This window comes from Dipteris shenzhenensis, chromosome 3 (genome assembly GCF_047967505.1).
Source record: "Dipteris shenzhenensis isolate YYH24624 ecotype China chromosome 3, Dip_SZ_1.0, whole genome shotgun sequence".
In the NCBI taxonomy this organism is placed as follows: Eukaryota; Viridiplantae; Streptophyta; class Polypodiopsida; order Gleicheniales; family Dipteridaceae; genus Dipteris; species Dipteris shenzhenensis.
In genome coordinates this window covers 10,728,700-10,794,802 of record NC_141598.1, presented here as the reverse complement: position 1 = coordinate 10,794,802, position 66,103 = coordinate 10,728,700, and the positions used below count along the sequence as shown (strand labels likewise).

At 44.5% G+C, this 66,103-nt stretch overlaps 1 protein-coding gene across 1 annotated transcript; it reads left to right on the top strand.

Annotated features, from left to right (window-relative positions):
• The first annotated feature begins 30,881 nt into the window (after positions 1–30,881).
• LOC147903348 (2-oxoglutarate and iron-dependent oxygenase domain-containing protein CP2-like) lies at positions 30,882–55,579 on the top strand. The gene is made up of 8 exons (XM_087373099.1): positions 30,882–31,431; positions 52,447–52,494; positions 52,955–53,131; positions 53,274–53,424; positions 53,558–53,644; positions 54,434–54,558; positions 54,686–54,804; positions 54,969–55,579. Exons 1-8 carry the CDS (start codon positions 31,039–31,041, stop codon positions 55,090–55,092), a joined length of 1,224 nt encoding a protein of 407 aa, XP_087229225.1. The 5' UTR covers positions 30,882–31,038; the 3' UTR covers positions 55,093–55,579.
• Positions 55,580–66,103: the final 10,524 nt, after the last annotated feature.

The following is a 66,103-nucleotide window of genomic DNA, read 5'->3' as shown; positions in this document are numbered from 1 at the left end:
ATTGAGTTTTTCTTGCTCTTTGTGTTTGCCTTTGGTGTTTGCCACAATCCCCCTTCACCTTCTTCTCCTTCTTCCTCCCCTTCCCTTCTTCCCTCCCCCTCCTCTCTCTCTCTTTCTCTCCCCCTTCTTCTTGGTGGAAACCCCATTGCAATGATTCGATAGGCACTCGAGTGACACGAGTGTAGGCTTCACTATGCAATACTTCCACAAGGAGCTGCACAAGAGTGAGGAGCTCTATCAGCACACTTCCAGCATCCCCATGACATGTGTGTCTTTGCTAGACTACACGTCTTTGGCACCACTGTCGAGGAGATATGAGGTATGCTTTTGCATTTTTTTAGCTTCCTCCCATAAACAACACATTGCACATGCCTTTAGGTCTTGTTAGTGGGGATAAGGAGTGGATTGGAAGTGGAAACTAGTGAAGAAAGAGTGATTTTAGAGTAGGAAAGCTCACTTTTCAACTTTCTATCCATAAAGCCATTGTTATGCATTTGAGCTTGTTTTTAATTGTTTTTTTATGTTTGTTTATACAAAGAGGTAGCTAGAATGATTGCTAAGCTAGTTGTAGTGTCAAATCCAACTAAAAACACTTGAAAATGAAGATTGGAGTGGAATTTCGAAGTGGTTTCAGGTGCTTAATAGTCCAACTTGTAGAAACCACTTGTTTGTGTGCCAAGAGTTGATGTTTTTTGTTTGTGGTAGGTAGTTTAGGTCCTTAACAACCCCCCAATGCACACAAACCTGGAATAGAACTTGGAGAACCACTAGGAGTCATCAGAAGGGAGTCGGCAAAGTTGCGTGCTCCCAGACAATTCCTATCCCCACGACTCGTCACCTTAGCTCTCTATCCCCATGACCAGTCTCCTTAGCTCTATCCCATCGACCTGACACATGTCAATCACCTAACCCGTTGCCTTCATTATGATGTGTCAGAGTCTACTATCCCACCCGCTTAATAGATGCCTTACGATTGTCCCAACGATTCGTTGGCATACAGCTAACCCTCCGACCGGTGCCATCTTGGTATCCCTCCAAGGTAAGCCATCCCAACACCCGTTGCTTTATTGCTAACCCCACGACCATTGCCATACTCACATCCTGCCAAATTGAATATCCCACCGCCCGTTGCTTTAACGCTAACCCACCAACCCAGAGGCATACCAACCTCAACCTAACCCGCCAACATGTGTCAACTGCTATACTACCGATCCTTACCTTTAGACTATCCCTACAACCCGTTGGCATATAGTTAACCCTCTGACCAGAGGGATAGCTCTGGGAGTAGATTCTCTGATAAAAAATTAAATTTTAAAAATGAAGAATACAGAACTGAATTTGAAGCAGGGTGTATCCTCATAGTGATCTCATACATGCACTTCAGGTCTGGGAGAATTTTATTCAAGGAGCCGGAGCCCGAGGATAGCATTTCAAACTACTCACAACCTACCTTTCACCCCAGTTTTGGTTCAGCCCCAATAGGGAGTTCAATCCCCATTTCTCACTCAGTGTTAGGGCCCCAATGTAGCAATCCCTCTAGTTAGAGAGCTTGAATGAGGAAATGCAAGAACCCACTGGCCCAAGGGCCTCCGAAGCCCCTTACACCAACATAGCTCCACCTCATTCCCCTGCTCCTTTTGTAGCCTCCAAATTAAGGGGGACTACATCCAACATGTCGGACAGTTAGGCTAATCGGATTTAGCAGAAATGGAGAACCCTTTTGCCAGCATTCCCATGGAAAGGGGAGGCCAGCAACACCCACCAGTCCTTGAGCTACAAGAAGGGACTGAGGCTATCTTTGTGGACTTAGGACCCACAATCTTCATGGGGCACCTTGACTCAAGGCGCACGGAAGACGAAGACCCATGGATGAGGTCCTTTTTGAGACAAAACCCCAGCCATGGAAATGCATGGGATTCCCAAGGGGGAACTCTTATGAACCTCTAACCTTCCAAGTGCCTTCGACATTCTCCAACTATGTGCCCTTGCAAGTTCCACCTTACAAACCGATTCAAGGAGCATCCCATGCAGATGCCAGGTAACCCCCTTCCTCTTGAAGCCCGACAATTTACTCCCATAATTTCGGCCCCGATGTATAGGGGAGCGGGCCACAGCCCCAACGTGGGTACCAATACAATGGAGCCCACTACGTAAGGCATGAGGCTGCCTCTAGGGCCTATTAGGCCCCCAACGTGGGTACCAGTACAATGGACCCCACTAATCGGGCAAGGCTTGAGGCAGCCTCTAGGCTCTATTAGGCCCACAACATTGCCACTTCCACAAGCTTCCCAATCTGTGCTATCGAATGAGACGATGTGCATCTTGGTGGATGCACTAGGAAGGGTGGCCACTCCACCCCCGGCTTTACCCGTATTCCCTGCAAGGATCACCAATTCCTCTAGGAGTCAACCCATAGCCATATCCAAGCTGATAACTAATTTCTTGGGGAAGGAGATCTAGTCCCACATGGAGCGATTTGAGCATATATGTGAACCACTCGGTGCTCCCAGAGATCTGGAAATGGTTAATGCATTTAGACTTAGCCTAGATAGCAAGGCAGTCCAATGATATAGGTCCCTCAGCTTGGAGGGGAAAGTCAAATAGGAGGTATTACGAAAAGCCTTCATTGTAGGGTTTTCCCCAAGTGGTCACAAGTGGAGTCCAATTAATCATCAATTGTATGAGGTTAAATAGAATGAGAAGGAATCCCTTCGAAACTACATCAACAGGATCAAACACCTCAATTCCCATAGCGAACCGCATGAGAGGATGAGCGCGAACGACTATTGCCACACTTCCTCATCAGATTGGAAGATCCAAAGCTGCATGACCACTTAATGTTTATGAACCCCACTTCTTTTGAACTTTGCAGGCAAGGTAGCCATCTATATATGTGATAATATGATGGACGTCAAGGACAAAACTACAGCTCTGTTCAAGGTATCACCATCGATAAGGTCTTCTAGTACAGAGCCTACCAAGGAAGAGGATAAAGAGTCCAAGGGGTTAGATATGGGCGAGTTGGCCTCTAGTCTACTGAATCAGTTGGGCAAGCAATGGAAGGCAAGAACCTCCAAGGAAACACCGAGTAACCCTCTCATTCCCGAGAAGAGACAATGTGTGGTTTGGGGTATGCAATGGCAATCACCTCTCAAATGAGTGCCGCTGCCTTAGAGCAAGGAAATCCCTCTACTATGCACACTGCTATATAGATGGGGGAATCATGATACCTCTCAGTGCCGATTCTCGAAGGTCCTCCCCCAATCAATCTACTAGATGTGGCCCCAATTGGCCTTGGCAGCCCCACCCAACGTGATGAATGCGCAAGGAGCCCCTAGCCAATCTAGGGCTTTATAGAGCACAATATGCTCCATTACCACCACCCAAATTAGGTCCACAACCACCCCCATCTTGTATAACTCTATTCAACCAAGTATTTGTGGAATAATTACCTAATGACTGAGAAGAGCTGGAGCATGATCACGGACATCCCGACTATCATCCTTACGAGGAGGGAAGTAGCATCATAAGCCACTACCTTTTACATGAAGATCAGCATGTTCCAATATATCAAACAGTGCATGTGTCCATGAGGGAAAGAGGCATGAATTCTTTGGTGCAAAGGCCCCCGATCCAATGCTATACATGCCAAGGTCCACTCAGGGCAAGTGAATTCCTGTATACGAGTGCAACAAACCCCTCTGTATTATGTTTTAAATGCCAAGGGCTGCACTTTTTAAAGGACTACCCATACAAGGATCTTACCCCTATGGTCCTCCCCACATGTCCCATGCCCTTGTGTGCTGGTTCCAGAGGGAGCCTTTATTTAAGGATTGTCCCCTAAGGAGACCAGCAGTGACTCCGACCACCCTACTCAAGGGCACTAGCATCAATTTACTAAGCATTGAACAAGGTCAAGTAGCTGCAGTAGTGCCCTTAAAGGTCATCACAAGGATGCATGCAAAGGCCCTAGGCAAGGAAAGGCAGGACTCCCACATCTCAAATTCCCGTCACCCCAGCCCTCACAAACCGTCCAAGAAGGTCACCAGGGTGGGCGAAGGAACGAATCAAGTGCTCATCCAAGATAATTTAGATGAGGAGCTCACCACCTCCTCTACATCCGAATGTGCCCCTTCTTAGGACGATCCTAGTATGCCCTCATATCCGGATGTAAAAAAGCCAGTGCAGGCCCAAGGCCTCACTTGTCCACCTTCTTAAGGGAGCATATCCAGACCCAACCTTAGAGAAACAATGCTTACTAGGTGCTCAAAACTTGGTATGGGAATACCAAGAGAAATTCGAGGATAGGCTCAAGGTCAACAGAGGGTCGGGTACCATCCACTCGACTACTCATAGGGGGGAAAAGGCATTTAGGGTGCCAGAGAGAAAGGAAGAAGAGGAACCATCCAGCTCCAGTAACTCTAAGGTTTTGGACTTGATGCAATGGATGTTTCAAGAGGACCTAGTGTTGCAGAACCTAAGAGAGGAGGAAGACATCTATGCTTCAAGGATCCACTATAGATGGGGAGGGAGACCTCTCAAGAACCACGTGATATTGCCAGGTTAGTGGCCTTCCTCTCCACAGAGGTCAAGATGCCAATTGCATCTCTGTTAAGAGGGAATCCTACCCTCTGGCGAGTCCTCTCAAACTGGATGAAGGGAAAAATCCTGGCCCAAGGTCCTACCAACCCCAAAGACAACCAACCACAGGAGGAGGGTTAGAACTTACCTAAGGTCCCCATTAATAAGTTAGGCTAGTACTTCGAAGGTGATGACACTAATGCAGCTATCCCCATAACCTACCAGAAGCAAAGGTGATGTACAAAAGGTTGATGCCATCCTAGATGGGGGAGCTAGTGTGAGTATATGCACCAAAGAATGTTGGGAGATGTGGGGCAAGCCTGCCCTTGAGCTGAACCCATGTTGTAGTAAAGCTAGCTAATGGCAAAAATGCTGAACCCCTAGGAGTTCTCACTAGTATTAACATTAAGGTGTTTGGCTTCACGTACCCCGTTTGGTTTGTGGTTATGGACTTCACCCAATAGCTTGGATATGAAGCCATCCTAGGTAGGACCTTCTTGTGAATGTTTGGACTCGTACATGATTAGAGCACAGACTGTTGAGATATCGAGCTCCACTCGCGATATGCCAGGGTGACTGTTGTGCATTTATGTCACCGACTTGTTAGCTGGAGATACGGTTGGTACACCGCCCACGAATAATAGCTGGATGATAGCTATCCTTATCTACACTAGTTCGTGGCTCAGTTAGTATGCCACCTTAGTTAGTTGAGTTTGGTTTGAGACCCACATATAGGGTTCTTCTCTTTCTTTGTATCAGAGTTCTTTTGGCTTTCACAACTAAGAAGAGGAAAACTGTTTTCAGCCTCCACCTTTGTGTCTATTCCCCCATTTGTGTATGTGAGAAAGCCGCAAGTGAGACTCCTTCCCTCTCTCCCACTATCTTCACATGGTATCAGAGCCTTGTTCGTGGTAAGGAGCTCAAGAAAGCAAGCCAAGTTCGTGGTGTCCTGGTAAGAGGACCAGTGTTGCTTTCCTATTTCGAGTTTGGGAGCAAATCTCTGCAGGTAGCATAGCCAGAAGTGCAAGAGTGCACTGTTTCAGATTGAGTCACCCTTCGCGGTGTGGCGAGAGCGCAGTATATGCTGCGGGTGAGGGCGAAGCACTCAGTGACTTTATTTTTCTAATTCGAGGCCATTTCGGGGCCCGTTTTGGAGACAGAAGTTCTCCGCAGGCACTCAGAAAAAGGCCCTGTTTTTGCTGTGCGACCACTGTTCTGCGGGTCGGTGAAAAGTTGCCGCAGAAATTGCATCGTATGCCTTTGTGCAGAGATATTGGGAGTTGCAGATTCATGCTTGTTGCCTGTTGATGCAAAATTGTCACTAGGAAGTGACTGTGTGGTGAAATACCACTTTCGTCAGTTTTGCAGATCTGCCTGTGTGAGGCAAAAAGCTGTGTTTTTTGCAGTGACAGAATATTTTGCAGTGTTCTGTAATGGCATCTGATTCTCTTTCACAGATTGTCACTGAAAAGCTTGACAAGAACAACTTCCAGGCATGGAAGTTTAGAATGACGAATTTCTTGATGGGAAAAGGCTATTGGGAATTCATTACAGGAAATGAAGAAGAACCTGTTCTTCCTAATGTTCCCAGTCAACAGGAAATGCAGGCATTTAAAGGATGGCATGAGAGAGCCAGGAAAGTTATGTACTGGCTGTCTATCAGTATTTCGGACTCCATGATTGTGCATATTCAGGATGCAAATACGCCAAAGGAGGCATGGGATACTTTGGCAAAAATGTATAGCACAAATACGCAAGCCAGGAAAATGCAACTCAAACACGAGTTGCACAATGTGCAGAGAGAAAATTTGAGCATAAATGACTACCACATGAAAGTGAAGAAAATTGCAGATGCACTTGCTTCCATTGGGTCGCCAGTGGATGATGATGATTTCTGTGACCTTGAATGGTCTAGGAAAGGATTATGCACAGTTCCGGACATCCATTGCCGTCCGTGAAAAATTTCCTGATTTTGAGGAGTTGATTGCTCTTCTAATTTCTGAAGAGCAGAGAAATGGGGGTGCATCTTCTTCAGCAGGAACTTCAAAAGAAACTGTCTTCTACTCAAATGCTAGCAGAGGTAGAGGCAGAGGTAGAGGAGGCCGATCTGCAGGCCGTGGTAGAAATCAGAATATGCAGCAAACGCAAGAAAACCAGTCCTATGCAGGAGGACATGGTAACTCTAGAGGCAGGGGGAGCCAAAGAGGCCGTGGTGGATGGCAGAGAAGCCAAAATGCAAACAGCAATGTTGAATGCTACTATTGTGGCAAAATGGGTCATATGGCTAAGGACTGCTACAAAAAGCAGAATGACATTATGAATGGAAAATTGCAGCAAGGCAATTATGCATCTTCTAGCAGGCAGGGTGATGACAGAAATGAGCATCTTTTTATGGTGCAGCATATGACCAATTCTGTGACAAGTGCAGAAGAACAAAATGATGTGTGGTATGTTGACTCAGGTGCGTCAAACCACATGACAGGTCATGCAGAATGGATGCAAGATGCAAGGAAGATGGAAAAGCCAGGATTTGTGGAGACTGGTGATGATACTACACATCCTATTGTGCAGATTGGAAAAATTCCTTTGTCTATGCAGGATGGGAAAAAGAAATACTTGTCTGATGTATTTCATGTCCCGAACATCACCAAGAACCTGGTTTCTGTTGGTCAAATGGTTGAGCAGGGTCAGATTTAATCCTCATGGATGCTTTGTTGAGGATATGAAAAATAATGGTCGCTTGTTGATAGCAAAAGGAAAGAAGAAGGGCAGGATGTTTACGTTGGATGCAGACATGCCTGAATTGAGTGCAGCAATGTTTGCACATGGGACCGATGTAGTTGCAGATATTGATATCTGGCACAAACGCATTGGTCATGTTAATATACAGTGACTTAAATCAATGCAAGCCCAAAATATTGTTGCAGGATTGCCAAAATTCAAGGTTGCAGAAATGCACAAGGTTTGTGAAGCCTGTCAATTTGGGAAACAGGTAAGGAAACCTTTTCCTAGGCATGTTCAAGAGAGTAAAAAGCCATTGGAATTAATCCACTTTGATGTGTGGACTACAAAAGCTGCATCTATTGGAGGCTGTCACTATTTTGTCACATTTATTGATGACTTCAGCAGAAAACTGTGGGTGTATTTTATGAAAAAGAAAAGTGAAGTGTTTGGGCACTTCAAAGCTTTCAAAGCTATGGTGGAAAAAGAAACAGGCCTGCAAATAAAATGCCTAAGGTCAGATGGAGGGGGAGAGTACCTCTCAAATGAGTTTGCAAGGTTCTTGCAGGAGCATGGTATAAAGCAGCAATATTCATGCAGTCATACCCCATAGCAAAATGGAATTGCAGAAAGAAAAAACAGGCATATTTTAGAGGTATCTCGGGCTATGCTAAATGAAAAAGATCTACCAGATTATTATTGGACTAAAGCAGTTGCTACAGCAGTCTATATAATGAACAAGACTCCCACTGCAGCAATACATGGCATGACGCCAGAGGAGATGTATACTGGTAGGAAACCAGATATTTCTCATTTGAAGATTTTTTGTTGCATTGCCTATGTCCATGTGCCAGATGAGTTGAGGTCCAAGTTGGATCCAAAAGCTGAGAAGTGCATCTTTATTGGTTATTCTCTGCAGCAGAAAGGGTATAGATGCTATAACCCTTCTACACGAAAGTTCACAGTGAGCAGAGATGTTGTTTTTGATGAGATGAGTAGCTGGTATAAACTAGTAAATGTGATGATTGATGTAGATGCACAAAATGGTAATGCTGCACAAAATTCACAGCAACAATCACAAAATATCAGTGGACCTGCAGTGTCCTCTAGTAGTGGTTCACATACTTCGCCATGGACAGGTAGATTGAGATCAGGAGAATCTCCTCAAAGCAATGCAGATAGTGGTACACAGGTATCACGAAAAGGAAAAGAGAAGGTAGATCAGCCCATGGTTGATGTGAATGTAGGTCACTCTTGTGTGGATGGTGAATCCAGTGGCTCAGAACAGAGCATTGATGATGAGTTGGGTATTCCTTCTGTTGTTACACCTGGAGTAAGGAAGACCAGGGATGTTTTGAGAGCACCTGGAAGTGAGCCTATTTTGCACAGGTCTACCAGGGTTAGGTATCCTGTGGATAGGCTGAAATATGATGGATTTACAGCCATTCACTATGCCTATATGGTCAAAGTGATACAGGAACCAGAACCCACTTCTTTTGAGCAAGCCATGGGAAATGAAAAATGGAAGAAAGCCATGGATGCCTTGGATGCTAATGCTACATGGGAATTGGTGCCTTTGCCTAAAGGCAAGAATGCAATTGGCTGTAAGTGGGTTTATAAGATCAAGCACAATGCAAATGGTTCTGTGAATAGATACAAGGCAAGATTAGTTGTCAAGGGGTATGCACAAACATATGGCATTGATTATGAAGAAACTTTCAGCCCGGTTGCAAGGATGGCAACGGTAAGAGCAGCCATTGCTATGGCTGCATCAAAGGGATGGTCTTTACATCAGATGGATGTAAAGAATGCCTTCTTGCATGGTGATTTGCAAGAAGAGGTCTTTATGGAGCAGCCAGCAGGTTATGTTCATGCTATTCATCCTGAGTTTGTTTGCAGGTTGAAGAAAGCCTTGTATGGCTTGAAGCAAGCACCTAGAGCATGGTCTGACAAGATAGGACAGTATCTTGTCACTATTGGCTTTCAGATTTCCAAGGCAGATTTCTCACTCTATGTGAGAAAAACAAAGAAAGGGATTATGCTGTTGGTCATTTATGTTGATGATTTGATCATCATAGGTGATAGTGATGAAGATATCCTTCATGTGAAAATGCTATTGAGGCAGAAGTTTGAGATGAAGGATTTGGGAGAGCTGCGTTATTTCTTGGGCATTGAGGTGATTAGATCACCAAGTGGGATACAGCTCTTGCAGAGGCAATATGGATTGGACATGCTATCCAAATATGGGATGACAGGCTGTAAGCCTATTTCAGTTCCTTTGGAGCAGAATGTGAAGCTGAGCGCATATGCAGGTGAGCTTCTGGAGGACCCTACTATGTACAGACGCATAGTAGGAAGTTTGATTTACATGACTATTACCAGGCCAGATTTGAGCTATGCTGTTGGGTTGGTAAGTCAGTTTATGCAGGCTCCAAGGAAACCGCATTTGGATGCAGCTAGACGCATACTCAGGTATGTGAAGTCCACATTGCAGTATGGACTATTTTATGAGGCTGGGGTCTAGATACAGTTGCATGGATACACTTATGCTGATTGGGCTGGTAGTATTTCTGATAGACGATCTACCAGTGGATATGTGTTCTCTTTTGGGAGTGCTGCAGTCACTTGGAGCAGCAAGAAACAGCCTACAGTTGCCTTGTCGAGCACAGAGGCTGAGTACAGAGGTGCAGCAATGGCTGCATGTGAGGTAGCTTGGTTGCATAAGCTACTCTATGATGGGCCACTTGTCATTTATTGTGACAACATGAGCAGTATACACTTGGCAAAGAACCCAGTCTTTCATGCTAGAACAAAGCACATTGAGGTGCATTATCACTATGTGCAGGAGAAGGTTTTACTAGGTCTTATTGATCTAGTTTATGTCAGCACAGAGGATCAGGTAGCTGACATATTCACGAAAGCATTGGGTGCAGAGAAGCTGCGCAAGTTCAGAGACCTGCTTGGTGTGCAGGAATTGGGATTGAGCTCGAGGGGGAGTGTTGAGATATTGAGCTCCACTCGCGATATGCCAGGGTGACTGTTGTGCATTTATGTCACCGACTTGTTAGCTGGAGATGCGGTTGGTACACCGCCCACGAATAATAGCTGGATGACAGCTATCCTTATCTACACTAGTTCGTGGCTCAGTTAGTATGCCACCTTAGTTAGTTGAGTTTGGTTTGAGACCCACATATAGGGTTCTTCTATTTCTTTGTATCAGAGTTCTTTTGGCTTTCACAACTAAGAAGAGGAAAACTGTTTTCAACCTCCACCTTTGTGTCTATTCCCCCATTTGTGTATGTGAGAAAGCCGCAAGTGAGACTCCTTCCCTCTCTCCCACTATCTTCACACGGACAACATCTATTTACACCATGAGGAGCAAATCTTGCGAGTGGACCTGCACACATACAAGTCTCAAGCCACCTATTTGCCATGGAATCCAACACAATGGACTATTCCAAACTTGTGAGAGAGAAGGCGATGGGAAGGAGGCAATTGAGTTTTGTTATGCCCCTCTCCCTAAGCCAGAGTTCTCTCAAAACTGGATGCATATTCTGGCAAACATTGACATCCCAGAAAGGATAGGGTTCCAAATATCATCCCTTGAGCATGAAGAGTTGAATACGATGGTGCCCCTTAGAATGTTTAACATGCTCAAACCCCACAAGGTGAGCAGTGGGGCAACAAGGGTCAAATCGGACCTCCATTGGCTAACATGTGTGGGTGCCACTACTACCCACCATGAGTTTTCCTCCAATTGGGGATCTCGGCTGAGTAGAATTACCTCTCCCATTGGCTCCATGAGTACTATGGAAGAGCCCCCTTCAGGTCCAAAGCTTTGAAGTTCCAAGAGTCCAAAGGCTTCCACCAAAAGCAAGGGGGAATCCACCCAACAAGGAGTGGAGGAGGAGGATGAAGAAAAGGAGAGGAGGATGAAGAAAAGGAGGACTTGTGATAGGTACCTTCTCATTTTAAGGCCTACATGATAGAGGACCACAAAATCTTATACTAGCAGGCCAAGAGAACCCAGGAGGTAGGGTACTTCCAAGGATATGATGGCCCAACCAAAGTTAAGTAAACCTGGCACTAGAAGGGGCAGAGCCACACCGGTATACATAGCAGAGGACCTCACCCCCAATGAGGAGCATGCCTTAATTGCTCTCCTTTAAGAGTACAAGGATTGCATGGCCTAGAAGTATATAGACATAAAGGGTGTGACCGTTGAAGTCGTGCCGCACACTATACCCATGATAGATGACGTCTAGTAAGTACAACAGCGTCCCTATCATATGAATCCCAAATATGCGCTCATAGTGAGGGAGGAGATCCAAAAACTCCCACAGTCAGCTTTGGGATGTTTTATGCAAAAGGTGGAAACGTATGCTTACATGGTTACACTAACACAGATTGGGCGGGCATCATGATGGATAAAAGATCTACTAGTGCATATGACTTTTCACTTGGTAGTGGTATGGTGAGTTGGAGTAGTAAAAAGAAACCTACCATGGCTTTATCAAGCACTAAATCTAAATATCGTGGAGCAGCCATTGTAGCGTGTGAGGAGACATGGATGAGATTATTACTTGACGATTTGGGAGTATGCATTGATAGTAGTGTTGTGATCTTTTGTGATAATGTGAGTAGCATCATGCTAGCAAACAATCCCATGTACCATGCAAGAACCAAGCATATAGAAGTCCAAGACTTGGTCTATGTGAAGACCAATGAACAAGTGGCAGATATCTTTACCAAGGCATTAGGTAAAGATAAAGTTTGAGTATTACAGAGAGGCGTTAGGTGTGTTTGATGTGCAAGCTCATGTTGAGCTTGAGGGGGATCTTCTTGGTGTATAGGTGTCTATATATACATAGGGATGCATATATCTTATATGATATGCCACATCATCATAGTGGATTATGGATAATCCACAATATATGTGTGTAGGTATACTTTTGTGAGTGTTGTGGCTATGCAATGAAGGAGGAAATCCCGTAATGAAAAAGAGTATTGCATGAGCATACTTCTCTTATCCTTTTCTCCCAACAAAGGGATCCATTCACCCAATGAACTTTTGGTGTTGTGGAGAATACAACTAACTTAAATAGTACTCGGTCATGTGGAGAGGTTCCGCACCATGCTTGTATAGTAACGATCAACAAATAAGATATGTTTGCTATTAGGGAGAGGCCAATGGAGTAGTGCAGCTTAGGGGAGAGAAACCAATAGTAATGGAGCTACAACATAGTCCAAAACAGCAGCAATGGAATTCCAACACTTGAAGGAGACCTAGAAGGTGGATGTTGAGGGTGAAATACAAGAAAAAAGAGTTAGAAGGGTGGTGGATCCAAAGTGTGCTACTGGGGGGGGATATGGTAGCAGAGCATGTGCAAGAGAGGGGGTAACAAAGTAGAGCAATCTCCTGCAATTCAAACCAAAAAATAGAGGGAGGAGTAGCTAGACCAAAGCAAAGAAGCAATGGAGGAGGGGACAGACTAGAGGTAGCAAGTGGAGGAGGAGAAAAAATCGACCATAGGGACCCACATGTAGGAACAAAGTGGAGAGAAAAATGCTGTGAACACAAGTGAGTAAGAGAGTAATTGGCTTTTATAGTACCCAAGTACTGGTCAACCATAGGGTTGACTTATGGCCTATAACACCATATCATTGTATATGTCTCTAGGAATTCCCCCTCAATGACATGGCTGAAGTACTCTGGAAACTATCTCAATAGTACCGAAAGTACTATGGTTGCACAAATTCATCCACAAGTGGATATAGCAACCTATGGGAGTACAAAAGGAAAACAATGTCATTTTAAACCCCCTTAACATTGCTTGTATGTCTTGTATCCCCAAGCCATATCGATGTCGTGTGAAGAGAAGCACTAAGATAGGCTTTTAGTGAAGATATCTACCACATTGTCCTCAGTGCAACAATATGTGAGACCAATGAAGCCATTTGTGATACAATCCCGCACATAATGATTATGATTCTCAATGTGTTTCATACAAGCATGAAAGATAGGATTGTTTCCAATAGCAATGCAACTCTAGTTGTCAGAGAAAATCGGAGTTGCGTCACCATCCTGAGCATGATGTAAATCATATAGGAGATTCCTTAACCACATACATTCCATAGTGGCTGAATTTGCAGCTTTGTATTCTGCTTCAATGGAGGAGAGACACACGTGGTCTTGCTTCTTACTGAGCCATGAAACGCAAGCTAATCCCTAAGAGAAGCAATAACCGGATGTGGAGCATCAATCATCTATGTAAAGCCACTCAAAGAAATGTCATCACCTAAAGCATAATGCAGCCCATAAGAGAGTGTACCCTAGACATATGAAAGAACCCTCTTCGTTGCATTCCAATGTGTGACTGTGGGACAATGCATGAACTGACTCGAAAGCCCTATGAATGGAGTAGCCACAGGCTTACAGTTCTCCATTTTACATTTCTACAGCAACCCCTTTGAATACTCTGTCTGTGACATAGAAATCCCCCAGGGGTCTGCCAAAACTCAATGCGAAGAGAATAGTGTAAGAGGCCCAAATCTGTCATGTCAAAATGATGACACAAAGCGGACTGCACTACTGTAATTTGTTGTAAATCACTGTCAGTGTGAGTATGATATCATCCACATAAAGCGCCAACATGACCAATTCTGATTTTTGCTGCAAAATATAAAAATTTGGCTCTGTATGAGTGTTCACAAAGACCTAGGATAGCAAGAGCTGATGTATCTTCGGATACCATGCATGAGGTGCTTGATTCAACCCATATAAGGCCTTCTTGAGCTTGCATACCTTGTGCTCCTATCCCTTCACCACAAAACCTTGGAAGTTGGGGATGATACACATAGACCTCCTCCTTAAGATCCCATTGAGGAAAGCAGTCTTGACATCCATCTGGTACACTGGCCATCCATAAAATGCAGCAAGAGAGATGATAGAGTGAATGGTGGTCATCTTGGCAACTGGAGCAAAAGTCTCCTCATAATGTATCCTCTCCTCTTGTGCATACCCCTTGGCAACCAAAGGAGATTTGTACTTCAACTGAACCATCCGAATGGTATTTCACCTTATAGATCCACTTGGTCCCAGCCACATTTTTCCCAATGGGGGTGCTTCAAGCAAGTCCCATGTGGCATTCTTCTCAATGGATCTAATCTCAGCGTCCATGGCTTTTTGCCATGCTGAATTATGCTGAACATCCTCAAAATGATGAGGTTCACTTTCAACTTCCATTACCTGAGTCATGAGGGCAAAATTCACTTGCTTCTTGGCATTCTAACCGTTGGGCTTGGTTCTCCCCAATGTGGGCTGATCTTTGGCATCTTTATATCGAGACTATTTTTGTTGATGTCCCACTTGGAATAGATACAAGATCTTGATCCATCTTGATTAAGCCAAGCATTGCTCACGTCCAAGTCAAGAGATTAATACACAACTATCTATGGTCCAAATTTAATGGCATAACTCACATGAGGGCGAGGGTGTCTTGGAGCACCATCGTCTTACCTGGATATGAGGTAGGCCTCAAAATATTAATGAGGGAGCACCATCGTCTTACGTAGATATGAGGGAGGGCCCCTCAAAATTATTAATGCTAACATTCAATGAACAGCCTTGGTAGTCAATCTTACCAGAGGCATCTCTAGAAACATGTTTTGTAAGGTTCAAACAAAAGCATTTCAACATTTTAGTGGGACTCTCGACTTACGTACACATGAACAATATCCTGCCAACAGATAACAAAAAGCAACTGGAGGCAAAAGCTTTGAGTCCCATCTATAGCCTCTATACATTTAGATTGCCATATCTGCTAAACTGGCAATTATCTTCCAAACTGAATCTACAAATTAAGAATGGGGCCTAGACAGAGAGAATGGTACTACATCTAGGGTGATAAGCTAAGGGACTGCTCTGTGGACCAAGATAACACTATCCAAATATGCTCGCTCATAAAACACCAGAGGTCCTAACTATGTGAGTCAGGCAACAGAGCCCCATGTGTTGCAGTAAGTACCTGTCCTCATCTTGCCAATCAAGTGTGAAATGCTCTATGAGATCCTCCAGGCCTCTCTACAACCCCAAATGCACTACTGAATGGACTAGTCTATGTTGAAAGAGCCACACAAACATGGAAATTTTGCTCTTCTAGTGGGAGCTCTAAGGGCATCTCCACCAAAAATGAGTATAGATGGGGAGTGTAATGCCATAATGTCTTATGGAGGGCCATTGCCACTCTCCTAGGTAAGTGCTGAAGAGGACAGCCACCACAAAGCCAAAGGCACCAAGGATTGCTGATAACAAAGAAGGGTGAGGATCTTTGTACCAGGGATCCTCACACGTGCTCACACATCCAATGGCTAGGAGAGCATCCTTCATAAGAGAGTGGGGCCACGGCTTATTTTTCATATGTTGCCACAATGCCTTCATGGCATTTCCATTCTCTAGATAAGTTACAATAGCCTCATTTCTTTTATGCATGACTTCGTATGAGGTTTTCATAAGACTTCATTTGTGGTGGTGAAGCAAAGAATGCAAACAAATTCAAGTTCGTTCACTTTTAGAGCATTGCTTCACAAAATGAAGGGGGGGGGAAAGAGCAGTAGTGTGAAGTCATCCCATCATGATTTCCATTGTCCAAAGGTGATTTGGTCTGATATAGGCACAAGAGAGATAAAGACACAGATGCAAGTGATTTGAACACACACACGTGCACACACGCATGCAAAGTGTGTACCGATATTTATTTTTGTTTTTTATTTAAAATGAATGAGAACTTTTAAACAAATGTTCATGTCACTATACCAAATTGTGAAAGAAGAAAGGACAACCAAACATGAGATGTAACCACAAAAAGTATTCATACCTCTAGATCAATCTGTTTTTTATTTAAAATGAATGAGTTAACTTTTAAACAAATGTTCACGTCACTATACCAAATTGTGAAAGAAGAAAGGACAACCAAACATGAGATGTAACCACAAAAAGTATTCATACCTCTAGATCAATCTGTGTAATGGTGCCTTGACATTTGCACTCAGATCATACCATTAAAATTCATGATTTAAAAACGTCACAAGGTTATAATTGAAAAGTCCATGAATATGCCTTGATTGGCATTGCTAAAGCAAGGGCAAACCATGCAATACTATATCTCATTGCCAATCAAAAGGGGATAACATCTGAGAACCCTCAACCCTCTTACATTAATACCCACAAAATAATTACTGAGTGTCAATGTGAGTATGATTTATGCAGTCAAGCCATTGAACACAGCAAGATCCACTGTAAACTATAAATGCAGATGTAAAGTTTTTCCTGTTATTTATATGTCTGAGAACAGATTAAGAATGAAAATTCTGTTTCATACAGAGCACAAACAAGACTTTCTGTCTGCATTTTCACCGCAGAAAATAATATGTGACAGCAAGCATTTCTAAGAATAAGACCATACAAAGTTGAAAGTGGAAACGGGCATGCAGGGGCATATTTCTGAGATTTTGAGAGCCAAAGACAAACTGTGCAGACACAATCCACAATTGTGATAGGATCAAAGTGTGAATTCCCAATAGTAAAGAACCAAAATAAGGAGCGCGACATATCTTCCCATCCACACAGGGGGTCGTTCAACTTTCTCCCTTCTCAAGTCAGTCGTAGCTATCGCTCTTTATGTGTTGTTCTTCTTCTCAACAAGTAATACCAAGGAGGTCTCCATTGCTAGCTTCACGCTAAATCTGAGGGAAGCATAGAATCAGAGGAGCCTGCTATGTCAAATTTTGTAGCCACGGCCTGCTGCCTTGTTGATCGATACTCAAGAAGACGTACTAGGGACCAGGCTGCTCTGTTTTCATTAATAGACAGAAGCTTGCGCAAGGTGAAGTTAGCTGCTACACAACAACCAGCGCTGCTCTATATTTCGTCAAATCCCTCAAGAATGTGTTCAGTATTTCTGGAAGAACATCAGCAGGCAGCAGCAGGCTTTGTCGGGAAGAGTTCAGCGCACAGTGAATCTTTGCTACTGTGTGACGCATACAAGATTTTAAAAACCACTTTGCAAACCCCCTTGAATTCCTTTCAGTTGCCAGTTCAGGCTCATCAATTAAAGTATTCAATACACTTGTAGGCTAGGTTGCTCCTTAATCCGCTTTTGTGCTGTAGCTGAGGTAAGTTTCTCCTTAATCCGCTTTTGTGCTGCTTTGAAAGATGTATCTGTTCACCTTCATCTTCTGCGCTAGTCTCCTTTGTTGGAGATTGCTCCTCTTCATCAGAACCAGATGATATCTCCTCAGCGACATGGTGCAAACACATTCGAGAAAACCTGGTAAATCGTAAGGAAAAAGAAACCAAGCAAAGTAGTACAGTTCCAATGCCAGGAATAGTTTAAAGCACAGCTAGCAACTTGGAATAGTAGTTGTAGCTACGACTCTCAGTGCCTAAGGTGAACCACGTCTTTCAAAGACAGATTCAATGCAAAACAGAGGCATTAATTCCAATGTGATCTCATAAAAAAGAAGAGGCAAGTACGTAATGAACAAGCTGAATAGCACTCATGGAATCACTATGCAATGTCGGTACACTTGTATGAATCCCCAAATCTCCCACTAGCCAATCAAGCCATATAGCCTCCTTGCAACCCTCTGTGGCTTCAACATACTCAGCCTTTGTGGTAGACAAAGCAATGCACTTCTGTGCGCGAGACATCCATGACACTGCACCACCTGTAAAGGTGAACACATAACCAGAAGTGGATCTCCTGCTATCCACATGCCCTACATAGTTTGAATCTATGTACCCAAGTACACGCATGTCTCCTCTACCAAAACAGATGCACATCTCCTTGGTACCCTTCATGTACCTCATGATGCACTTAACTGCCTCCTAATGCCTCTTTGCTAGATTACCCATATACCGACTAACAACTCCCACTGCAAATGCAATGTCTGGTCTAGTAGCTATCATAGCATACATAAGACTCCCAACCGCTGATGCATAAGGAACCTTGGCCATCATGGCCCTCTCCTCATCTGATTTGGGACTATCTATATGACTCAGTTTCACATATGGAGGTAATGGAGTACTTACCGCCTTCTAAAACCTTGGGACCAAATGTAAGCATCAAACTTCTGATACCATTCTCTAGGCACTTGCTTAAGACCATAGAGACTCTTCTTCAACTTGTAAACTAAATGCTCTTTGCCCTTTTCTTCAAAGCCTTTTGACTGCACCATGTAAATTTCATCATGCAGATCTCCATGCAAGAAAGCTGTCTTAACATCCATCTGCATAAGCTCCATATCCTTTGCTGCCACTAGTCCAAGCATGCATCTAAGTGTGGTCATCTTCACAACCAAAGAGAATATCTCATCAAAGTCCACACCCTTCTCTTGCGTGAACCCTTTAGTGACCAAACGAGCCTTGTACCTAGGCACATCATCACCTGTGACCTTCATCTTGTAGATCCATTTGCATGGCAATGCTTTCTTTCCATGTGGCAAAGAAACCAAGTCCCAAGTCTTATTCTTCATAAGTGAACTCATCTCTGATTGCATAGCATACTCCCACTTGCATTGATCCTCACGCATCATAGCCTCTCTGTAGCAAGAAGGCTCCCCACAATTAGTAAGCATCACATAGTCTACCCCTGGAACAAACCTATCAGGCGGTCTAGACACTCTAGATGATCTTCTCAAGGGCATTTCAGCTTGCTGTCCCACCTGCATATCAGCCACATTTGGCTCATCATTTCCACTAATAGATGATCCATCATCTACCCTTGATTGTATACCTGTGGGAGTACTTGGTGGTACCATTTCTTGCACATTTGGTGCATGGACAGCTTGTTGTCTATCAACATATGCAGGTGGATTCATGTCCTAGAAAGTGATTCTCCTCATTTCCACATCCCTCATGGGTGCCTTATGCATCTTCTTCTCATTGAAGGCTACATCATGGCTGCATATGATCTTCTTTGCTTCTAGATCCCAGAGACGATAGCCCATCTCTCCACTTTCACCATAACCTAGAAAGGTGCATTTCCTAGACTTAGGATCTAGCTTCTTTCGAAGCTCTTTTGGCACATGTGCATATGCCTCACACCAAATATATGCAAACGAGAGTAAGAGGGCTTCTTGCCACTCCATGCCTCTTCAGGAATACCACCATCCAAACTCTTACTAGGTGATCTATTGATCACATGCATTGCAGTCTTCATTACCTCATCCCAAAAAAATTTTCGAACTCCCAGAACCAAAGATGGTCTGAAAACCAGCATCATCTAACTGACTCATTGAAATGAGACTCTTGGTCAGCTTAGGCACATGTCTCACATTTTTCAAAATAAATGTAGACCCATTTGCAAAAGAAAACTTTATGTCACCTACTCCCACTATGTCACATGTATAGTCATTTCCAAGATGCACACAACCTGTCTTTCCACTATCATAAGTGGAGAACCATTCCCTATGGGGAGTAACATGGAATGAAGCACCAAAATCCAAAACCAATCCTAGGAATATGCATCATCTGAAGTGGTAAGCAACTCTGCAGATAAACTAGACATGAAAAGAATGTCATTGTCACTATCATGTGTGACTGCATTGATCTCCTCGATCTTCACTTTTCCTTTGTCCTCCCTTGGACTCTCTTCCTTCTCATTTGCACCCCAATTTGCATTCTTTTTCTTATCCTTTTGCTCTCTTTTAAGCTTGTAGCAATCCTTTTTCATGTGGCCCTTCTTGCCACAATAGTGACACTCAATGTTCTGTGCCCTGGACTTACTAGGAGACTTCCCTCTTTCTTGAAACTTCCCCCTGGACTGTGATCTGCCCCTTTGTACATTTAAGGCTGCATCCTGCTTTTTGCCTTCCATTCACTTCCGTCTAATCTCCTCGGCCAACAAGCTACCAACCACATCATCAAAGTTCAATACTCCACCAGGTGCAAAGTTACTGATAGCAGTACGAAAAGTATCCCATGAGGATGGTAATGAGAATAAGAGAAATATTGCCCTCATTTATGCATCGAAATTCAGCTTTTGAGCTTGAAGCTGACTGAAAATGATATTAAATTCATTCAAGTGCAAAGCTATGGATACTCCCTCCTTCATGTGCAGGTCAAACAATCTCTTCATGAGATAGACTTTGTTTGAGACTGTCTCTTTCTCATATGTAGCACACAGCTTTTTCCATAAAGCTTCTGTAGTCTTTTCAATGACTACTATGAAATAAACTGTCTCCCCAAGATGAAGTCTAATGGTAGACTTTGCCAATGCATCCAACTCATTCCATTCATCTGTGGACATAGCTGTAGGCTTAGCTGCAATCCCTTGCAAGGGTTTTATATACTTCTTTTGAATAAGCACATCCCTTATCTGTTCTTTCCACAAAGAAAAGTTTGTCCCATCAAACCTTTTTAATGTTAAAAAGCTTCTTTTTAGACATGAAAGAGGATGCCATCAAGCAAATAAAGCAAAATCCCAAATGCTAGTGCTTGCAAGAGAGAATTACACCAAATACCAGGTGCACCCAAATGTGTATTCCACAATAAAGTAAAATATCACCAAAACTCAAAGCTCAAAGCATCAAAAGATACAACTAACTCATGTGCATGTACTATGCATCCATATGAGCAAATTGGCCCCAAAAGAAAATGGCAACTGAAATGGCAATCCAAAATGCCAATAAGTGCCAAATGGCTCAAGCATAAACACGGTCCATGGGTATATGCATCAATAATATCTCATCCAAGAGAGCATAATACTATCAGTGCATCAACTGTAATGTGTCAAAGCTGTCCCTCAGCATAAAATAGCATCCATGTGCAAAGCGTCCATAAAAAATAGCATCCCATAAGGCAATCTGTGCCTATCAGCGCATCTAATAAGAATCGCAATGCATCCAAATGGCCTATAAATCATCCACTGCAACCCAATGCACACCACGAATGAGCACACACGGCTCAAATTGCAACCAGAGTGATCTATATAAGGTATGCTCAAGAAATCATGGTCCCACAGCAATGACCGCTACTAAAAATAGAACCTGAGATGCCTCAAAACATGGGTGCCATTGCATAATCAGACTCAGCAAGACAATCTGCAAATATCTCTCTTCTGTTGGAACTCCAAAATCCCAACCGATGAGTGAGAAATGGGAGTCAACACATATCCACTGCCATGTGGCATAAATCTAAGGTTTCAAAACCTTAGAATGAAAAATGCATAATAGAGAGACGAAATCAAATACACAGAGATTTATAACTCTAAAAATACTCCATCGAATTGTGCAAGAACTGATAGATAGGGGCTTTTAGGCGTCCGAAACGCAATGGGACAGACGGTTTTGGTCCCAATCACTCGGACTGAAAAACGTTTTTGGAAACTGAACTGTTTGTAAACTCCACTAGAGTGTGAATGATGAGCAACATAGAAGTTTTAGGACCTCTTAAGTTCACTGAAGCTAACAGATCTGCAAATGGTTGCTCCAAACTTGAGTTCTAACACTCGGGCAAAAAAACGTTGAAACTAATACAGTGAGTCAGAAATCCAACGAAATGATCCCAAATTCAAGAATGAAGATGTTTCCAAGCTCCTGAAGTGAAATGGATACCAAAAGCACGCAATGGTTGCCTCTACAAGTTAATATGGAGTCTTTATCGTTGAATGGAATAGGGAAAAGCTCAAAAAATGACTATTTCTTTGAAAATAGTTAACAGGCTCTCAAAACCACTTCGCAAAACCAAAGTGACTTTTCCAAAGGTTCCTTCAAGGTCTCTGTGCACTCGGATGCAAGTAAAATCACCCACAAAGCTTTCCACAGAGCTTCTCCTTCCTCCCACAGTGTTGTTGAGCTTCCAACCATTCACGCACGCTCAACTAGATCACTCGGGCTCTGATACTAGTTGAGAGTGCTCTCAATGAAAGTAGAATGGAAGAGGGAGAGAGAGAGAGAGAGAGAAAAAGAGAGCCATACCAGTTTTGGTGGGTGCAAAACACCCTAATCTTCTCTTTCATTCATTTATATATGTGTTTAAGTATTGTACATAACCAGGGTAGAGGCACATTGACCTTTAATCCCCACACCATCCCACCCGATGGTCATCTTATTGCCGTCTCATCGGATCGTCGCCTTATAGCCATCTTGTCGGATTGTCACCTTATAGCCATCCCGCTAGATTGTCTCCTTATAGCCATCCCGTCGAATTGGCACGATACTACCATCCCACTAGATCGGCGCCTTACAACCATCCCATTGGAGCATCGCCTTACAACCATCCCATCGGATCATTGCCATATTGCCATCCTATCGGATTGTCACCATATTGCCATCTCACCGTATTGTCACCTTAACGCTATCCCCCTAGCCGTTGGGATTTTGAAAACTATAAAAGGACCCCTCATCCCCCCGGATTGTCACCTTAGTAAAAATAGTTAGACTCTGTCAAATTTTATGCCATAATTTTGATAGCTCCCTACCTCTTTCCCGATACTACCCCCCGGCCACAATTTGAATGTCCTCGGCCTTGTCCTCCTCCATAGACTCACTCATTACTCAATTCTTCAAATTCGAAAGGGAACTTGGTCTCCACCCCCAAATTCGGCCCCTATCAATCCCTTGCCCACCGGTCCATCTGAATCCCAAAGCACGCCCTCAAGGTCAATCAAGATGCCATCCGACATCCCGACAGTCACATTACAGATTGAGGAGGAGATCACAATGTAGTAGACCTCTCAAGAGCCATCAGTACCCCTCCTTCTCGATCATACAAGAAGTGCACGCCAACACCAACACCACAGGGGGAGGGCAAAATTGTAAGGTCACTGGCACACTCTGCTTGGGGAAGCCTCTGGTTCAAGAACTTAACGGCGGCTGCGGGATCCACTCAAAATACATCTACGAGGGTCAGGATTACACCGTCTATTACCATACCACGTCTACATACGAGGCTCTCCAAGATCCTCCTTGGTGATGATAGGTCTCGAGCCATTTATGGACCAATTGCCATGTCACCTCGACATGAAGGTACTCGTGGAGTTCATCGATGCTTACAATTCAAACTCTAACGGTGGCATTCTCCGTGATGCAATAGGGACCCCCCACTTCCACCACCTCAATGTGGATGTAGTGCACTCTTCTGTCTACCAATATTGGCAGAAATGTATTCACACAAGAAGAACATGCACGAGCCCCTTGGCAAGATCTGCAACTATGATAGGAAGTGAAGGGCCGCATCCACTTCTCAAAACTCACAGTGCCTGCATTGGATAAATTGGCCAGGGTACTCCATCTGTTGACCCAATTCAAGCACATGGACCACCATCAATCGATCGTGCCAAACATCCTTGCAAGGCTAGTAGAGCCACAAGTCACCAACTGGGCAAATTATTTATGTACCCAGATGAGGGAGGGCCTAAAGACACATGGCAATGTCCTGGGCAACCCAATGATTTTATGCCCATTGTCTACCACATGTTAACACAGTAGCTGCCCATTGGATACGGGCTCGCCAACAAAGAATCCAAAGGACCTATTCCAATAGATGAAGAGATGATGGTGGCCAACCCCATCGGCCGAGAAGTGATCCAAGGGTGACCCCACCAAGCCCCCCTACCTACCAACCACTCAACAGCCAACTGAGGGAGTAGGCAAGGCAACAATCCAGGACCCCATTGACATGGAAATGTTTCCAAGGGAAGACAATCAAATATTGGCCTCTACCATAGTGCGATGAATATTCCCCCCACCCACTCTGCTCCTGAGACAATAAGCACCACCACAGTACAGCCCCAAGAGCCAACTTCTTTTGTCATAGCCTCTTCCTCTTCTCCATGGCTGGGCTCACAGAAGCCCTACAGTTTTGTAGCTCACCTAAATACCAGACACTTGGGGGATACAATGACATGTTGGCCCCAGTTTTCAAAGGCACACAACATGGAGCTCCTAGTATAGGATGCAATGGCCCAACTCCCTCAGGTACTATGCATAGTTTTACAACGAAGGCAAGAACACACCTCCCACCTCCTCTCTACTAGAAGCACAAGTTAGGGCATGCGACAGCCACACCCTCATGGTCGCCGCACAAGCTACCGAGCAAATTGCCCTCGACAAAGTAGAGGAGTACAGGGTTAAGGTCAAAGACCTAGAGGTCATTGTTACAAAGCTCAGGGATGAGCTCTCTGCCAGTGAATCCCTCGTTTAACCATGATGGACTAGCTAGACAAGGAAGAATCAAGCCTCCGAACTAATGAATAGCAGACACATGCTGAGGAAAGGTTAGACCAACATATCCAGGCTCTTCAAGACCTCCTCGCACAGGAACGGAGCCCTCACTATCACCTTGCAAACAGAAAACAAGAACAGCTTCGCACCTTCGGACACCCAAAGGAGTCCACGTTGGGAAGACAGGGAGCAGTAGGAGTTCACAATGTATGGGGAGGTCTCTGGACAACTCACCACCTACACATTATCCCCACGCACCATTCCCAAACACTTCACAGATGCACTTTGACACCCTCCATCCACAAAACCTCATCTTCGACATCGATCTCACTGCCCCCCTCCCAACCATCCTCTTCTGCAATCTCGACCACTGCCGCACCATCCTTGCCATGTCCTCCTCTCCCTCGAGCTTCAGCCCACCATCCTCTCCCTAGTTTGATCTTTAAAGCTTAGCCGCCCACCCCATTCTCTTGAACTTTTAAGCATGGTGTCGTGTAATCACCGAGTCCACCAATTATCCCCAGGATGATGACGTGATGCAACTAGCCATGCTTGATGAATTGAGCCCATGGGTCTGTCTCTCGAAAGCATCCAAGCCGACATCGACTAGATGTAGACCTATGGCTAGGCTTTGGCAGTTCAAACTCAAGGGCATTTAACTGCCTATCACTCCATGACCTACCACCCCCTCGGCATCATCATTTTGTTCAATGGGGTGCTACAAGCTCTAAAGGACTCACTCGAGTCCTTGGTTAGTAATTTTGAAACAATTCATGTTGCATACGTCGAAGACGTCATCGAGGAGGAAGGGCAGGAAGCCATCTCTGTCTTTAATGCTACCGCCCCCCCGCAAAATTTCCATAGCCAGATCCCACACACCCTACAAATCCTAACCACCCCCTCAACAATCTACCAATCCTGTCCCACCTCCCCTTCCCCACACAAACCTACCCAAATACTCCTCTAACACCTCCAACACTAGCACCGCATAGCACAAGACCTCCCAATCCATCTCCTCCAATGCTCCTGTCGACATCCCAAATGAAGCGCTCAATACCTTGCTATGATCGGCAATTCTGGTCCACAAACTAATCGACCTTTCACCTGCAAGGAATGCAGAGGAGGACGAACCCATGCCAAATGTGGATGATGATGTTCCTCTGACACCCCCTCCTCACGGCCCGAAGATGTCCAATGGTAGCCCGCTAACTTGCAATCCTTCTAGGACTTACCTGACAGTGCCCTCACGCATCATTGGAGGGCACAACTTGAAGGCTCTGCCCTCACCTATATGAAATCATGGAAGTTCGCCCCCTCACTACATTTATCACTCGATCCTTCAACAAATGTAGGTGATCCAAGCCAAAGCGCACACATGGCGGTTACCACTTAGCCCCAGATGTGCCCATTCCCCTCACCAACTCGGACGCCAGCCTTCAACCCCATTAGCGCATCCCCTTTTTGAAAAAGGAGCAATTTTGATGCTTCTATCGTAGCGCACAACTCGAGCGGTGGATCCATCCCCTCTATAGCCCATGGAAAGACGATGGACCTGGGCTCAATTTCAGGAGCTCCAACAAAAAGATCCCAATATCATATATAGCTTCCCTAAGTACAACTTTCCCAAGGAAATGACTCGAGAGGATTTTGCTTTCACCTTCAATCATTCAACAATACTCTTATCCTCCTTCTGCTCTGAGATCTCTTTGCCCACAGTCGTCCCATTGATGACAAACTTCACAACCGCAACAACCAAATTGTCTTTAACCTTGACATCGGCCCCTCCTAATTCTAGGACTTACACTTGTACCTTCAAGTCCGCAACCTCCATGGCCATCACATTGGAACATTCGAGGACATGCATGCCACCCACTTCTGGAAGTACCGATCTTATTTCATGTGGATCACCCCCCGGCAATTGGACTACTATGCAGTACTCCATATGGTTCTCTCCACCCACCTCCTACACAATGTGGCTGATCCGAGGATGGCTCAGCAACAATAGGAAGGGTGGGATGTTAACAGCCATTGAGCATGTTGATAAATCTCGTCCGCCCAAGTCCTATGGGGTTTGAGCCGCAATGGCTCATGATCGACGTAGTCCTATGCCATGGTCACAAGGGATAGTCATATCTATATACGATGCTCTCAAAAATGAACTTGGCCATGCTGCAAGCTGAGTTATCCCATAATGTCTTAGCCTCACCCCATTTTGTAGCATAGTCTATGGCAATAATGATATACTTATTCTGTGTATACTCGGGCAACATTCTTATTTGGTACAATATAATCCAAACCCCACCTCTGGAAAGCTTTCCATGGTTGGCTTGGTTGCAAGTGCATATGACGCTATGCAAATAGTCTTCTTCTTCTCTAGAAAACATCACAATGAACACACCAAGCATGTGCATCTCGAAATAGAGTACACCATCACAACCTTCCTTGTAGAGCTTTTTGAGTTGTGAGCTTGCCACTTAAATGACCTCCTATAGGCCCAGTATGTGCCTTGAGAAATTAAGGCTGATTCTGAATGATTCTGAATGAAGGTCCAAAAAGCTGGACGGAAGTGCAAGCAATAGCAAATATATGAGGGTTGCTAGAAGTGCTGGAAGGAGATCATTGTGACTACAAAATAGCATATATAGTAGGAATCCTCCATGGATGCATCACGAAGGGCTACTTGTTGCATATGGCCTTGTGTTATATGCTGCAAATCATGACGAACTAGATAGTTTAGCCCCATCTTCAAATCACAACATCCTTTTACAAGTATGTTCTTTGTCAAAAGCATCCCAAACTTGGAGTTTCTATTTTGACAAGCTTTGTCTATATCCCCTGAAAAGTGGCAGACAGATAAAGGATTCAGGGCTTAAGGTGCATCTTGTGAAAACGCAGTCTCACAGGAACAAAGTGGGAAAGACGTCTTTCCAAATGGAGTAGAGTTGATGGACTGTTGTTCATTCATGTGACAAGACCCAGTGATGCAAAAAACAATTTGCACCTTAGAGATGATTGGCCACTAATCAATGCATACTTCCAAGCTTTCAAAGCCATATGTCTATGCTAGTCCCTTGGCATTTGCTTGGGAAATGTGTTGTGCAAGGTATTAAAGCATTTCACATACTTGGTCTCATAAAAATCCATGAAAAATAAGTGAGCATCTGGGAGCTTGGTTGTCAGTCTTTGGTTTTCATCTAAAGTAGGAAATCATGACAAACAGTTTTCTCTGGCATTAGATTCACCTGGGTTGTGAATGGTCTTTAAAATTGAACTCCTAAAGCAAGAGCATCCATATGATGAGGCATCCTTGAATCACTATTTTGTTAATTAGAGATAGTAATGCTTAGTGGTCTACATAGAAAATGAATGGGTTGCCAAGCAAATAGTGCCTAACTTTTGGACACTATAAAACATGCCAAGAGCTTCATGCCTAATACTGTTGTAGTTGCACTTGGGTAGTGTCATCAACCAACTGGCATAATATACTAGGTAGTCTAATTTACCATCTAGTTGTGCCAATATAATCATAATTGCATACCCTAATGTGTATACAGGACATGAAATATCACATCCCACTGAGGTTGTTGGAAAATCGATGTCTCGGTTTCTCATTTCTTCAAGTCATGAAAATGTTGTTGATAACTCCTTGGTCCATGTATCCTTTTTGGTCATTTCATACAAGGGTGCTACAGTATTGGAAAAGTCCTTCACAAATCTTCTACAGAAGTTAATAAATCCCACAAAGGATCTTTGCTTTGTTAGATCCTTTGGCTAAGGTATCTTCTCAATAGCTCAAGTCTTACTTGGCTCAATTCAATTACCTTTTTGTTGAAACAAAATGACTAAGCAATACACCCAACTTGTACACAAAAATGGGGCTCCATAGAGAATATTGTCAAGGTATGGATACTTTGATTCATGAAGTATCACCTAATTCTAGGATAATTGACTTGAATTTTAAAACCTCATAAGGGATTCCATAGATGGATCACTAATGCACATGTGTGCACTATACTCAAGACTCTGCAAATTGATGATGAGGATTTATACTCTACTAATTGATCAAATTAATTTTGGGCTCCAACCCAAAGACCAGTTCCAAAGAACTTCTTGCAAGTAGATACTTCTCTTTTTGGATTGTTTCTTTTATTTTTGAAGTATCCCTTAACTTACGGGTAACTTACCCACTCGAATGGATTCCACATTTTCAATAGATATTGTCAACTGCTATGAATCCATACCCATTGAAGGGGATGGTCATCTTATGACAATTTGATCAAAAACCTGCTCATTAGCTTCAAAAAAACAAGGTATCCCCCCTTTATTCAAATAGAGTTTATTGAACAACGATGCCTTTAGCAACACCTTCATAATAAAAATATTGCGCATGTAAATTTTTGGTCTTGTGATGGTTTATCATTTTCGAGCATACTAACTTTCTAATGGTTTCTCACGAAAAATCTTTATGAGATTTATTGTTGATTAACATGTGACTCTTGACGCTCATGTTCTAGCAACCTAAGACTCTCTAGCATAGATTGAGAACGATGAATTTCACAAAGCAGTCAAGGATCATGAATGAAAAATCCAAGCCTTCTTGCCAAATGTGTCAAGGAAGGTTCCAAAGCTCATGTGTTTTTTATGAGATGAGAAATAAATTGCTGATATCGTCTTATATGATGAAAATACCATGATAGAACATGATAGAGTTTGTCCTCTTGTAGGGGAGGTCTTGTTCCAGTGGAGGAACTAAGCTTTAACCTTGGGGACGACCATAAGAAATGTTCCTTATCTATGGGGGACCAAGAAACGTTGGTGAATTTTTGTGATTTGCTCATTGATGTTGAAAAGGAGGCAAAGGATAACCTTACACTTCTCAAGTAAGACCCATTATCATTATGCAAGTAGTTTGGTTTCGATGAGAGGTGAGGTACATCGGGCTCGAACAAAAAATTCAACCCTGGTTGGTGCCAAAAATTGATTATGAAATGAATGTTAAAACACACACACACACTTCCTATCCCTTCCCCCTTCACTGTCACTGTCCCCAAACCGCCCCCCCTCCTTCCCCCTTTTGTTCAATTTTCTCTCTTTTCATCTTTATGTTTCCCTTTAATATTTTCCCTTCATTTTTTAAATTCACTATCCTTATCTTACCTCTCTTCCATTCTCCCTTTATATTCCTTGGCTTCCTTTATTATTTCCTTTAATCTTTTCTTTTTTATTCCCCTCATTTCCCTTTCCTTTTTAAGTTTTAATTAATACTTTTTTCTTTTTTCATCTAGGTTGCATTATAGCACTCTCAAACTTTATAATGGTTCTACACTCAGGCTTCCATCACAAGTGCTACAAAGTAATCATCCATTCATCTTCACGATCATTTGCATTTTGCAGAACATAAGGCAGTGCTCACGAGAGTAATTGTAGCACTGCCTTCCAGGCAGCGCTATCGTTACACTTTTCTTAAAAAGTGTCTCATACGATTTTTCGCCACGTAGCCCCCTACTATTTTGGTTCTCTCTCTCTCACACACTCACTCAATCACTCTCTCTCTCTCTCTCTCTCGGTCGGCCGGTATGTCTGTTTGTCTGTTTGTCTCTCTCTCTCTCTCTCTCACGGAGTTTGCAAATCATTCGAACTTTCCTATACACGGGCTTCCATTACAGGTGTTGCAAATTAATTATTCATTCATCTTGACAATTGTTTTCCTTTGACAGAACCAATTGAAGGCAGTGCTAATGAGCACTTGTACTCACTTGTTTTTATGTCCACTTTTTTTTGGCATGAATTGATTGGAGCAACATGTGCGTATTCTATTTTTATCCCATGAAATTCTCCATCTTTTTCTCCCCCCCCTCTCTCTCTCTCTCTCTCTCTCTCTCTCTCTCTCCTTCTTGTGAAATTCTCCACTTCTTTCTCCCCCCTTTTACTCTCTCTCTCTGTCTTCTTCTTCTTCTTCTCTCTCTCTCAACTTGCAATTCGCCCTCTTTTACGCGCACCATCTCAGGCAGGCCACATGAATGAGATTCATCTTGTTGACATGGTAATAGAGGGGGGAAAGGGATATGACATAAGGGAGTTTTAGAATTGATGGAATATAGTAAAGGGGGTGTAAGGGCCTACAGGTTTGGAAAGGATTATAATTGGGAGCCAACAAACTGAAACACGTGAGGCGCGCGTGAAGGCTATGTTGACTGGAAGGCGGGCTGACCCAAGGGGGAGGGATGGGTCCTGGGCCAGTGGGGGGGAGACACGTGGAAGGGGGCAAGATATGGATAGGATGACGTGGGCTGACGTGGAAGCAGATCTGGTGTTCAATGTCCCAGAAAGTGGCAAGCTCTTGACAATTTGGTTGGCATTTCTAGGGTTAGGGCAGTTGCAAGCTTGCTGTGGCCACAGGACCTCCTCCTCCCCCTCTCCATTCCATCCAAGCCCTCAGGAATTTCATCACAATGTGCCTCCCTTCCCCTTCCTCTTTCCCCTTCATCACCCCCTCTTAATTCCCCTTGCATGGGAGTCTTCGTCCCCTCACAGCTTATGGCCCCCGACGCTCTCCCTGGCTCTGCAAGGAAGCTCGGCGTCCACAACCATGCCAACGGATTGCCCCAAGGTTCCCCTGACGCTGCTGCTGGTGATGGTGGTGGTGGTGGTGGTGGTGGTGGCGCTGCTGCTGAGCACGGCGATAGACAGCTTCACCCCGTCCCTAGGCTCTCCAAAACTCCGAATGTTGATCATCATCCGGATAGCTATGACGATCTGGAGAATCTGGAGTACCCCCCCGCTATGTACAGCGCGATGGAGAGCTACCTTCCTCCTGAACTTCTAGGAGCACCTCGCAGTCGCAAGCTGGCGGTCCTCGAGCAGATCTTGGCCAAATATAGACCTAATGGAGAGCGGTCCCGGGTAAATAAGAGAGAGAGAGAGAGAGAGAGAGCTGTTAGCCAAATATAGACCTAATGCAGAGCGGTCCAGAGAGAGAGAGAGAGAGAGAGAGAGAGAGAGAGAGCTCTTGGCCAAATATAGACCTAATGCAGAGCCGAGAGAGAGAGAGAGAGAGCGTTTCCAACAATTAGGGTCAATGCACTGACGGGATAGAGCCACGGGTACCTTCTTTTGATGGATTGATAATGCTAGGACAAGCTCTTCAACGGCAATTGTTTATAATTGTCTGAATTTCTGGGAGGTATTATTAATGTGCCACCGAGCCCTGTATAATCAGTGCGAAATTGGATCGTCCTTCACTAGCACGGGGGAAAGATTTAGTGCTTCTAGCGAAGTTCAGATTAACCTTCTGTTTGCTTTGATCTCGTTAATATGGGGCGTCTGATATACGATTTAAAGAGGCTTCGATTGGGCATGACAGTCACATTGCCTAGGGGTTCAGGTATAATGTATTTAGCGCACGCTATCGGGATTTCTTATATGTATTATTATTTAATTCTTTTATAAAGGGCAGCATGCTCGTCTCTATGTATATTTGGAGATTCCAATGCATCCACTTTTTTATCCCTTGGCTTGGTGTGTGGGCATTGATCTAGAAGCATCATTCAGCATCATGGATGTTTAGATCCCCTCATCTCAAATTATTTTTTTAGTGGATCCTCTTTCTCCACTTTTTCTGTATAGCTAAGTTGGGGCTTGTATATTTGCCTATCTTGATGAAAACTTAAAAATGTATTGGAAGTAAAGTATTGTATGGAATGGAGCTTGCAATTGAAGAGGGTGGTCTCCTAGCTGCTAATATGATCTCATGCGTGATTGAAGCTTCCCTCCTAAATTAGTCCTAGGACATAAGCACTTGTTGACTCTCTAGAGGGACTGATTTTTTCCAGAAACTAGCCTTGAGTTTTGCAATGTGCTAGGACCTAAAGGCCCATTAAATGCATCTTTTGAGATAAATGAAACTTCAGCCTGACTGTTGCAGGTCACTTCCTCATCTTCGAAAGGAAACTTGCCACTACATTTCCTTTCATTAAAATATTGGAAAAACCTTGTCCCTCTTCCAAATAAGGGGGCTTTATTCTCCAAAATCTTTCCAGAAAGTCATCTAATTTTTTTGATTCCAGACTCAAATGAATTTCAGTTCCACCCATACCCCTCATTGGTTAAACACATTGTTCTCATCCTTCAATTCCTTATCCGTATTTCGAAGCTCTGAATTTTCTGAACCCATGTCACAGTGGAGATAGAACTCACATTTTTCTTAGTAGACTCGCCATCACTTGCCTTTAAGGCTTCTTGGAAGCCATCCAAGTGAGAAATCAATATGGCCTTCTACAAAGAAACTCCCTAAAATGGCAGCCCTTGGGGAAGGCCACCTTAGGGAAAAGATTAAGGAGATGCACCTTTGTTGAACCTTTGTGGAACAATGTAGCTCTTGATGTAGCTCTTGGACAAAGATGACGGTGGCTTTGCTCTACAATTGTAGTGACATTGTAGGGATAGCAAAGAGTTTTGGAATTGCTTTGACATGCATGCCTTTTTGATGGGTGCTTTCTTGCAAGCTCACTTTGTGTTGAAGTCTAAGCTAAGCGAACGTACATTTGAGTATTGAAAAAAACAGCTAGCTCATCTCAACCAAATACACTTGAATTGCACGTGTATAGGGTGAGGGGTGAGCCATAGATGCTTTGCTCTATTGGTGAACCAATAGTTGAGATAGCCCCACCAGCCCTATTTGTGGCATTGAATGGGGTTTCTTGATGGTATTTTTTTCATATAGATTAGGGCTATCCTAGACAAGCAAAAGCTAAACTCGATTGAGTTAGGAGTTACCTAAATTTTGTAGACTTTTGAAAGCAAGCATATGAGGTATTGGCTCAAAAATTTCGTAAAATCCAGAGAGCATATATTTATATTATGGTCTAGACCCACATACCCTCTCTGGGTTCATGGTAATCCCACAATTTCCCATTTTCTTCCAGGGATGTCTAGAAGATGTACAAACCCTCCAGCCTCAAGCTGTCCTACCTAATCTCAGCCTTCGTCTTAGACTAGTAAAAGGTTAGTTTTTTAAAAACTAAGTCGTATGATTGCTTAATTTTTGGGTGACTTGCGGTCGGGGTGTCATGGTATTCATATAAAAACTTTCTCCTAATCATTTCACCATTAGGAACATAAACCTTTCCTTTTAGAAACGACAAATATTCTGAATGTAGAATTGGCCACTTGCCACCTAAACAGTTGGTGTAATCCTTGAGTCTGGGTCTGTGTGAGCGAAGCTCCTTGTCTGGATCTGCTGCCAGTATGGATCGTTGGTCTACATAGCCACCGCAGGGAACCATAAAGGTCAGCTCCGATCTCCGTAAAGCTTAAAGAGTCTACCTCACCAATGCGACTTAAAGCATTTTTGATCGTGGGCCTTTCGATATCCAATCTCCATATCACAATCTTGCATCAATTCTGCTCACTGTGCCTTCCTGTCAACTTAGGCCTATCACATATGTATTTGATAAACTCGTGGTCTATCAAATCAATTTGGCTTCATATAAATAATGTCTCCAAGTTTTCTATGCCTCATGAAGCTTATCATTCCAGGAGACGGCTATTGAACAAAGGAAATGTTGATGTCACCTGCACCAGCGCCCGGCTCAAGTGGCAGTGACACCTGGCTGTACTGTCAGGTATCTGCAGCATATATCAGAGTATTTGGGCAAGGATTCAGGGCCTTTCCAGCAGCCCAACCAAGGGCCATCTGGGTCGCCCTTGGTCAGAATGAGTTGCTGACCAGGTTTGTCAGTTGGCCGACCTGTAGTTCAGTCGAACAGTCAGCCGTTTCTAGGCCTTAAAAGGGGCTGATCTTCTCCTTGTCTTGCATTCAGCTTTGGGCCCTGTTCCAGCCATCCAGTCGCACAGTACCAGCCCCAGCCAACTGCAATCAGCCTCCCACAGGGCAGCATATCTATGCAGCCAGGGTGCGGTCTCGTCGGCAGCAGTCAAGGTGGGTCCCTCTGTTTCAGCAGCATAGTTTGTTCTCCCACAGTCGCAGTTAGAGGAGTTATCTCAGCTCAGTTTCGTATGTCGATTTAGCACTCATTCTCATGCTTGAGTTCTCTTTTTGCATTCATCCATTTCCTGTACAGCAAGTCCCAGCTTGTTACATTGGTATCAGAGCAGCACGATTCCTTCTGCTTTGAAGAAGTCTTGATGGAGTCCTGACAGCAAAGCTCAGCAAAGGGACTCAGTCAAGAGAGGAGGGAGAAAGGTGGGAATATTATCTAATTTTTGTATTTTGTCCCTACCCCCGAGTAGTGGTAGTACCATACTCCATCAGCCTCTCCCTCTCTTCCTTTTGTATGTATACATCGCGCATTGGGCTGGCTCCCGTCTTCATCTGTGTGCGTTGACATTTTGCGGCAAGGTTGGGGGGGAAACTTTTTCTTTGGTAGTCATTGTCGCAGCAATTGATGGGTCTACCAGTCTTCCACCATTGACCCATCCAACATAGCAGCTCTCGTGCGAGCATTTAGGGAGCAAGATTGTCTCCTTGAGCAGAATCGGCTCCTTTTTTAGCAGCTCTAGCTTTTGCGCGAGCTGGAGAAAAAGACAAAGGAGATGCAACGACATTGGACCGTTTCCAACTTACGCTGGAATAGGAACGCCTTGAGGTGGCCGCGCATTGGGTCAGACATCATGCCGACTTGGCAGCATTGGGAATCTAGCGTAGGTGAGAATGAGAGGAGATGCTTCTACATCATTAGCAGTTTCTCATGGCCTGCTCAGTGTTCCTCCCCATATTAGCTGCAATTGCCAGTATGAGTCCATCAACCACTCAGGGGTCTTCCACCCTAGAGCACAATGTAGTGGTCTATCCTCTCACCGTATCTACATGCATTTATTTATTTGCAGGCAATCCTTTATCTGTTTAGGAGTCTTCCATCTTAGAGCACAGCTCAGTGGACTATTTTGTAGCAGTTTAGACATTGGCTTCTCTTGGCTGTATCACTAGCAGTTCTATGTGGATGGTTCTTTCACAGTGGGAAGGGTCCATGCCATTAGTTCGTAGCCAGTTTCATGCCATTAGTCTTCCAGAGTGCAGCGCCTTCGCATTAGCACCCTAGTCAGTCCCTATCAGTTCACGAGGACAGCATGTAGTTCATATGTCTAGGAGTGTAAGAGTGCCAGGCTACCCGTTGATCAGGAAGTTGGCAGTGGTAGAAGGTGGGATGATTGGTCATAGTAGTTTTGCTTACAATCGTCGTGCGGTACCAGTTCTCAAGAGTTTTTATTGAGCTGCCGTTGTATCGTAGCAGAGCATTCGTTCCTTAGTCTTTTGGGCAGCTCAGTTCTAGTGCTAGACTGCTATTCTCCATTCCTTTAGGAGGACAATTAAGTTTCAAGCAGCATTTGGTGGTCATCATGATCACCTTTGCTTGGTAGGCTCACTCAGTCCCTCAGCACAGCTACCAACATTCATAATTTAAGCAGGAGGTAATGTCACATGCACCCCCGCACCAGGGTGCATTGTGACACACACCTATTTCCCACAGTGGAGCAGTTCGGATCGCCAAGGCATAGTGTTGCGATGTATCCACCTAGCAACAAGTTCAGAAGAGGGGAGTGTCACATGCACCCGTGCCAAGCATAGGCGGCAATGACACTTGCTGTACTATCACGTATCTGCAGCATATATTAGAGTATTTGGGCAAGGATTTGGGGCCTTTTAGGACGTTTAGGCAGCCCGACCAAGGGGAAGCTGGGTTGCCCTTGGTCAGGATAGTTATTGATCAAGTCGGGTTAGTTGATCCGACCTATAGGTTGGTCAACCATTTGGCCATTTCTAGGCCTATAAAAGGGGCTGATTTGCCCCTTGTTTTGCATTCAGTTTTGGGCCTTCTTACTTGCTGTTCCAGCCATCCAATCGTATAGTACTAGACCTTGCCAGCCGTGATCAATCTCCAGCAAGGTAGCATTTTACGTAGCCAGGGTGCCATCTGGACAGCAGCGGTTCGTGGTGGTTCCCATCTCTGTTCAGAAGCATAGCTTGTTCTCCCACAATCGTAGTGAGGGGAGTTATCTAAGCTCAGTTTTGCACGTCGATTTGGCACTCATGTACAACAATAGTCATGGCACTATGGCAATGTTATAGGGAATGCTGTTCTAGCATCTGCAACACGTGGAATGCCGTTCTAGAAAGTAGAGACATAGGGAATGGTTGTAATGTATTTGAAATGTCCCTTGGGATGTGATATTAGGGAACGGGGTTCCCGAAACGTGTTTCAACCCTCAACTTGGCGCTTCGGGTTTAGGCCTTGCAAAAAATGTTGACGGGCCGCAATTTGCCGTTTTTTCCCGCGTTTGCTGCCCGCACCGCTCTTGCACCACTCCATTGCAAGGCCTTTACTACTCCAGCCTCCCTCCATCTTCTCCCTTGCTTTAGCATCCCTCCATTGCTTAGAACCTAGTTTTCTTCGTCTACTCCCTTGCTTACCCTCCCTTTCTCCACTCCCTTAGCCCCCTTCTCGCCCCCTCCCCCCCCCCCCCCCCCCCCCCCCCTTCCTACTCTCTCGACCCCCTTCCCTCCACTCTCTCCCCCTTCTCTCGATTCTTCTCAGCCCACTCAAGTTCTAAGTTCTCTTACTCTATCAGCCCCCCCTTATCTCCACTTTCTCCCTCCTCTCTCAGTCCACTCCCCCCCTTCTCCCAGGCCCCCCCTCTCTCAATGGCTCCTCCCCATGGCCTCGACCAAGACCACAAATCTCAGTGGTGGAAGGAGGTGAGACCTGGACCCATCTAAAGCTGGAATATTTGTCACGATCTGTGACGTATTCCTTTCTCTATTTCTAGACTTACGGATGGTTTGATGAATGGACACTTGTGGAAGGGTATGCCCTTTCGACGGGACACTTCCTAATGAGGCACAACTCTTCACAAGAGACATCCTATTGAAGAGAGATTCCTATTGTAATGTACCCTCTCATCAAGGGTCACACCCTTCACAAGGGGTACACACCTCTTTATGCACATACCCTTTGGTGTACACACCTTTTCATGTGTGACTCTTCACTCTCTATATAAGAGAGGCCCAATTGTATGGATGACACTACATCTATCCTACAGACATTCAAGCAATACCATTATTCCTTTTTCTCTGCTATTTCAGTCTCCTTTCTGTTCCTTAGCACATTTCTAAATATAGTAAATCGAGGATTTCTTATAGTGGTATCAGAGCAAAATTCGCTCTCGCCTGTAGGAAATGCCCCCCACCTTCTAGCGCCGATCTGATACATCTTTTCCACTAGAAGGATACCCGTGCACATCGTGCATGGAAGAGATGGAGAGGATGAGCGTAAAAATTTTAAGCGCCAACCCTACCTAAAGTCATCTATGGCCTCTCCATCTCCCACACATCACGAGTTGATGTGAATGGACACGACAAAAATCGTGTCTTTTCACGTGCTTGGGCTGTCCCAAAACCAAGGGACGCACCTTTTCCACCATCGGACACACCTTTTGATGAAGAGTCTCGACTCCTCACTCAAGGGACACACCCCATCGTGGACAAAAGGACACACCTATTCATGTAGGGACACCCTTTTTAAAAACAATGACACACCCCTTCATGAAAAGGTGCACCTATTCCAAGGGTCACACCTCTTCGAATAGGCACACCTTTTAGGCACCAAGCACCTATAAAAGGGTACCTAGAGGGGTAAAAAGGGAAAAAAATAAACCCAGCCCCTACCCTTAGGTTTACCCTAGCTACCCTAGGGTTAACTAAACCCCCAAATTAATTTTTGGGCAACTACCCAACCTTAGGCAGCCCCAACGAAAAGAGGCGAACCTCTTTGACGTTTCCGTACGGATCTGCGCTGTACGGATCTCCACGCGCAGCAGCCCGCCTCAGCCCCTTTCCGTACGGATCTGCACCATACGGATCAGCCCCGTTCCGTACGGATCTGCACCGTACGGATCTCCACGCAGGTTCGCAGCCCCCAGCCTCCCTGCGCAGCCCCTAGCCTCGCCATTTCGCTCAGCCTACCTGCGCAGCCCCTAGCTTTTTCGCTGCCCTGCCTGGCCTTGCCTTCTCGCTGCCAGCCCGCGTAGTTTTGCTGCACATCTTGGCCTCGCCATCTCGCTGCCAGCCCACGCAGCCTGTTGCCGCCTTCACGCACCATTCACGATGCCAGCCGTTCCATTTCTGCTGCCAGCCCTCGCCTTTTCGTTGCCAGGTTCTTTGCCCTTTGCAGCCCCGCTAGTATTGCAGCCCTGCTCCTTTCCAGCCTGCTACGGGAGCACAGCATCAGCCAGCCTTTCGGTCGAAAAACAACATGCAAACAGATTTTCGCCATGACAGCAGCAGCCTGGTGTGCCAGCCCCTATTGCGATCCAGAATTGGGTACCCGCAGCCTGTTGCGCCATTGATAGCCTGCTCTCCTTGCCAGGTGGAGTCTTTCCATTATGCTTTTAAGGATTCTCTTGTCATTATCAAATTACAGCAAATGAAAGACGCTCCCTTAAAGCATGGAAACCCTTGGTAATTCACCCGGCATTTCAAGGACACCTCAAGCATCATCTACCACACAATATCGTGTTCAGATTGCACAACCAGCCCATTTTGGAGCTTTTGCATCGTGGGTCTTCTGTGTCACGTGCCCTCCTAGTGATTAAAGATTTGGACCACATCCTATATCTTCTGCGTGAGGCACCTCAGTTACATTACTTCCTCAGCACAGTATAGGTTGTGTTCCACGAGACACGAAGATACCCAGAACCCGATATTCCTTAAGAGTTTGCTGTCCATCTTTGGAGAGAATTTATCCCTCACCTTCGGCATCTCCAGGGTACTCTCCACCTCCTTTAGCTCCCAGATATCCTCCTCTACAGGTTGTATCTTCTCCAAGATAGTATTTACACTTTGAAGGCACTCCTTCTCCTGGATATCCTCCATTTCCGACAGTAGCTCCTTATTCCTTCTCAGATCCGTGGACTCTGCAATCTACTCCTGTCCTCTCACGAGCAGTAACACCACTTTCGGCATCACCAGTGTTACCTCAGACAGGACCTCCTTTACCAGATTTCCACGGGTGGTTCCATTCTGCCTCGCTTGCCCCCTCCAACATGAGCAACCTCAGGGAGCAGCCCGAATCCTCTACCAGGAATGGTACAAACTAGAGCGCAAGTTCGCGCTTTTCTCACAGGGATCTCCGATATGTCGCAACGATCGCCTGAAGCCTCTCGACTCAAGTCCAAAAAAGACCCCTGAAGTCAACGTACAAGGCGATTCACTGCTGCAACTTCAAATATTCCAGCTTCAGGACAGCATCTCCGACTTGGTTCAGAAAGTTCAACAACTTCAGGATTCTCGAAGTACCACACATACAGAGGATGACGTGATGCAACCAGACGACTATGCGGATTCATTCCCACCAGAGGTAGAAAACACTAAACTACGTGCCCTCTACCGTTTACTTCAAGCTTCCAAAACTAAAAGACTTGACATCAAACTTCCGGAAGCCTACACTGGTCAACGTAATCGCCGAAAAGTTGACCAATGGCTCACAAAAATGCGCATGTATTTTGATACTGTTGACCTCACTGAAGGCAAAAAGATCGCCTTGGCAGCCTCCCTCTTCAAGGATACAGCTTTTCTATGGTGGCAAAGACGCTTAAAGGACGGAAAAAGTGTGTTAACATGGGAACGTTTTGAACACGTGCTCCGTAAGCAGTTCATACTTGCCAATGCGGACTTCCAAGCACGTTCAAAACTCCGACAGTTGGAGCAAACGGGTTCCCTGTCTTCCTACATCTCTCAGTTCACCACATTGGTGTTGGAGATTGATGGTATTGTTACGCATTGATGTCCTTAAAGCAAACATCACCACCACAGATGGCGCTATTGACCACAGATGGCGCTATTGCTTACGCAGAGCGCATTACAGATTTTCAAAACACAGGGAAGCAGAGTGCTAATCGCATGCAGAACTCTCCTATGGCCAAAGGTGCTCGCTCTCAAGATAACACCAGGTTTCGAAAAAACTTCGGTAATCAAGGTCAGCGACAGTCTCAAGATCCCCAGAAGACTCAGAAATCATTTGCTGGATTTTAACAGAAGCACTCCTCCAAGGATGGTGTCTCTTCTTCTTCACAAAGTCATTACCGACATCCCCAACATAAAGGTGCGGCCACTGACAAGAAGAACAATTCCAGCACAAAAGGACTTTGTACCATCTGTACATGTGACCATAGATGGTTCGATTGTCCCAAGTGACCAAAGCAAAATTCCAATATGGAACCTAGCACTTTCCAGACAGAAGATGCTACCCGAGCACAAGAGAAGAAAGACAAAGCTGTTCGAATGGCAAATACCATCCACCTGAGCCTTGCCAACAACCCCGAACCTTCCCTGGTCACTTAAGTACTTTGTGTTCAAGGATTGATTCGTGGAACAACGGTCACTATCCTCATCGACAGTGGCTGCTCTCATAATTTCCTAGCTAGTTCTATGGTCGACAAACTTCGGTTGACCATCAGTCCTAGTCTCATGGACTATCAGATTGAACTCGCAAATGGAACTACTTTCTTGTGCAACACCAGGATCAAAAACTTGTCCTTTCGCATCCAACATTATACGGACAAGCTGAACTTCGACATCATGCCTCTTTCTCGGTACGATGTTATACTCAGACAACAGTGGCTCCACGACTATTATCCATCAATCAGTTTTCGTAGCCATACTATCCAGTTTGTCCACCAGGGAAAACTTATTGAGCTAACTGGTTCTAGGGACTCTCCTTCAACCCTAGTTGCCTCTGCCGTACAAGTAAAGAAGTGGGTTCGTAAACGCCAAGTAAAGACTTCACCTCTGTTGGTTACGGCAGTCGAGGAGACACCAACAAAGGATCCTCCTGAATACCTTAACCAACCTTTTTTCCAGTCCTACCTGGATATTTTTCCACAGGAATTGCCAAAGCAGTTACCACCTCGACGACCAGTGGATCACCCAATCGAACTTATTCCCGGCAGTAATCCACTGTCGAAACCTCTTTATCGGGTTTCTTACACTCAAAATGAAGAAATCCAAAGACAGGTCACCGAACTACTCGACAAAGGTCACATTCGGCCCAGTCGCAGCCCTTTCAGATCTCTTGTACTACTTGTGGAAAAAAAGAATAAGTCAATGCGCCTCTGCATCGACTACCGAGCCCTCAACAAGCTCACTATCAAAAACAAGTACCCATTGCCTCGCATCGATGACCTCTTCGATCAACTTCTACATGCAACACAATTCTCAAAGATTGATCTTCGTTCAGGTTATCATCAAATTCGCATACGAGAAGGCGATGAGTACAAGACAGCTTTTCGAACAAAGTATGGGCACTATGAATGTTTGGTCATGCCTTTTGGGTTAAACAATGCCCTGGCCACATTCATGACACTAATGAACGACATCTTCAGGCCTTTCCTCGATAAGTTCGTCATCGTTTATCTCGATGATGTCCTCGTTTTCAGCAGATCCCTACATGAGCACAAACAACATCTTCACCAAGTTTTTGAAGTTCTCCGCGCAAATTCTCTCTTATTAACATTGAGAAGAGTGAGTTCTTCAAGACCCAACTCGAATATTTGGGACGTGTTATTTCAGCTCAAGGCATCTCTGTAAATTCCAAGAAGGTCGAGGTAATCCGAACCGGGCCTACTCCTAAGAATGTTTATGATGTCTGCTCTTTTCTCGGATTGGCAAACTTCTACCATACAAAGGTCTATCAGTTTTCCGAAATCGCAGCTCCTATGTCCGAGTTATTGAAAAGCACAGCAGTTTTTCAGTGGCTTCCCGAAACAGAGTATAGTTTCCAACAACTCAAGCAAGCACTCACTACCGCACCAGTTATGGCTATTGTTGACCCAAACCTTCCATTTGAGGTCATGACCGACGCTTCCGACATCGCTACAGGAGCAGTCTTGATGCAAGAAGGCAGAGTTATTGCTTTTGACAGCCATAAATATTCTGATATCCAAACCCGATACCCGGTTTATGATAAGGAGTTTCTTGCCGTTGTACATGCTTATCGCTCTTGGAAACATTATCTCATGGGAGCCGACTCTGTGGTCAAGACAGACCATCACTCTTTAAAGTATATCTTTACTCATCCAGTCATGAACGCTCGAGATTTGGATGACTCCGACGCTACTTGGCAATCTGATGAAGACTTACAGCAGTACCCTGACATTTTACAGCAGTATTTTCAGAATTTACCGTGATATTTTCTACATCAGTTCATTATCTCCAACAGGGTCTTCTTTTGAGTGGGAGGGGATGTCACGATCTGTGAGGTATTCCTTTCTCTATTTCTAGACTTATGGATGGTTTGATGAATGGACACTTGTGGAAGAGTATGCCCTTTCGACGGGACACTTGCCCTTTCGACGGGACACTTCCTAATGAGGCACAACCCTTCACCCGTGACGTATTCCTTTCTCTATTTCTAGACTTATGGATGGTTTGATGAATGGACACTTGTGGAAGGGTATGCCCTCTCGACGGACACTTGCCCTTTCGACGGGACACTTCCTAATGAGGCACAACCCTTCACAAGAGACATCCTATTGAAGAGACATTCCTATTGTAATGTACCCTCTCATCAAGGGTCACACCCTTCACAAGGGGTACACACCTCTTCATGCACATACCCTTTGGAGTACACACCTTTTCATGTGTGACTTTTCACTCTCTATATAAGAGAGGCCCAATTGTATGGATGACACTACATCTATCCTACAGACATTCAAGCAATACAATTATTCCTTGTTCTCTGCTATTTCAGTCTCCTTTCTGTTCCTTAGCACATTTCTAAATATAGTCAATCTAGGATTTTTCTTATAATATTTGCAGGGCAGCAATTAATGCCTCCGTTCTTTACTTTCAATAAATGGTTCTGCACTTAGTCTGAGCCTACACATTATTAAGCATTACAACAGGGACAATGCCATTTGCGTGCTCCTCCTTTTTACTTGTTATAGAGATTGCACGTTTTAAGGCACTTGTAGATAGGTTGGACGCTGAGGCAGCATGGCAAAAGGTTCTTCATCCTCGCAGTCGGGCATTGGCAGCCCCATGTGCAACTACTTCTCCTTTTGCTTCTATTTCTAGCTCCACAAGCACATACAGGGACTCCCACTTCATCAGCCCTTGGCTTGAGAGTCGTGCATGCTAGCCTTGTGGCCTCATGGCATCTTGGGAGGAGGGCTCAAGTAGATGCTACATTGCACCAATTATTTTATGGAGTAGATGTACCAACAACAAAAGCCCACAATCCTTACGCCATTGATATGATGAAGGAGATGTTAGAAAAGACCCAACAGAGGGTACACGTAGCGGAAGACTTATAGTAATGCCCAGGAGCTCACACAGTGTGCGGTGTGGGTGTGGAATCACAGACTTCTTTACTTATGTGCATTCAATAGGTGTGCAGACTCATTAATAGACAATGAACCAATCAGATAGAGAAACCACCAAATAATATATTTCCGTCCACAACTATGGACACAATACAAAAGAGACAGATCCAGAGTCCCACCAATGGTGTGGTCCTCTGATCTTACCACAAAAGTCCTTCTCCTATCTGCTGGCTATCTCTAGACTAGAGTCCGCGTGCTCCACCTCGAGCGTGAGTAGACTTTCCGTCTAGAATGATCTTCTCCACCTTGCTGTCTGGAAACCAGTCTAGGTGGGCAGCTTCCTGCAAGCTAAGTCTGCAGCACAAGGCACTTATTTCTCCTCCTGACTGTAGGCCCAAAGATAGCCCTGCTGCTGCTCTTTCTGCTGATGGAATTGCTGCTCCAGATGATGCTGAAATGAGGCCTGAATGGCCTCCTTATATAGCCCTCAAGGGCCTGGCCAGCCAACCGACTCAGTCTGTACAAAAACCGACTGAGTCTGTACAAAAAAACCGACCCAGTCTGCTTGGGAAAAAACTGCCCTTAAAGGGCTCACAATTCAGGCCTTTTATGACCCAAACTTCCAGGGTTTTTGGCCCTCCATTCAAGGCAAATATGCAGCCTATAAAAGGCCTGCCACCTCCCCACTGCCAGTCACATTCCTTGCTGCAGATCTGAGCCTGCAATCCCTGCCATGTCTGCGCCTCTGCAAACAGTGCGCCTCCATGTCCTAGATCCTGCGCAATCTGTCCCAGACTGTCTTGCTTCTGCTCCGTACTGGCCCTGTGTCCTGCCCTTAACAGTCCTAGATGTGCTGCCCACATACCAGCCATGATGCTGTCTATGTGGTAGCCCCTTTCTCTCTTTTCCTGTCGAGCACTACCCTAGGTCTCCCTCCCCCATGCTCTCCTCATATGGGGGCTTACAGATGGGGAGGTGACCTTTCCAACACCCCCTCTCACCGACACATCTCAGCCCAATGCCAACACGTCGATGAAGATGCTCCAGTAACTCCCTGGTCGTAGTCCTCTGGAACCTTTCGGTGTCGAAATCTTTTCCTGGCTTTTCATCCAGTGGCTCCTGCTCCACCAGGTCCGGTTCTGCTTCCGCACACCATCCTGGTACACAGGTCCATCTCTGGTAGCACCTCCTGGTACCACCTCCTTCAGTCACATTCCCGCCTCTGAACTTGAGCAACCCTGCCGTCACGATCTTCCAGTCGTCCCCCTCATAATGAGTGAACAACCTGGAGTCTTTCAGGCACCATGCTCTGAGGGTCTGTTTCAACTCGTCCTTCCTTTGGCAAGGTCTGCAACCAATGAATATTTCCAGATAACCTGGACCACGAACTCTCGCTGAGTTCTCAAGCAGGTACTCTTCTGGCTTCAGTGCTCTTTGTCCACCACCTTCTAGCAATCTGCGTCCGAGATTTGAAGAAGCACCAAAACTTCCCCTTCTGCCTTCGAAGAAGGCCAATTCCTTCCAATCTCTTATCACCTGAGACAAATGAAGAGCAGAATCTCTCCACAGCATGCTATAAAGGCTCAAATGCAGAATATCAAATACATACCAGACTATTGTACTGCCTGAATGTTCGCTCTGAAAGCAAACCCTGTACCTCAATGAGGCACCTGCCAAGATCCTGTGTAATCCTATACTGTCCCCTTTTGAAGTCCAGCATCCATCTGACCATGAGACCCCAGGGCTTTCCATGGAATCCACCCTCGTGTCAGTGTCAACAGCTACACACCTGGAAGGTTCCAAGCACTCCATACTGTCCTTCACCTTCACAAAGGCATCTGACTCCTCGTCGACCCAACTCTCTATGTCAGACATCCTTACTGTGATTTCGGGATCAACATACTTGACCTCGGTAACACTCGGTGATGTCACCAGGAACAATTCTTCGACTACCACATTAGCTTTGGCCTTTCCCTCTGAATCTGGGTCAGACTCCTATTTGTTTTTTAGATCCGCCTTTTTCTTTCTGCAGTCCTTTGCAAAATGTCCGGGCGTATCACAATAGAAACACTTCTTCTTGTGCTTCCTCTTCGAAGTCCCCTCGTCATCAGAGTCATCTTTATTGGACTTGCCACTGTTAGGCTTGCCCTTTCCCTTACCTGCGGAATCCTTCACCAGCATCGCCTTGTCATCTTTGTCCCCATTGTAGAGCTGCTCCCGAGCTTCCTCTTGTAGCAGTAATGGACATAACTCCTCAAATGTCAGAGGTTTGGTCCTCTGTCCTGCTGTCACAGCTGTAACAAAGCTCTTGAAACTCCGAGGCAATCTCCTCAGTACCATCAAGGCCAGATGGCATGAGTCTGTCTTCTGACCAATCGCTGCTAACTGATCCCGCACCACCTTGACCTTCGTCAAATGGCTATGTACCGTATCGCCTTCTTCCATATCAAGATTGTAGAGTTGATGCTGAAGAAGCACGATCCGGGAGGTATTATCTGTCTCGTACAGATCCTTCAGGGTGGCCCACGCCTCTACTGACGTCTCGGCCAGCTGGATATGCGGAAGAACAGAGTCCGCCGTAGTCCCTATGATTATTGCCAGGGCATGGGCATCTCTTTCTTCCCAAGCTTCAAGCTCCTCTCTGTCTACTGCCATGAGTACCTTCCCTTTACTGTCCACCATGTCTGCGGGCTTCGACTCCTCTCCCGTGGTCAGCTTCCACAACTTCCGAGCCACTAAATGACTCCGGATCTTCACTTTCCAGATCGGGTAGTTAGTCCCGTCCAGGTTCCCAGACTCTCCAAAGTTAGGGATAGTGAAAGAGAGAAAACTGGAGGAGGAGGAAGGGATAGCAGGGGCTGAAGAGGCTGTCGACATCTTTGCTGTATATAGCGCCCAGCAAAGTCAACCAAACTCAAATGCAGTAAACCAGAACTCTGAACGCACCTGGTTGAACCTGAGTCACCCTCCTTCTCGCAAGGGCACAATCCTTCAGTCGTGGAAGTCGATTCCCTAGAGCTTCTAAATCAGGGTCGTCCTTCAGCAAGGTCCCTGCCTTCAGGCTCCCACACCTGTGAGCCTCCTACTTGGGCTCTGATACCATGTTAGAAAAGACCCAACAGAGGGTACACGTAGCGGAAGACTTATAGTAATGCCCAGGAGCTCACACAGTGTGCGGTGTGGGTGTGGAATCACAGACTTCTTTACTTATGTGCATTCAATAGGTGTGCAGATTCATTAATAGACAATGAACCAATCAGATAGAGAAACCACCAAATAATATATTTCCGTCCACAACTATGGACACAATACAAAAGAGACAGATCCAGAGTCCCACCAATGGTGTGGTCCTCTGATCTTACCACAAAAGTCCTTCTCCTATCTGCTGGCTATCTCTAGACTAGAGTCCGCGTGCTCCACCTCGAGCGTGAGTAGACTTTCCGTCTAGAATGATCTTCTCCACCTTGCTGTCTGGAAACCAGTCTAGGTGGGCAGCTTCCTGCAAGCTAAGTCTGCAGCACAAGGCACTTATTTCTCCTCCTGACTGTAGGCCCAAAGATAGCCCTGCTGCTGCTCTTTCTGCTGATGGAATTGCTGCTCCAGATGATGCTGAAATGAGGCCTGAATGGCCTCCTTATATAGCCCTCAAGGGCCTGGCCAGCCAACCGACTCAGTCTGTACAAAAACCGACTGAGTCTGTACAAAAAAAACCGACCCAGTCTGCTTGGGAAAAACTGCCCTTAAAGGGCTCACAATTCAGGCCTTTTATGGCCCAAACTTCCAGGGTTTTTGGCCCTCCATTCAAGGCAAATATGCAGCCTATAAAAGGCCTGCCACCTCCCCACTGCCAGTCACATTACTTGCTGCAGATCTGAGCCTGCAATCCCTGCCATGTCTGCGCCTCTGCAAACAGTGCGCCTCCATGTCCTAGATCCTGCGCAATCTGTCCCAGACTGTCTTGCTTCTGCTCCGTACTGGCCCTGTGTCCTGCCCTTAACAGTCCTAGATGTGCTGCCCACATACCAGCCATGATGCTGTCTATGTGGTAGCCCCTTTCTCTCTTTTCCTGTTGAGCACTACCCTAGGTCTCCCTCCCCCATGCTCTCCTCATATGGGGGCTTACAGATGGGGAGGTGACCTTTCCAACAGGAGATTGTAGCCTTTGGACCTAGTTACACTCCTCCCTCATTTGAGGCCCTGTGCACGACAATTTTGGCAATAGAGAAGATTGCTATAGAGTAGGCTTTGGCTCCTATCAAAGACATACCGCTGAAATGTGGTGTCACATTGATGGGAGATGGATGGATTGACACTCGGAGCTGCTCTATTCAGGGTAGGCCCAGCTTTTTCATTAAAGCTATTGATAATTAAAAGGAGGGAAAGTTGGCCACGACGTTGGCTAGGAGTTCTTTGAGCATTTGTATGGAGTCCATTGAGCATGTGGGGGTAGATCAGGTTATTCAGTTTGTTTGTGATGGTGAGAACTCCAACACAGCAGCAGGGCGGACTCTTGAAGAGAAGTTCCCTCACCTTACTTTCACTCCTTGCATGGCACATGGGCTGAATAATCTCTTGAAGGATGTGGCAAGTTGCATTGGGTGGATCGTACCAATGATGTCGGTAATCATGTTGTCTCTTTCATCACTTGCCATCACTAAATTTTGGCTATTTTTCACAACATATCCCCAAAATAGAATCTCTTGAAGTATTTTGACACACGCTTTGCTTATAATTTTATCATGTTGAAGTGGCTTTTAAAGCTGAAAGCTCAATTGAGGTAGCTTGTTGTTTCCACTGAGTGGGATGCATGGCATGAATGGAACTCTGCAAGGGCTCAGGGACTTAATTCCATCGTCTTGGAGGACCTTTTTTGGGATGATGTTGGCCTTTTGCTTCAGGTTACAAAGCCTAATGTTGAGGCTTGATGATGGAGATGTTCCTTGTATTGGGAAGGTGTATGAAGGGATGGATAGGATGATTGAGACCATTCAAAGTATAGATGCTTTGTATGCTTGGATGAAGGACGGGTTGAGGACATTGGCAACCTCTGCACATAATATCATTCACCTTTGGAGGCTGCAGCCTTTGTTTTGGATCTTAAATTTCAAGGGAGGGGGCAAGAAACACATAAAGAGGTGGTACAAGGATGGGAGAAGGTATTGAGGCGACTTGTCTCAAGTGCAAATGAATCGAAAACTGCGGGAGGAGTTTGGTTTGGAGGATGCATGGAATGACATGTTCAATATTTATTCCGTTCGTTGGTGGGAGGACTATGGGGCAAATGCTCCATTGTTGTAATGCTTTGGCCATTCGTATACTCAGCCAGGGTCGCCCGTTCAGCGGTTGTGGAGCATCCAAAAAGAGGGACGGGGTTGGGGTTCAGAAGGCAAATGATCTTGTATTTGTTAATGCAAATTTATGTTTGCTTAACAAGTTCAGAGCAGGCTGCACCTCCGAACCATATCTTGGATTTAAACTAGATGAGGACTCCGACAGTGATGCAGCAGAGGATGCTCCTGAGCATGAGGATGATGAGGCTCAGGACCAGCATCAGGATGATGAGGCTCAGCAGCGGTGAGGGTGAGGCCTCCATTGCTATGCCACCTTCAGACCATCAGGGCCGACTCTCTCTTTTTCTATAGACTCGAGAGTGTGAAGTACTATTTTGTATTGAGGCCTTCAAGCCTGAGTCACGACCTCCTTTTTTTGGACTTTGCATATTATATGCTCTCGCATCTATAGTATTCTACATTTCTATGCTTTATGCACATTGCAAACATGTACATTTCAGTTTTGAGTATTCTAAGAGTGTCTTTAAAAGTCAAAAGCTGAAATGGAAAGTTTAGAGCTGCTAAAAGTGGCTTTCTTTTCAGGAAGATCTCTGGTCTCTCATGCTTGAATTCTCCTTTTGCATTTCATTTATTCCTGCACGGCAAGTCCCTGCATGTTACATCGGGAAATTTTATGTCCTATTCTTTACTAAAGAACTCACTCTTAGACTCCTTCACATATCTTATGTTCTTTCACCAAATCAGCACTTCAAATTCACTCCTAATCATTTGCAAATAACTAGTGCAGCCCCCCCTTCTAGGTTCTATGTATCCCTTTGGGATTTCCTTACAAAAACTGCTGCGAATAAGTTCCCTACATCCTACTCGATGAATCACATTAAATTCTACCTCATGACACCACAGCAACTTGGAAAAGCACCTTGCAGCAATGGAACACATACCTGGCACCATTCGTTTGCAAACCTTGCAACAAATGCTTTGTGTTGAGGGCTGCTGTGATACCAACTGTAGAATCCCCTCTAGGGTCTAACCCTAGACACAGTGCAGAAAAAACAAAAGGATAATCAGCAAGCGACTCACCTTCCAGCCACCCCTGAGCACGCGGGCTAGAGATGAGACTTCCACAATAGTTAATCCCAAGGAAAAATTGGCACATCATCTCATGATATGCCATGTAGAAGGCAGGAGTCGATCCAAACCAAGGCATCCAAGTGGTATGTACACATTGAATACCATCACAACAGCATTGGCCACTCTTACATAGAAGCTTTATGGAAAGTGTCCTGGCTAAACATAACCGACTGGCCACTTTGCTAGTGCTGAAATCGTCTAGCCCCACTTTAGCCTGCTTCCTTCCCACCCGGGCCCCCCTAGCCCTGCTGGATTAACTCCAGTGTTTAGGTACATAAAAAATGCTGTCACATGGGTAGAAGAAGTTCATGCCTTATTAAGGCTGGGTGGTACGGATTGCCAGGTTGGCAGCACAATTGGCTTCCACATGGGCAGCAAAGATTCTTCTTGTTGGGTTTGTGTGCAGTCTAGATCTGGCCATGATAGTCCACTTGGGATAAAATGAGCCCATAACTTGGGCAACACAATTGGCTTCCAGATGGGCAGCAAAGATTCTTCTTGTTGGGTTTGTGTGCAGTCTAGATCTGGACATGATAGTCCACTTGGGATAAAATGAGCCCATAACTTGGTAGTTCAAGAGCCGAGACGGGGCGTGGATGGAATGGCTGGGCAAGCCTTTATGTAGGTAGCATGCAGGGGGTCGTCTGGGGTAGATAAACTTTAGCTTGGTTAGGTCTAGTTGGCCGTATGATAGATCCAAGTTGGGTGTTGGACAGTCTAGTTGGCCGTACGATAGATCCAAGTTGGGTGTGGGACGATAGATCCAAGTTGGGTGTGGGCCTGGATGGAATGGCTGGGCAAGCCTTTATGTAGGTAGCATGCAGGGGGTCGTCTGGGGTAGATAAACTTTAGCTTGGTTAGGTCTAGTTGGCCGTACGATAGATCCAAGTTGGGTGTGGGACAGACCACAATTGACCAGTCTGTCAGCCTAGTCGGGCCTAGATGGAGGGGAACCTCCCAACTCTTATATAAAGGGCCTGATGGGCCTTTTAAGTATTAAATATTGTATATAATAATATTCTTTATGAGATTTCTGATAGTTGTTCTTCCAATAGAACAATGAGTGAGTTTGTGGCCCCTGCAAGCTTTCTCGCATCCAACACTCGGCATTTTATTCTCAGAAAGCGCTCTCGTTGATCCTAAATGCAACCACTAAATACCCTTTAAGCACTTGGGCACAGGTGTGACCAGGAGTAGAACAGCAACTCTTGTACTCCGCTTCCATCTTTACCTCTTTCAACCCCTTTGCCACCACCTCTTCTAATTCTTCCTTTCCTCTATAGTCCCTCTACCAACTCCTCTAGTCCCCTTCCCCCTCCACTTCTTCCTTCCCCACAACCTCCAATCCCCCTCCTTTTTTTCCTTCATCAATATCTCACCACCACCTGTGTGCAGAGAGAGAAGAAGAAGAAGAAGAATATATTATCGTCCACTGAAGACCAAAAATCGGCCTATGGGACCTGAAACAATACAAAACCTTACATACATAAAGACTCCTCCCTCAAAGGGGAGGGTAATAAGAGAAACTACCTTTATGTCTAGGTGAGTTTCTGTGCTTGAAAAGCTTAGATACAAATGTTCCTAAAGCTGAGGGTGATGCCTTATGTAGCAAATCAGCCAGTCTGTTATGTCCCTCAAGAAGAGAGCTGAACTTTTTCCTAATGTGTGCATAGTAAGGGCATATTATTACCATGTGTTCTTCTGTTTCTGGCATACCCTGTTCACATAATTGGCATATTTTGCTCTCTCTTGGCATGTCTATCCATCCTCCTATTTCAATTTGCAGCTGGTGTGATAGGGTGCGAAGTGAAGCTAAAGCCCTCCGCTTATGCATTGCCATAGGTGTGCAAATGTACTTTTGCGTGGCTGACTCCTCTGCCGTATAAATGGGCCAATATTGGGGGTTGATAAATGTGCAGTAGTACTCGAACTTATCTCTATTTTTAGCTGTTTGCCATTTCCTGTGTAGAGCATTCAGCAGGTCATGATGAAAAGCATCTTCATCTACCTCCTCTGGTGAGAGAGAGAGAGAGAGAGAGAGAGAGAGAGAGAGAGAGAGAGAGAGTCCATTATATATTTCTTATGCATGAGGTAAGTTTGCACGTGTGGCTGTGTATTTGAGCATTGGAATTGAAAACTTCCCTTGTTTTCTTTTCAGCTACAGAAGCATCGTGAGTATAGAGAAAGAATCCGCCATAGCTACAAGGTAATCTAACAGCATAGTCAATTTGAAGCACGTCGGCTTTATTGTGCTTGTAATGGGCCCCGGAAAAGTTGTATGCTAGTTACTGGTTACTCCACTTGTGAATACTCATGGTTATGGATTTGCAATGATGATATGAGAGCTTGGAATGTGACTTAAGGCTTGAGCCCCACATAAATTTCTGGAATGGTTTTGGGATTATTCATAGATGGTTAAAGTACCGTTATAAATGCCATTAGAATGTGCTTTTCTGGATATAAGAGGTGGCATTGGATTTGGAGAGATGATGAAGGTTGCAGAGTCTCTTGTTTTAGCATATACCACGAGAGCGGTTACGGTAGCTCTAGCTTGCCATAAATAAGCTTTGAAGGTAAAACTGAGATGTGCAGCATTAAATAGAGGTGGTATGTTATTTTCTATTATCCTACTCTATGGTAATGCTTAATTTCTTCGTCCTTTACAGCCTCTGCATGAAGAGCTTTATTGCTTGGATCCAGAAAAGTTTTTTGTCCAGACTTTTCTAGATGCAATAAATGAGGGGACATCAGAAGCTATTCGAGGAATCATGATGGAACGCTCGCCGGGAATTTTTACCTTCAACATGCTTCAACCCACATTATGCTCCAAAATGTTAGATGAGGTATGCATAGATGGAATGAGAAGAGGATCATGAGCTACTCTTACTGCTGCAGTGAAAAGAAACATGAGCTTGCATTCTTTTTCTTGATTCAAATCCATGTGCCACGTCTGAGCTGTTCCTACATCATTTTATATTTGCTTAGGTGGAGCACTTTGAAAGATGGGCTGCAGAAGCTAGAATAAAAATCATGCGTCCCAACACAATGAACAAATACGGAGCTGTACTAGATGATATTGGCATGGAAAATATGCTGGATCAGTTAATGTCAAAATTTATCAGCCCCATGGCTTCATGTATGTTCCAATGACAAACATCTACCATATCTGTTCAAGCGTGATTATCGTGGATTTGTTTTTGTAGATTGTCATGGAGTCTCTAACTGCTTTTGCAGTCCAGGCCTGACAGTAATGTTTTTTTGGTGTGTAGTATTGTTCATGGAAGTTGGTGGTGCATCGCTTGATACCCATCATGGATTTGTTGTTGAATATAGTATGGACAGAGATCTGGAATTAGGTTGGTTTCTACTCTCTGACGAGTCTGAAACAAAGTCTATTTTGTAGCATGTTCATTGCTGATGCTTGTATAATGATCAGCTTGTACTGAGTTTAGAAGCTTGGTTTTGCTTGTCAAGTATTCTCTTGTGATGTCATGCTTATCTTGTTTATTTTTCAAAAGAAGCTCTCTCTCCTTTTCTCTTTTTTCTTCCCTTACTTTGTTTTCCAATGGTTTTGAGTTTGGAAGTTTGAACTTAATCTAGCTCATTGAACATAAGTTGTCTCTAGGGTAGACGGAGTCTCTCTCTCTCTCTCTCTCTCTCTCTCCCCCCCCAGGTATCTTGTGCTCAAATGTGTTTACTTTCTGGATAGGCATAGAGACGCATTAAATATTCTATTTTATATCCAAGTATCAACAGGTATATGTGTTGAATGATGCATCAAAATAGAGTCAATTTTTAATGATGCTTTGATTTTTTTGGAAATAAGTATTTTACAAGGTAAGGCTTGCTTTTTTGAAATGAAATAACTCCTTGCTGAGGCATTGGGAAAAGTTATACAGGCACCAATTCATCAATGGATTTTTGTTGGAGCTTATCAGGTGAGCATGAAAAGTCATAAATCCGTCTCTCGAAAATAGGTGTGAACAAGATTTTCTAATAATGTATCTGGTTGGCAGCTGGTCTTGGTCATGTTTAATTATTTTCTTAATCTATGGGAAAGCCAACATTGTTTCTTTGGCATTTTGCTAGCTTATGCACTTATTGCCAATTTATGAGAACCTCAATGTCCACTCTTTTTTTGGCAGGTTTTCATGTTGATGACTCGGAAGTTACATTAAACGTATGCTTGGGGAAAGAGTTTAATGGAGGAGGATTATTCTTTCGTGGTGTCCGATGTGACAAGCATGTGAATGGAGATGTGCATCCAGAGGTGGGTGAGAGCTTTGAAACAGTTCCCCACACTTTTTCTTGAGTGTTTCCTTCTGTTCTCACCTAATAATAGTGACTTTTCATAGGTTCTAGTGAATTCTTATTCTTTTAAGCATTTCTACATGCAGGAAGTGCTCGAGTATTCCCATGTGCCTGGGCGAGCAATTTTACATGCAGGCCGTCATCGACATGGAGCAAAAGCTATAACCTCTGGTCAAAGAACCAATTTGATCCTTTGGTGCAGAAGGTATACATATGTATAGATCTCTATGTCCAAAGTTGTATTAAAATGGAAATTAGAGAGCCAAATGACTGTCCTCATGGTTGGTTTTGTGGAATTTCTTAGGCATTTTCAGTTCTCTAAATTGGTTGCTCTGTAATAGCAATCTCATTGCATGGTTTTTCTTGTAGTTCTGAATTTCGAGAGCTGAAGAAATATCAGAGTGACTTTTCTAGCTGGTGTGGCGAATGCCATACGTGGAAAAAAGAGCGTAGGCGTCGCCTTTCCAATCAGAAATGGCAGGCAGCATCATGAGTGTCTTAAACAATTTGGCACTGTCATTGCTCTCAGTATGGATATATACCTGCTCTCATTTACATGCCCCGGTGTACAGTATTGTATGTCTATTAGTGTTGCAATTTGCAGACTTGAATCAGTTCAGCTCAGGTTCACCGCAAAGCGATGTCTGTTTATATTTCGAGCTGATTTCCCAGGATAGATGCTTATTTGACCATAGGCAGGAATTCCTGCAAAAGACAGATTACTATTCACTAGTAATCACGTGGAGTTGTTGAGCAAAGCCTTCACAAACCTTCAGATTGATGAAAGAAAGTTGGTTTGTGCCTATTCAGGTCTTGATGACCAGTTAGACCTTTTAGATATGAAAAATATGGTCATTTCTTGTACAGTAATCAAGTCTCAAATGTATTGTATCAAATCTTTGGGGCATAACAGATAGCATCTTGATTTCATTGCAGCTGAAGCACACAAGAGGCTAGTATTTGAAATTGAATTTTTAGAATTGTAGCTGTTGCAATCAATGGGATGCTCTTATTCCACTGTTTCTAATAGACTAATATGGAATTTGACTCATTTCAATCAATTGGATAATATTGTTCAACTGTGTTGTTTAATATTTAAAAACGGTTTTGCTTAGCATTGACTTATGGTGTGGTCTTTGTGTAATGTGGAATTGACACTCATGATGATGTTTCTGATACTTGTAACCGTCAGTGCGCCAAGAGTAAATTTGCTCCTATTCATTTGATTGGTTCAAATACTGGATCTAGATTTTGTGCACCATGATGACCTAAGAATACAAAACAACTATTCACTTTTACTCTTACCTCTTTCAAGTCTTTGAGAGAAGTGTTTCACATCTATTGCTCATCATCATCTCATCATCTCTTTGTCGTTGTGCGAGATGTATTTCTTTATCATGCACTTTCCCTTTGTCTTCTTATCGTCTTTGCTACACTTTGGTCTCACCTGATAATTTTTCTCAACATTCTCCACTGCTTATAGATGCTCCCTCTATCCATTGCTCCTCTCCGTTTCATATTAGCATGGATCTAGTTACGCTCATCTCTGAAGTGGAGGAATCTATCACGAGCTCCCTGGAAGGGATAGGTGACCAACAAAGATTTATAAGGGGTGCAAGTGTAGTGGTGAACCATCGACACAAGATGAGAAAGAGTAAGTCTTTATGCTTTAAGTGCCAATAGAGGGAAGAGTTGGTTGAGAAAATAAGCACCTTGATTGCCAACCGAGGAGAGCTATATTTATCGCTCTCTACAATAAGAGTTAAGCGTAGTCGAAGGGGTCCATACTCTCAAGCTGAAAATGATGCCATTTTACAAAGAGAACGATTTGAAGAATTGAATCTTTGAATCGTTAATAGTGTTTCTTAATTATAGTTTATATCATAGTACAATTTTGTCGAGGAAGCACATGAAAAATTGGCTTCTAACATAGAGTTTCAAAATGGCCTTGCTTTTGGGAATTATTAAAAGGATATGTGTGCTTTTGCGAAAGGCTTGGTGTTGGTTCTTGTAATCTCTGTTTATATAATAAGCAAAGATTGCATGCCTTGAATTTATTTTGTTTTGTTTAAAAGTCAAGAAAAGTGCAGCATGGAAATTACTAAAAGGGGGTGGAACATTTGTTACCATATCCCTACAGTCTGTGTTGTTTCCCATTGTCTGCACACCTATTACACATTGGAGTTTAATTTGAGTCACTTTGCTTTTGATTTCATATCCTATTGTGTAGCATATTTAATGGGTTGAATAGCACAAACAATGTGCTATGTAGCCTATGTGGTATCCCATGTTTATGTATACTTGAAATTTTCTATTATGTAGTTGATTATGTGGTTGGAACAGCACAAACAATGAGCTATATAGTAACCATAGTTTAATATCTATGTGTGCACTCAAACTATGTGCTACATAGCATATTCAATGGATTGAAGAGCACAAATAGCCCATTGAATAGCTCAAATGCAACATACATGGTGTGCCATGTCTATGTATATTTGAAATTTTTTGCTATATAGTTGATTCCGTGGTTTAAATAGCATAAACAGTGAGCTATATAGCATACATAAATCCACATCTCTGTGTGCACTCAAACTATGTGCTACACAGAATATTTTGTGGAGTGTATGGCAGAGTTAATGTACTATATATAGCATACATGTGCCACATCCATGTATACTGAAACTGTCTGCTATATATAGCTCTTTGAATAGCACAAAGCGCAAATGTGGTGTGCAAGATTTTTTTGTGTAGCATTGATTTTTGCTTCATTGCAAGTGGCTTAAAGGACAAGCGATACAATTTTAAAGGCACTTGGTGTGTGTGGTGTTATGCATAAATTTGACCAAAGTAAAAGGCATAAATATGTGTGTGTGCTTGTATGTGTGGCAATAGTATAATAAAATATGGTGTGCATAAGGCTCAGGGTTGAGGTGGAAGGGCATGACCATGTGCCACCCTTCCATGTAAGAGGACCCATAAGGTGTGTTGTACATAATCCATGGTAGTAATAATATAAAATGATAAGGTGGCATGGGTCCTCCATGCACTACTCCTCCACCTAGGCGGTCCCACGCTTGCATTTAGTGAGATATGGCCCAAGGACCATGGGAGAAGTAATATAAAATAGGTGGAGATGGATATTATATTGGATTATTCCCTCCATGTAGGATAGGCCCATGTGGGGGGGTGTGTAGAAAGTCCAAGAATGCAAGTTAAGTAATGGGAAAGTAGGATGAGGTGGCAAGATTCCTTGTGCCAACCCTCCACTTGTCCTCCTAAATGTTTGAACATATTATAAAATTGGAAAGAGACCAAGGGAGTATCTTAGACTTGGGATATGGGGGTTGATGTATGTGGAAAAATGAGGCAAAGGGTTGTGGCACACAATTGAGAGTGCGTAACCGCCTAGCCCACATGGGACACTCTTCCACACACACCATGCATATGGGAGGATGCATTTATTGGGAGAGACCCCCTCTCTTGGCTATAAAAAGAGGGGGCTCTTCCTTGATGGAACACGCTCATTCTTGTAAAGCCACCTAGCTAGTACTTTGATTTCCCTCCCCATCTTTTCAATAAAGCATGTGGATGTCTCCATCTCTACATTCCACCTCCCATCATGTACATGCTCCTCTTCCCCCTCTTCTTTTCCCCTTGTGCCATAGTCCCCCTCTTCATTCCCACCCCTCTTAATCTGTTTTTTTCCCCACCTATGTTAACGCTTCTTCCCTCATGTTTCCTTTTCCTCCATGGCCCTCGAGCGTCGCCATGCCTAGCATGTAGTCTCATGCATTGAATTCTTTTCTAGTTAATAGAACTGGTGTGGCTGCTGGGATCAAAATCTCCACGGCTAGTGGTATAAAATTCCTTACTCCTACGATTGGGTGTAGTTCTGCAGTACCTTCCGTGTGCGGTTCTTTGCTTCTGCGCCTCCAATCCGCGTATCTTCTGCTTGTAGTTCTCCGTCTCTACGGCTACAGAACTTCTCAGTTTCAGTGCCTTTAGCTTGCGGTTCCTGAGCATCTTCTGGGTTCCTGTGCCTTCAGCCTACGGTTCATATGCATCTTTTGGGCTCTTGCGCGTCTTCTGTGTGGCGCCATGCGTCTTTTGATCGACCGCGCTTGCAAAATCGCTCCTGCGTATCTACAACACCTGCACGCCCCCTAGTTGCAACTAGCGCATCTGTGCGTCGCGAACAGATCACGAATTGTGACTGTTTTTTAAATTTCTGCGTCTTTTGGCGCATCTATGCATCGCGGACAGATCGCAATTGTTTTCCTAGGTTCCTGCGTCTTCTGGCGCACCTGCGCGTCGCGGACAGACTTTTTGGGCTCCTGCAAAAGATCTCGCGCCCCTATCCTCTTCTTCTTCTTCTCCTTCCCTTTCTCTTCTCTTCTCCTCTCCTGTCCTCTCTTTTTATTAAGGAGTGGGAATTGAACCCAAGACCTCCCCATTCACAAAAGGAAGACTTACCAGTGGGCTAGCAAATAGGAAGTGATGAAAGTGTAATGATATTGCTTATATGGTGAAATCTCATGAACTGTAACTCTCTAACTGTAGGGAGTTTCATCTTGTTGTAAAAAGAAAAAGTACTTCATTTCATGTGCTCTATTCATATTTGATACTAGATGGTAGATTCTAAAGTTTTTCAAGTTCACTCCTTCAACGCACGCCACACGAGGAGGGTGGATACTTATGTCACTTCTCGACGAGTTCAAGGATTTGCTACTCGAAAGTCTGCTCATTATAGCTACCAATTGGCGAGATCTCTTTCTTGATCTTCATGTCGATCTTCAACAAATGATTGTATAATGCATTGTTCAAGGAGATGATGGGTGGGATGATACACCGTGGATGATTCAAGGTGAAGAACTAGTGATACACTGGGAGGACTTTGATTTCAATTCTACTCATTGTGCGGTGATTGAGCTACTTGCTCCATCGGAGGTAATTAAAAGGGTGACATTCTTCGAAGGGTGGGATACTCCCCAAGCTTGGGGGAAGATTTGGTGCATCTGCTTATTAATTCCTATGGATAAGGTCGTCTTGAATGATTTCTTATCGATCTCACTACAAAGGTTTTTAGGGCTCGGCTATGGTTAGTAATGTTTCGACCAAGGAATCCCTTTGTACCTAATCAACCTTTTGTGCCTCATTTTCAGCTTCAAGTTGTAATTCTTTTTGGTCTAAAGATAAACTATTAACAAAGGATTGCAAGTTTATTTGGTGCTGAACGTCTTGCTCAAGTATTGAATTCTCCCCACCCTCTCTTTCTACCTATCTTGGACTACCGAGAAACTTGGGATGTCCAGATTTTAGTCTTGGTGTGATGACATCTTGGCTGCTCCAATTTGATGACGCATACAAACCTTCGACCAAGGCTGTTGGTGTGGGTGTGAAGCTCACTTTACCAGGAGGTGAGGTGTATTGTTATAGCAAGTCTGCACCAGCAAGTACTTGCAATTAAGTTGAGTACTCGACACTCATTTTTGGGCTACAAAAGGTGCAAGAACATCGTATCAAGTAACTTGAGGTGCAAGGAGATTCTCAACTCGTGTGTCAACAAGTTAGTGGAAGGTGCAGAGCGAAGGCTTAGTTCCACGACATCAACAAGCATTGGAACTTTGCCAACAATTTGAAGAGGTAAAAATTCAGCATATCCCTCGAGCTCAAAATCTAGTTACTGATTTCTTGGCACGTGAAGCTTGTACCTCAATCACGCATGAAACGAGCAGAAGCACCGTCCCAACAAAGCCGCAAGCCACGAATGAGGGTGATCATTTGTAAGGAATGCAAAGGTTGTAGTCATCATGAAACTAAGTGTTGGTCATATTTGATATGAGTTTACCGACTTCGAAAGATCATCAGAAAGGTCCTCAAGGACATTGCTCAAAAGAAGGATGCCAAACCGCACACCCCTTGAAGAAATAGCATGGCAACTACAAGAACTGGAAGAAGCTAAAGCTGATGTGCAAGCTCTCCAACTCTTGACATTTGTCATGGCATTCTTGTTTGCCTTGATGAACAACCTCATGCAGCGCCGTGTCTCTAACCCTCGCTTGTAAAGATGGATGTGATATCATGAGGGTTGGTCCTTTTAAGATTGTCTACAAGCTATTCTAAGCTGAAGATTCTTCCCGTGTAGCATTTCACAATACACCAGTCACACCCTACCCTACCTATCTGTGCTTTGTGAATGTTTCTTCACCTGATTTTTAGTTCAAGCTACCTCTTTCCATTGTTTGCCAATAGATAAGCCTCATTTCGTTTCTCTCTTTTCCATTTTTCAAGCATGGCTGACATTCCCATGTTCTGTGGACGGGTTGAAGAAAATCCAAATGAGTATCTTGTGGCCTTCAAGCGCCGTTGTGTTTCTTTCAACTTTCTTACTGAAGATAGATGACTATTGGTTCTTCCCACATTTCTAGAGGGTTTGGCTCAAGTGTGGTATGAGAAGCAGGCCGACGACGTTCGCTAAAGCTGGCCAAGGTTAACGGCAGCGATGATTGAGTATTTCGGCAAAGAAGAGGAGCCGAAGAATGTGTACTTACAGGTGGCAAACTTTAAGCAGTCAGAAGGTGAGACGATGCATCGATATGTGGATCGAGCGGCCGTGCTCCTGGACTGTTTAATTGCCACGTAGAAGGACAATGCCGGATTTCGAGCTGGAATGACTCAGCATGTGCTGGGCTACCTTGTAGCATGAGCAAGTGACGAATTCTGCCTCAAGCTTAAATGGGAGAATTAAAAAACTATGGTGCTAGCACATGAGATTGCTCAAAAGTTTGATAAAGTTCAATCTGACCCCGCTTCAAAGAAGAGGATTGTCCCTCCGTAACCCCCTCAATTCTTGCAACAACAACCTGGGGGGTCTAACTTAGGGGCATACCCCCACCCCTCATCAGGGATGTATCTACTGCCTCCACCTCAAATGTATGGTCTTCCCTTAGATGCTTACCCTCAACAAGGAGTATATCCTCATCCTCCGCCTGGAAGATTTTCCCAGCCTCGCCCACGAGCCCCCCTCCTTTCTACTCCCCGGCCCCTCCTGCTAAAGAACTCGGAGACAATGACCTTAGCCAAGGCCCTGAATGATCTTCGGCTTGAGATGGTGGGCATCAAAAATCAAGCCAATCGCCCTCCAAGAGAACGTGCCAATGTTGTGTGCTGCGAGTGCCACCAGAAGGGTCATTATCGCACAGAATGTCCCAGTATTCCAAGGGTGAATCTTTTGAGTGAATCAGGCACCGAGGATTCTGACGTAGAGATCCTTGACCTCAGGAAAAGAAGTTGTACCATCTCGGACCCCTCTCCAAACCATGGACCGAGCCACCCCAGGAAGAAGGTGTCCTTCTCAGAGCCCTAAGATGCTGAGATGGCAAACCCACCAACAGAGAAGACTAAAAGATCTCGCAGGAGTAAGTGGTCGCCCTCGGATTTTCCCATTGGCTCGGGGCAAGAGGACTATTCGGTCGTTCAGGACCTTGCTCATCGGTCTTTGAGCATCACGCTCCCTCAACTAATAGCATTAAGCCCTAAGGTGAGACGTGAGCTGCAGCAAGGGCTCTCAACAAGGAGGAGCAAGAAAAAGGGAAAGGTACGAGAGGTCTCTTCTATCTCTGAAGAAATTGATTGGCACCCACATACAGTAGATGTTATCATAGATAATTGCCATGTCAAAAGTGTGTGTGTTGATGGGGGAGCTGCATGTAATATCATGGTGCCCCGAATCATGAAGAAATTGAATTTGAAATGCACAAGGAGTTCCTCCACTCGAATCAAGGTAGCAGATGGTCGACAACTTGCCGCTTTGGGAGTCATTGAGGATTTGCCCATCATTGTCAATGGGTTGACCACCACCGTCAATTTCTATGTAGTGGACATCGAAGATGCAGGCAAGAGTTACCCAGCCAATGGAAGAATTAGACAGGAGGGAGGAGTTCTCGGAGGAGGAAGTTTACGTGATGGGGGTGTCTTCGACCCCGCCACCTCTAGAAAAGGTAACAGCTAGTCCTCAACAACTTGAATCTGTGCTTTCCCTAGACCTCACTCCAAGTGAGAAAGACGAGTTCCTAGAAATGTTCAAAGATTTTCTTGACCTCTTTGCAACTAGCTACCACCACCTTCGCCATGTGACTGCCATAGAGCACAAGATAGAGCTGAAGCCTGATGCGAAGCCTGTGGCTCAGAAGTATCGGAGATTAGGGCCCCTACAGATCGATGCTTTGCACTCAGAGTTGCAGAAACTTGTAGAAGCTGGGTTTATTATTCCGGTTCACAATACTAAATGGTCTTTACCAATGGTAGTCACCCCAAAGAAAAACCACAAGTGGCAGAATGGGTTTCACCAGTGGTAGTCACCCTAAAGAAAAACCACAAGTGGCAGGGTCTAAGGTCTAAATCGACTATAAGAAACTCAATGCACCCACCAAGAGGGACCATCATCCTCTTCCCTTTCAAGACCTCATTCTTGAGAAGGTAAGTGGTCATGAGATGTATATTTTCTGTGATGGTTACTCCGGGTTTTATCAAATCAGAATTGTTGAGGAGGATGTGCTTAAGACCACATTTGCCACACCTTGGGGGACATTTGCATTCAAAGTAATGCCATTTGGCCTCACCAATGCTCTTGCTACCTTTTAAAGATTTATGCAGATGGTGTTTGCTTCTTATTTGGGGTTTTCTTGGAGGTGTTTTTAGATGATTTTTGTATATTCTTGGCACGTAAGGAGCACGTCATGAAGGTTAGGTTGGCCTTCCAAAGGGTCAATGATGCGAATGGTAGCCTCAACCCTAATAAATTCACCATTGAAGCCACTCAAGGGAGGTTACTGGGACGTATTATCTCATCTGAGGGCGTCAAGCTTGACCCCGAGAAGGTAGAAGCTATCCTCAAGCTCTCCCCACTAACAACCAAACATAATGTATGCTCATTTGTCAATCTAGCAGGATACTGTCGCCGCTTCATTGATCAATATGCTGCTTTGACGTGACCCATGACTATGCTATTAAAAGATGGAGTTGATTTCTCTTGGGATGAGGACTATGATCATGGGTTTGTACAAATCAAGAGTGCTTTGGCTTCAAAACCCATTCCACGCAATCCTGATTGGTCAAAGACCTTCTATATCAATCCTGGGTTTGGTGAGCACACTCTGGCGGGTATTCTTCTCCAACAAGGGGAGGATCAGTTCATGTATCCTGTTCGATTTGCTTCTCGACAATTGCTCGAAACTGAACGACGCTACTCGAGGCTGACAAGCATGCTTTGCCTTTGGTGTTCTGCATTGAGAAATTTAAGCATTATGTTGCTGGAAAGTCCATTGTAATTTGTAGCAATGGTCTTGCAAAGAAGGTTCTTCAATCACCAAATCCCATGGGCCGGTTTGCCAAATGGTTGGCAATTTTACAAGAATATGATTTTTCTTTCAAAATTGTAAAAGGGGGTTGTTCCAACTTGAAGAATGCTTTGATTGATTTAGAGGAGTGCCTCGATGTAACCTTTGTAGCAGCCATAGAAGTTGGGGATCCATCGTATGGTGGAATCTACAGATTTCTGACAGTTTTCTCCTTTCCTCCAGAAAGTACTAGCTATGAGAGAAAGAAAATCCGTAGAGATAGTAGGCACTACACTCTCTTTGATGGGGTATTATACCGTCAAGGACTGGATGGGATACTAAGACGGGCCATTGATGCAAATGAAGTACCTAAGGTATTGAAGCATTATCATGATGGATTTTGTGGAGGCCACGATGCTGGTGACTATACAGCTAAGAAGATTTTACATGCAGGGTACTATTGGCCGACCTTGTTTAAGGATGTCACTATGTATTGCAAAACTTGTGAACCATGCCAATTCTTTGGTAGGAAGGATTTGCGTCCTGGGCAACATCACCCAATGATGTCAATCCATCCATTTTAGAAGTGGGGAATAGATTTTATTGGGCCCCTACCCATGATTGCCCGCAAAAAGAAGTATCTTTTGGTAGCCACTCAGTATGTCACTAAGTGGGCTGAAGCTATCACCCTCCCCACTACAAATGGTAAGGCAGTTTCAAATTTCATATTTGAACGTATCTGCACAAGGTTTGGGACACCCATGGAAATAGTGTCTAACCATGAGAGTCCATTCTTAAATGAAGCAGTGGAGTTGCTCATGGATCGCATGGGTATTGATCACTGCATTTCTAGCATCTATCATCCAGTGTCCATGGGACAAACGGAGCGGACCAATGGCCTCCTTTGTAAATCCATGGGAAAAATGGCCACAGGGAACAAGAGCCAGTGGGATCAGAAGGTCACTGAAGCTGTGTGGGCTTACAACATCACTCATAAAACGTCTACAGGTCACACTCCTTTTGAGTTGGTGTACGGTACTGAGGCAGTTTTACCACTAGAGATAGAGATTCTGGCCTTGAGATTGGCACGAGAACAGAGGATGACAGAAGATGAACATGTAGAGGCCAGGTTGGTACAACTTAAGAAGTTAGATGAAACCTGATGCCTTGCACCACATCAAACAAAGATCCAAAAGAATCGACAAAAGGCCCACTTGGATGCTAAAATTCGCAAGGGATGGGAAAAACACTTTGCTGAGGGGGATGTTGTGCTATGCTTTGATAATAGATTGGACCACCAAATGGATAAGAAGTTTCTGCCACTGTGGACTGGTCCATACAAAGTCATCAAGGAACGTAGCAATGGGTCTGTACAAGTTCAAGAGCTGCATGAGCCATATGGCCAGAAGGTGATTAACAAGTGTTGTTTGTCTCAAGCCCTTCTTTGTGCGTGATGGTCCCAGGCATGGAAATGCTGTGCATTCCCTGCCTGGGGGGGGGAAACTATTATGGATAAATTTGACCAAAGTAAAAGGCATAAATATGTGTGTGTGCTTGTATGTGTGGCAATAGTATAATTAAATATGCTGTGCATAAGGCCCAGGGTTGAGGTGGCAGGGCATGACCATGTGCCACCCTTCCATGTAAGAGGACACATAAGGTGTGTTATACATAATCCATGGTAGTAATAATATAAAATGATAAGGTGGCATGGGTCCTCCATGCACCACCCCTCCACCTAGTCGGCGGTCCCATGCCTGCATTTAGTGAGATATGGCCCAAGGACCATGGGAGAAGTAATATAAAATAGGTGGAGATGGATATTATATTGGATTATTCCCTCCGTGTAGGATAGGCCCATATGGAGGGGGGGTTGTAGAAAGTCCAAGAATGCAAGTTAAGTAATGGGAAAGTAGGATGAGGTGGCAAGATTCCTTGTGCCAACCCTCCACTTGTCCTCCTAGATGTTTGAACGTATTATAAAATTGGAAAGAGACCAAGGGAGTATCTTAGACTTGGGATATGGGGGTTGATGTATGTGGAAAAATGAGGCAAAGGGTTGTCGCACACAATTGAGAGTGCGTAACTGCCTAGCCCACATGGGACACTCTTCCACACACACCATGAAAGTGGAAGGATGCATTTATTGGGAGAGACCCCCTCTCT

What these genes read in the sequence shown, in the direction of transcription:
- LOC147903348 (XM_087373099.1), top strand. Translation starts at nt 31,039, where the DNA reads ATGGGAGTCTTCGTCCCCTCACAGCTTATGGCCCCCGACGCTCTCCCT. An exon ending in TATCAGCCCCATGGCTTCAT is followed by an intron (nt 53,425 to 53,557) that starts GTATGTTCCAAT and finishes TTTGGTGTGTAG; the next exon opens with TATTGTTCATGGAAGTTGGT. An exon ending in GGACAGAGATCTGGAATTAG is followed by an intron (nt 53,645 to 54,433) that starts GTTGGTTTCTAC and finishes TTTTTTTGGCAG; the next exon opens with GTTTTCATGTTGATGACTCG.